Below are 60,948 nucleotides of genomic sequence, written 5' to 3'. Positions count from 1 at the left end.
TCACTAGCAACTTGTAGATGTCTTACTAAACCTACCCTTTCTCACTAGCAACTTGTAGATGTCTTACTAAACCTACCCTAGCAACTTGTAGATGTCCTACTAAACCTACCCTCTCTCACTAGCAACTTGTAGATGTCTTACTAAACCTACCCTAGCAACTTGTAGATGTCTTACTAAACCTACCCTCTCTCACTAGCAACTTGTAGATGTCTTACTAAACCTACCCTTTCTCACTAGCAACTTGTAGATGTCTTACTAAACCTGTCCTCTCTTACTAGCAACTTGTAGATGTCTTACTAAACCTCTCTCACTAGCAACTTGTAGATGTCTTACTAAACCTACCCTCTCTCACTAGCAACTTGTGGATGTCTTACTAAACCTACCCTCTCTCACTAGTCTAGCAACTTTTAGATGTCCTACTAAACCAACCCTCTCTCTCACTAGCAACTTGTAGATGTCTTTCTCAACCTACCCTCTCTCACTAGCAACTTGTAGATGTCTTATTAAACCTACCCTCTCTTACTAGCAACTTGTAGATGTTTTACTAAACCTACCCTCTCTCACTAGCAACTTGTAGATGTCTTACTAAACCTGCCCTCTCTCACTAGCAACTTGTAGATGTCTTATTAAACCTACCCTCTCTCACTAGCAACTTGTAGATGTCTTACTAAACCTACCCTCTCTCACTAGCAACTTGTAGATGTCTTACTAAACCTACCCGCTCTCACTGGCAACTTGTAGATGTCTTACTAAACCTACCCTCTCTCACTAGCAACTTGTAGATGTCTTACTAAACCTACTCTCTCTCACTAGCAACTTGTAGATGTCTTACTAAACTTACCCTCTCTCACTAGCAACTTGTAGATGTCTTACTAAACCTGCCCTCTCTCACTAGCAACTTGTAGATGTCTTACTAAACCTGCCCTCTCTCACCAGCAACTTGTAGATGTCTTACTAAACCTACCCTCTCTCACTAGCAACTTGTAGATGTCTTACTAAACCTGCCCTCTCTCACTAGCAACTTTTAGATGTCTCACTAAACCTACCCTCTCTCACTAGCAACTTGTAGATGTCTTACTAAACCTACCCTCTCTCACTAGCAACTTGTAGATGTCTTACTAAACCTACCCTCTCTCACTAGCAACTTGTAGATGTCTTACTAAACCTACCCTCTCTCACTAGAAACTTGTAGATGTCTTACTAATCCTACCCTCTCTCACTAGTAAGTGGTCTCACTTAAAACTTCCGTCCTCACTTACCATTTAGTGGGGTTTAAATTCACACATTTTTCTATAATTTTCTTTCAGCAACTCTGATGGCAAACACAGACACACGCCATTATTCAAATCTTACGCAAAACATTTACAGATTTTGTCCAACAGAAGTGACTAGAAAAGACTTGGCTCGTTTTCATGGAAATGATGAACGTATTTCAATATTAAATTACCGAAAAACAGTCAATTTTTATTATCATGTCATGTTGAATGCTGATGTGGTGTCACTGAAAGGAACACATGATCATTCACATGAATTATAGCCTACCTCCTGTCTTAAATGTGTATGTATGTATAAGAGAAGTGGATACTAGTTTTAGCTTATTCAGAAAATACAAGTTTAAATTTACACAAACGGTAAGCACAAAACTGCGTAGCTTGTCCCGTTTATACAGCATGCGGCATTCGCTAGTGGTCTGGTGGATAGTCTTGTTTGTATTTCTGAATAATAAGAAGTTCCGAAACTAGACTACTACTAGACTACTTTGGCACTCGTATTTTTTGACATCTTGGTCTCAAACAGTTGTTGATAGATGGCGTCACATCAATCAAGAATCAGAATCCAAAATGACCACATAGTACTTTGACAAAATAGATTCTTTTTCTATCTTGAGTGGATTTTCTCTCAAACGCCCGTCTGTTCAGTGTGTAAATGGTCATAAGAAATAACATACATAGATTTTATATTTGTGTTTTCCGCTTAAAGTTACCACTCATCTGTGTAAATTGACTTTAACTATCCTAGGTCAAGCCAAATTTGAAAATACAAACCATTCTCTTCAACTGCTTATGAGCTTGCCATACCCATAACATCACCTTATTTGACAATGATACTGCTGTCTATCATTTTAGTTGATGAGCTTTTATGATAACTTTAAATATTAATTACACCCAAGTTGGCCTTTTAAATGGGTTCATATCAAACCAGTGAGCTGTAAGCCGAAGGCTAGAGGGCGCACTCCAGACTGAAAAGTGATTTCAACAGAAAAACTTCATTTTTGTACAAGAGGCAAGAGTTATAATTTGTGATTTGTAATTTTAAAACATAATTTGATTTAATGTGCACATTTTTTTTATGCGAGTAGTTTAAAAAACCTATTTCTTTTCAAATTCACTCGTTTGATTTTTGCGTTGCTGTTCTGTTGTTAGTCAACTGAAGCTATTGTTAATTGAAAGGCTGGTTACATAACCATTACACCAAACTCGCATACACATGCTTGTAGTGAAATTAGCCTAAATCACAAACAGCATTAAGACACACACAAATATATATATTTTTTTATTTTACCGGAGAAATCTTATGTAGGAGAATTTTACAGTATGCACCCTCGGAGTGGCTTTCTAGTTAATTAATTAAATTGAATTATCTGCATTATTATAAACTGTAGGCATACAACAGTCTAACAACAACTTTTTGTTTGTCTTGTGTGGGTTCGTCCCACTTTTATTATAGTTCTCTGTTATAAATATAATAATATATATGCACATTTATATATTTCTCTTATTCATAAGGTACATTGCTAAAAAAATACATATCTTTTAAACAGTATATACATTGGAACAGTATATACATTGGAACAGTATATACATTGGAACAGTATATACATTGGAACAGTATATACATTGGAACAGTATATACATTGGAACAGTATATACATTGGAACAGTATATACATTGGAACAGTATATACATTGGAACAGTATATACATTGGAACAGTATATACATTGGAACAGTATATACGTTGGAACAGTATATACGTTGGAACAGTATATACGTTGGAACAGTATATACGTTGGAACAGTATATACGTTGGAACAGTATATACATTGGAACAGTATATACATACATTGGCTAAAATTATTTTGATGTTAAAAAGAAACTACACTTTTACATTCATTTACATTTTTAAAAATACAATTAGTTAAAATATATAGATGGCAATAAAATGACGATAAAAATTGATTTAAAAAACAACGTACTTGTGGTTATTGTTGTTTTCTTCTGTTCGTGTCCGTGTCTGGGTAATCGAGGCTATAAACTCAGGGAGGAATATAAAGTATCCTTCCTTTTTACCAAGGAAAAAATGGATGAGATGAAAACGAAGAATGCAGAAGCTTGAAAAAAGGTGTTAAAATGGATTGGATGGAATGTATATAATCCATAGTCCATACAAAGTGCAAGTCCAAGTTAATATTTTGGCTCTGTGTGTATGTGAGACGCTTCATACCCGGATGACATCCTAAACGTAATATAGTCATTAGGCCTATATACAATGTATTTAAGAGATACAAATAGCATTTTGTTATTTCATTAATTTAAGGAGATTTTCCTTTATATCTCCCCATTTACATTGAGCTTTAAAGTAGTAGCACATATATTCATTTTTAATTAAGTGCTTTACTTTGGTAATAAAAAGATTCCAGATCTTTTTTTTCATAGTTGTTTCCTCTTTTTTCAGGTTTTGTTAATATATGCAACTTATATATAGAGAATACAACAAACAAAAACTTAACAAAAGTTAGCGGTAACTGTATCTGTGAAACCAATTGAGGTAGTCTGAACTGGCTCTTAATGAGCTTTATCTATTAAATCACATCAAGAAGTTGCTTCAGTACATTCAGTGTATATTATAAGATGGTTATATAATTACATTTTTAGATACTTTAGCCAAATAAGAAAGCATTGTTAGCTTCATGTCTAAGATTATTCACAATAACAAACTATATAGGGCAATCAATTAATCAATATTGTGATCATGCATTTTTTATGTAAATTGAGCAAATATTAGTTATTTCTTTTTTTTTAAAGAATATCTGTAGTAGCTAGAGTAGTAGTAGGTGACATGAATGTTTTGTATTTTATTTATATAGGCCTATACAATTGTATTACATTCATACAACATTCGTAGCCTACAATTACAAACCTTTTGTCATTTTAATTATTTTTAGTTTGGTAAAAAATATAACAAAAAACCATTAATTATGAATTGTAATAAGATAAAACTTTCTATATACACAAGTAGTTGAACTACTATATGAAGTAAAGAACAACTATACAATTTGGTGTAATACGTAGGCCTAAGTTGTTGCAGTTGTTAATTGTGTTGCCAGTTTGCAGCATTCAAGGACTTGCCCTTGGCTGTTTCCTTCTTCAGCTAAAATAATTTTTTGTTGGCAATATCCGTTGATTGTGCAATTCAATGTTATGGAAATTAAGTATGCTCATCCCATAAAATAATGTTGTTGGCAAGAAAAAGTAGGCCTGGTATTATAACAATTTTTAGATTTCACTTTTTGTCCTCATAGAAAAATATCTTTCAGCATACGAGTCACAATATATTTTCCTATTTTGTTGAGTATCTCAAAATAAATGTCTCATTTACTGTTATTTTATCATTTTAAATTAAAGTGCGAAATAACCACGCCTTATTAGGGCTGAAGTGATTGACAGGTACCACGAGACCGAGATAGCCTTGACGGGATGTGACCAATGAGATGATCGTGTTGAAGAACTCTGGATTACCTAGCTAAACACGCTAGATGAACTGTAGCACTGTGTTAGTACTGTACTATGACCTCGCTTATTGTGTTACTTTCAATCATATTATAACAACAGAAATAAAATGAGTAAATATCCGTTTAAATCTTTCCATATTCAGTGAAGTTGGTGGCATACATAAAATCTAGTTACCGTAAGTTTTTATTCTTTATTTTCTCTTTCGTAGGCCACCTAACCTTGTTTGTTTTGTCTTAGCAGGGAGAACAACTCCCTGGTCTTAGTTCGATAGAACACCTTCCCTACAGTACTACCAGCAGAAGATAAGGTAAGGGCCTACTTACCACCTCTGTGGTGGCCTTTGATTCGACGTGTGGTTTATTGAAGTTTACGCAAACAAATTCGACTCAAGTCAATTTTTATGTCATTCACCCTTCTAATGACACACTGTAGTACTGTACTCAGGCCTGTGTGTAATCAATTTGTAAAAATGATGATGAAGGAACTGAACTGTAGAAAATGAATGTTCAAAAATAAGATTAGGCTTGTTTTAGTTAGGGACACTACTCTCCCTACCTAGTCCTAGCCTATGTGACCATCAATAAGATTAGGCTTGTTTTAGTTAGGGACACTACTCTCCCTACCTAGTCCTAGCCTACCTAGCCTATGTCTTTTGACCATCCATGGCCTTACCTTATTAGTCCTGGCTCTATGCTAACCCCATTTTTATTTGGGTCTCGTCCAGTGTTCACACTTGCATTTCAAATATAGCCCTGACGTTCATTTACTTTAATTTTTAAGCCGTTGGTCATGGTTCACTGTCGAGTGTAAAACCCACTTCTGGACGCAACATAGGAGGGGTGGGTGGTCAAAATCTGGGTCCGCCCCAGATGTGTGACATAACTAACTAAGCTGTAAATAATATGATTATATAAACTGTCCACATTATTTTGAGATAACTAGATATCTACTTACTAATTCATATTTTTATAAGATTTATTTTGTTTTTAATTGGTCTCTTGCAATGTGAAGCACTTTGTCAATTTTTAAAAGTTAAAAGCGCTATACAATCTATAATAATATTGTTATGTTTTGTGCTTACATACTGTTTTTCACCCATTTTAATGCTTCAATAATACACTGTTAGATCATAACATCATCATGCTGTGAATCATATGATTATTGGTTTGTTGGACATTCATGTTTACATTACTGCACCAAATCTGCCATGAAATTTGCGTTTTTACTGAGTGCTTTACTCATAATATTTAAGGTCAAGGTTAAGTCATCCATTAATCTGGCTTTACTTTGATATCAAATATTGATTGAAACCAATATACCTCTAATTGTATTGATTAATTAACACCATACAAGGCCTACCTGCTTATTATATTTGTCATTGATGTTGGATTATTATGCTATTTTTGTAGTGAATGTTATTGATTCTTACCAATTGGTTTGATAGATGTACAGTATGACCAATATGGTGAATTCACAAAATGGGGCCTTTATCACCTAATAAATATTTGGTATTTACTTACTTAGAAGTTTCCTATATTTTGAAGGGCTTTTTTTTTACTGGATAGCACCAAATAACTAAGTGAAGTGAATGAGGAATATTATGTTTACAAATCAGTAGATATCCTTGACCTTGCTGTACTGTAAGTGAGCTTTAATATTTAGTAGTAATGTAATATTTAAAGTCCTGTATTGTCACAGGTTACCCTTGTCACATGCCAAAAGAAATAATTTTAACTGTAATGATATCACTAAAAATTTGCTAGTTGGGTACAAATTATAAACAAAACAGATCTTGCTATGGTTTTGTAGGTGGTAGAGTTACAAATGTACCTTATTTACTATATTTTCTTGAATTAACATGCATATAAACACATTTCCATACCAAGCATTTTGATACAATTTTTTACCATATTTTATCACTTCTTGATATTAATGGTGTTGCATATCTAGGGGGTACGGTATTTATTTGATTAATATGTTACCATATTACATTTAAAAAAATAAACTACTCCACCTCACTCGAATAAACACCCTCTAAAATCACTCCTGAACAATAAATGTATTCAAATAAATATGGTATGTACAAACGTGTGTAAAAACCATGTACAAAATAACAGTAAAACAATTTTTGCAACGCCTCTTCAATCCTAATGTACAGTAGCATAGTATCTGAACATAATTTATTAAAATTGTTATTTCCTGAAAAATAAAATTGGATAGTGTAATGATAGTGCAACACTTTCATTACTAAAAGGTTTTTTCAGAAAGGCCAGATTCGGCTATACACCACCTAACATTACCACCTAACATTATCATCATAACATAACATCATTCATCTTTCCATGGAATCATATCATCCTGTTTCTTCAAACTAGCAAGTATTTCTAAACTGCGCAAGCCTTGCGCACACCCCAAAAACCCTGTAAAAACCTCTTCCAAATCACTTTTAAGTGATTAAAATATCTACTATGTCACTACTAGGCCTATAACTATAATAACAGAAGACAATTTATGCAGGTGCCACAGCAAATCAAACGTACACCAATGTTTCGTTTTCACATGGCTATGCACGGGTGTCTAGAAAACTCTGAGTTCCATTCTGGAAAACTCATATATTGATATCTGAGTTTTCTAGATCTGAGTTTTCTAGACACCCGGCTATGCACATATCGATTGGCGCATAGCCATGTGTAGCGCCTTGAAAACAAACAGTAACATTTGATTTGCCGACACCAGAACAGAACCGTGCCTGAACAGGTGTGCAAGACCCTTTACAGTTGATCGCATTAGTGATATCCTAGAACACCATAAAACTGGAGCCCCCAGTGTATTGCTCACCACGATCGTGATATGAAATTCACAATTGTATATATATATAATATTTGTATAAGGTTGACTATTGTACTTTATTTTGAATTCTGATCATATCTCAATGTTTAAAGGTATGCTGAAGCAACTACATATAATGGAAGTGACTACTGCATATATTGGAGATTTCTGCGACCCTCTATGTCAAAATAATGGTACATGTGTGCTAAGTAAATGTCTTTGCCCTGAAGGCTATACAGGCATAACATGTCAAGATATTAGTAAGTACATGTCATTTTTACTTATTGAACTATAAATAAAAAATGTGTTTTGTTTCATTATATATTCAAACAGCATTATAATAACAAACAATATTGATATTAATAAATATTCTGGGCATAAAAATGATATTGCTGTTATTAAAATGATCACAATGTAATATGTTTTTTATATGTTTACAAATGACAATAAATTTACTTGACTTTATAGGTACATACAGAGCAGATTTAAAAATTCTTTTCAAAAAGTATCAAACATTGAATATTTGTTGTTTGATAATAATTGATCTCCTACTCCTAATTTTTATCCATTGAAAATGTTCAGTAATGAAGTTAAAATATTTGTGTACTTGAGGGGGCCTGCTCATGGAAGGGTCAACTTATTACTATGAATGATGTAGAACCATTTATATACAATATTATTATGTTTTTCTTTTTATTATTATTTCAGTTGAAGAATATAGTAGTTTTTCATCATTAGCTGCTATCATTGGTGGTGTGTCTTTTATAGCGATTATGGTTATTCTCTCTTGTTTGGCATTTGTGTCTCTTTTAAAGAAGCCTCAAGATGATGTGTTTGATCACAGGGGACATGATTCAAGGCTTGTTAGTGTTGGTAAGTTGTATTTCTTCAATATTTTACTGGCACAAACAAAATGTTAATAAAATGTTTAAACCTGCTGCCTTTATGCTCCCAAGTTTAAATTAGTGGTTGGTTGTTGACAAAACATTTCGCAAAATAGAATGTGATCAGACGGTCAAACATTCAAGATACTACAGTACAGTACAGTACAGCTGTAATAACCATCATCACAGACAGCATAAATGGTTATCCTAAAGTTTTAACATGAAAACTTTTGTTTTATGTAGTAAAAATGCATATTTATTTTTTATAATTTATTTTAATCATTTTTATTTTTAATAATTATTTTAAAATGTATATTGTTTAATTAAAGAAAAAATAATATAAAATTTAAGGAATTGCAACCACATTGATAACAGTCTGAATTTAGATTGTATGTTAAATGTTTACAGCTGCTATTGATCCATGTCCATCAGTGAATGAAGAAGAAATGATAGCTCAAAGTGACATCCCACCACGCTACAGTCAAGTCACCATATCACTTCCAGACAGGTTACGCATTGCAAAGACTTTCCAATCAATAGAAACATTTAAAGTTCAAAGTGGCACAGTGCCCCCAACGTATGACATGGTAGAACAGGATGAATCTGCGCCAGAAGATGGGGAGGAATATGACAAGTTTTTAGTACATGAACAAGACTCAAAATACACGAACAAAGAAAGCTGACGGATTTGAAATTTTGAACTGAATCCAGGAAAGAGTTATAGGTGCTCCATCGCCACTGGGTGTTTCCATTTTTTACAGCTCTGTAATCTTTTAATAGTACTATATTTTTGACAGACTATTAATATCATGTACAGAATAAATTAAGAAAACATAAAACATTATTACATTTTGAGGTGGGGGGGGGGGGGGGGGCTGATCATTTAAATCCCATAGAGCCCTATAGATCCCCTGTTATCTCTTTCCTTACCACTATCCCATTTCAAATATATATATACTGAAATTTTATTAATTAATTTTTATATATCTATAGCTGCATGTATTATGCAATTTGTAACAGTTTTTTTAGAACTATTTATTAAGCAAGAAAATATTATAAAGGCCAATTTACACAGATGAACGGTAACGGTAAGTGGAATAGGATAGAATCGGGTTTCTGCTCAACCACCCGTCTGCTGCACATTTTGTGTAAATGGTTATCAGATTAACATATAGATTTCATTTATATATTTTTGTTTTCCGTTTGTGTGTGTAAATTGGCCCACAAGAATTGTTGAACATTCACAGCAATACTCTTTTGACCATAATTGGCAATAATGGTAAATTTACTAAGTTTTACATTTTTCTTTTACATTTGTACCTAAATTTGATCCAATAAGATGCTACAATTCACAATAAATTTATTTTTTTATTTTATGTGTGAAGAAACTTTTGAGTATTTAAGAATTTCAATTGTCATAATTGTCTTAATAATTTTAAGAAGGTACAATTTAAGAAGGGAGCTTAATAGTTTTAATATTAAATTGTTTATAACAGTGCACAAAGATCAAAGCAGATATTACATGTGTTTTAAAGATGATTTTAGAGCCAAAATGAAATATATTGATATTGTACATTTTGTTATAAATTGTAACAGAAACTATAGGGATACTTTTTGCATGATATCAAAGCAGCATTATTATTATTATTGGACTAGGCAAAGTTTTCAAAGAGACTGAACAAAGTGGTCCCTGCAGTATACCAATATCCATTTTCATGAAATCAGACTTCTAGGTATGTTGTCATCTGAACCAAGATATAAATAAAGGCAAGATGATCCAAACATCACCTTAAATATAAAATAAATATAAAATATTGCAGAAATGGCGTTTTCTTCAATAAAATCTATCGATATCCAACATGTCATCTACAAAATGAGTTAAACTGCCTTTCACAATGATTCCTGCCACATTTGATCTTGTAGGGATAAATAATGAGTGGATTTTGTTTCACTGGGAACTTTTTTTATACTCGCACAAAAATGGATCATAGAAAGTTACAAAAAATTAAACGATTAGCACAATGACATGTTTTAGTTTACCTGAGTTTATTTCAATTTCTTTAAAAACCCACACAAATATTTACATAATATAAAAGACTTGTTTTACGTAAAATTTTTCAAATAACGGCAGATTTATATTAATTTGAAGGCATTTCCAGTGCGATACTGGAAATTAATTTATAACGGATATCTGTAGGAGATTCGAATCAGGAATCTTCTGCTTGACATTGTACCATTTTTTTTGGCTTCATGGTATAGTTCAAATACAGTTGGATAGTGATGTTCCAACGGACCACAGCAAAGGTATATTTGCAACAGAGATCAAATTGATATATATCTGCCGCCTATACATTTATGTTAACAGTTTTGTTTCAATACACATACGGTACACCTGTTTACCAAAGTAAAATAATATCGTTATATTTAATGTTACATGAAGTACACATATTAATTCAAGGTAAAAGTACAACATTCACATTATGGTGTAAATTGTTGCATAAAGCCATATAATGTAATACTTTTATTACGATTTATTATCTCCTGTGTTTATACAACACCCTAAATTTGAACACATTTAGCTTGTTATAGAGGCCGAGGTCAATCCCCAAAAACCTTGCAGGTATACTTTAAATTGTTACACTGTGTTATACCATAGTTCATAATCCCAAGTTGTATTTTCCTCATGTATACTCACATGCATTATGAATTAATAATTTTAACAAAGGATGATACTTTGGTTTCTTGATTTTCTAAATCTGCTTTTGAAATTTGAAAAAAAAAATGTTTTAAAATTAAGATAAAACTATGCTACATTAAAATATGCCAAAAAAGCACAATTGTCTACTCGATTTGGTCAAAAAAACGAGAATTCAAAAAAATACCCTAGGGACACTCATAACATCCACAAACATTTTAGGATTCAGCCAAGTAGCCTTTTTCACAATTCTTCGATATTATACAACACACTTCTCGTAGGCGTATTGAATATGCATGTTTAATATATAAAGGCGCCCTCAGTATTTTTTTTAAACAAATCTCAAGAAAAGAAGTCACCAGTTGAAAATATTAATTGCAGCATAGCAAATTATCTTCATTATTAATGTTTACAAAAAACTTTTAAAACGCATTGATATAAATCAACAATTTCATAAACACTTTACATAAAATTACACACAGTATTATTGCAATGAATCCACAATGCACATGATTCGGTGGGAATTGAAAACTGAATCATCTACTGACAAGTACTGTATTCCAGTACAATATAAGAATCAGATATTGCACATTCAGAGAGGGATTCAACAGAACCTGGTTACTTCAGAATTAGCCAAGCAAATTGTTTTAAAGGCCAGGTGCGGGCAAACAATTTCTATTGATCATACATTCCAATAATTATCGATCTATAGTTTCCCCTATATTTCATAATTTTTGGGATTTTATTTGTGTTACACGAGCTTGTTGCAAATAAGCACTTTCTTATCAGTGGGGGGATAGTTCAAATTACACAGTAAAATCTCTATTCTTTTGTACACAAATTTTGTAAATAGAGATGCATTTTAAAAAGCTATGAAAAATAAACAGTGTGGTAAAAAATGTTATCAGATGACTAAATATAGGTAATATAACTTGAATATTACATTTCTAACTACTGAAAAAAAGTCTTCCTGGTTTTTATGGAAGAATTTTGCCAAATTTTGTATTTGACCATATTAGGGGAAATTCATGTTTTTTCGTCTTGATTTCTATTACAAATATTTGATTTACCTATGTACAATTAACCAAATATTATATTTAAAATTCTTGCCTGTACCTGACCTTTAAAAGTATGTACATTTTAAGAACTTAATTATTTTACCTTGCTTTTTATATTAAAATATAATGTACTAACCAACACATTATCGCTAAATGCAAATTTGCATCCGCAACTCTAATTTCTTGACATCTAAACAATAATAATAATAATTGCTTATATTGCGCCTTTCAAAGTTGATCAAAGCACTTCACATATTTTAATTACAATTGATATAAAATTGTTCGTATTAATTAACTGTTTATCCAAAATCATGAAAAATATGTAGGCATACTAACATAGTCTTTCATCATCATTTGTTTATGTTTAGAATACAACTACTGTACATAGCTGCAGCATTAGTGGTTAACAATTGTTTATTATATTAGTCTAGTAAACATCACCTAATCAAGATAATATCTGGAAAAACATTTAAATATTATATTATATTAATGCAATGAAACAGTGCTAATTCAAGGTACTGTAGTTTTTTGGACATGATTGCATTTAATGTTTAACGTCAACTCCATTGTGGTCCGCTGTAATCTACATAAAAACACATGGCAAGTGTGATAGCAAAAGCTATTTCATATTAATTATAAAACACATAGCAAAAGCTATTTCATATTAATTATAATACTGCACTAATAATTCAAACTTGCTATAAATAAGTTATTTTATTTTGTGTTCTCATGATTTCTAGTTGGTGTAGTAATTGCAATTATCTTAAAGATAAAATATTGTGCCCCTGAAACAAATGTTCAATTTGACCAAAAAGTGAAAAAAAAAATGTTATTGAAAAAATATAGTCAACCAGATTCCATTGTCTGGAAACAACATGTTTCTCATTAAATATAACTGTTTATTTTGTCTTTTTAAGCATTAGTTTATCATCTATTATACTGTAGTAGTACATGTGATACTGTATTACAGAACTTTCCTATGATACTGGAAAAATCTAGATACAGTACAGAGAATCGAGTGATTAAATCAGATGAGAGAACACTACAGAGAGCTCTCTCTTTCAACAACATCTTGTTTGAATTGAGCTTCTGGATCAGCATTTGCAATTGGTACAGGATACAGCTGAATACTAGAGGTATGATGAGAGCGGGCATCAGAACTACTTGCAGAACTTGGCCGCACATTTCCATAATAGTATACATCAGAATCATTGGCTTGACATCTTTGGTGATCAAGCAAAGGATAATCGACAGTAGAAGAATCCATTCGCACTGTCTTGTGTTCATGTTGGGTACCATTCTCTGAAGGACTTGAAGATAAAGAAAATGATTGCAAGTTTGCAATCATATCCCCAAAAAATGTACTATTTCTTGTGTCTAAAAAGAATACAATGAATATCATTATTTAATGATAATTAATAATCATTAAAAACAAAAAGTTGTTTGATAAGTTATTTGCACATATGCATCAACCAATGACAAACTTGCCAAACAAACAGGATGGACGAACTATAATTTAGACAATACAGTAAAAAACCAGAAGATAAATGTCCACACAGCCAGAAAGGGGTTCAAGCTACTGGGACGATAGCAAGGTTACGTACTTACAGAAGAGGTACTGTATGTAATTTGTTGATTTTATTAAATATTGCATTTTTCTTATTTTTTTATTTTTGTTTTAATTTATTCCTTTGTATTGTGCTTATTTGCTCTCTATTGTTGTTTTTGTTTAAACTTTACTTATTTTTGTTTCAAATAAAATCTATTTTTATGACGTTGATAATGAATGTACTGAATATAAATTGATAGTAAAATAAATCAATAGTCAATGTCATTTTAGCTTTCGAAAGGGGATCACGCAACAGAGCACTTTCCCCAGTAAATTGGTTTTAAGCAATTAGTATAGTTAATAGTGATGTTATAAATACCTTCTACTTGTAAATCACTTTGAGATGAATAACGACTTTTATCTGAAAAAGAAAAAAATAACACATTGTTAAGCAGGACACTTCAACGATTATTATTTACGAATGAAATGTTATATCTATTTAAAATCAAAAATTTATTTCCAATTTAACTTGGGAAACAATGAGAAAGTTAGAAGAGTTGCACACAACAGAAAATACCACGGAGAACCTTTATTTTTGGGCAGAGTTTTTCTTAATTTATTTTTTAGCAAAAACATATCAGTGGTTATTAGATTGTGACTACACAGAATTGAATTTTAAATCTTCATTATCCTCAGTGGAAAATTACTTCAATTTATTGTCATTTGCATATAAAATATACATAGAAATTATGTTTGCTCTGAAAAAACAAATAAATGAAAAACTAACAAAAAAGCTGTTACGAAACCCAAGTACGAGAGATGATGGACCGGTAATGTCTACCGCTACGTAACACCCCAAATAATATCTTGCAATGAGAATATGTTTTATTAATTAATCAATTTTCAAAAACGGATTCAATAAAACTCTGATATGTGATGCATTGTAGATCTGACTTATCTTTAGTTGTGGCCCCGGAAAATAAAACCACAAAACAAAACTAAATGTGAGTTACACTTTCAATGACTGACTGTATGTAGTTTGAAATGTTATAGTTGGTAGGGAAGTAGCAAATAATACAAAAAACACATCTATGAGATAAGCGTAGTACACACCAGAAATGCCAGAATATAGTCATATCGCAGAAAAATTACCTGATGTTTTGTATGGTGTATTATAACAGTGCTTTGCCACTAATACAATAAGTATTAACACAACACCAATTAGTGCACCTGTAATTCCAATAATCACTTCCAGTACGTTGTTATCTTCATTTCGCACACCTAGAATTACACAGTAATATATTAATATATAATGTATACATTAAACTATGAGGTATTTTGTTGAATAAAAGCTGGGCCAATACTATATAAAATGCTGATTAGTTGATAACAATGTTTTTCCAGCATGCTCCACTCGACCATGTTAGGGTGAATTAGCTGATCATGTTATTTGATAATTTTAGATTCTTTGGGTCTGTTTCTGCTGAAAACAATCAAATAATCAATTATTCCTAAGTACAACAAACCACAAAATTGTCTGTTGCAATTGAAAATTTTCTGTGACGGTAATTATTTATCTGGTAAAGTGCTTTTTAAAATCATGTCATCATTACCCACAACGCAGGATGAGTTTATTTGTTTACATCTTATCACTGCCTAAAACTCTCACATGTAGGATAAAAAATAAAAAATTGAACTGTTCCATAAAAGCTATATTATCATAGTCAATTGACTATAACCCAATAAACATCTAGGCCTACTACCACATACAGAACAGAATAAAGAACAGAATAATGATATTATATTAATAAGAGAATGTCGGCGAGGAAGTTCGTTGCCCTTTTGGTACTATTCTACTAGCTAGGCTACATATCTCTACCAAAAACGACAGGCCTAAAAAACATTGTTAGCCTGGACTGGTGGGATGTAACATTGTACTCATCGTTAGCCTGGACTGGTGGGATGTAACATTGTACTCATCGTTAGCCTGGACTGGTGGGATGTAACATTGTACTCATCGTTAGCCTGGACTGGTGGGATGTAACATTGTACTCCAACAATTAATGCAGAACCCTTTTTATAAATAACCGATTATTCCTGCTCAATAGAAACAGGCCCACAAATACTTTTGACAGAGATCTAAAATAATATGTAGCTCAAACATTTCCAAATTGAACATGTTTTAATGTATGTTGACATTTCACTCAAATGTAGTTTCTTTTTTTCTTTAGAGGACACACATCTCACAGATAGGTATGCAAATCAAACAAATCTGTTTTAGTGACACATAAAGTTTGATACTTACATTTTCCATTTTGTGGAATGTAGCTAGAAAGGCACTGGCAAGTATAGCCATTGTTATTATTCACACAGTCTGATCCTGGAGAACATACATTATCATAGCAATAGTCATCTATAAAGTATGCAATATTTGTACATTAATAAATCAAAGTATAGAAATTATAGAGAATAATTAATAAAAATGTCCATTATTATGTGTTTTTTACATTTTTTTAAATTATTTCTTTATTTCATATAAAACATTAAAAACCACCATGCCACAAGTTACCACTAGTGGCCAAAGGCCAGATTGTGGGTAACTTTTACATGCATGTACCTTAAGACCAATAAAAATATACAAAATATGAAACATACAATATAATAAATAATACAAAGATGAGTGTAGATCAGGCGTTAAGCAGGCGGATAAAATAAGGGATTGGACTGTTACTGAAACGGGCGGTTCTGGATGGTATTGTGAAATTGTGTTACTATTACGGAGCAACCTCCCATGACTTTCAAACCGTGTCACCGGTAAAAGATCAGCAGAATGAACAGTCTCAGATATTCCCTTGGCAAATTTGAGACTGTGAGCTAACCACTACATGGTTAGTGTCACTTTGTGGCATTACTAACGATTTGCTTATCTGTTTTAGGGGGATGTGGCTCATGTACTCAATCTCTCAGTCTGGTAAAACCCTTTAAAGGCCAGGTGCGGGCAAAACATTTCTATTGATCATACATTCCAATAATTATCGATCTATAGTTTCCCCGATGTTTCATAATTTTTGGCATTTAATTTGTGTTACACGAAATTGTTGAAAATAAGCACTTTCTTATCAGTGGGGGGATAGTTCAAATTACACAGTAAAATCTCTATTCTTTTGTACACAAATTTTGTAAATAGAGAGGCATTTTAAAAAGCTATGAAAAATAAACAGTGTGGTAAAAAATGTTATCAGATGACTAAATATAGGTAATATAACTTGAATATTACATTTCTGGTATTTTTATTCAACTTCAGATTTTTATTTTCATGCTATAGTAAAAATTATCCACTGTATATCCACCATCTTTTTTCACCTTCTAGGGAGTCACCAGACATGTTATTACATTGGGTTTACTACCTAACTACTGAAAAAAAGTCTTCCTGGTTTTTATGGAAGAATTTTGCCAAATTTTTTATTTGACCATATTAAGGAAAATTCATGTTTTTTCGTTACAAATATTTGATTTATGTACAATTAACCAAATATTATATTTAAAATTCATGCCTGTACCTGAGCTTTAAGTGCTCCCCACTTCAAATCCTGGATCCGCCCCTGGGAAGTTATAAGAGTAACAATTCTAAAATTGTTCCAAGTAAATTAAAATTAAATTGAACTAAATACTTACATTGGCAAGTCTCATTACCAAGGTAGAATCCCAGATAACATGTACAGGAGTAATCTATAACTGAAGAGCTTTTAACAAGCACAATACATGTTCCATTGTCACAGGGATTGTGGTAGCAAGGATCAGCTAAAATATGAAATGTACTCAATTGAAAGTATATATTATAGCTGTCATTAAATATTTAAATGACGATTGTTTTTCAGCTGAATGTGAGAATACTATTTCCATTAAAATATTGACGACTCAGAGCCAAGTTGAACACGAAGGCTTTCAATGAATGGAAATATATCACACACTACTGTTCTATGAACCTTTATCAAATCAATTTGAACAGAATTTTCAAATTTTTCAACTGCTACCACACGGCCTTAAATTTCTGGTAAGTAACAGTTTTTCAAAACTCACTTTTACATGTGTTGTGCACATGATAAAAACCAGTAGAACATTGACATGTATATTCAAGATTAGAATCAGATTCAATTGTCAGGCATTGTCCATTAACACATGGATTACTGTAACAGGGATCAACTGAAATTAAACCACAAATAATTTTTATTATGAAGAAGATCTCAATATAAAAGAAATGACAGACCACATTTTTATGGATTATTTTCCTTTTTATAGAACAAAGTTACAAAAACATGCTATAAATATCTTCATCATTTTTGTTTCAACATTCAATTGAATATTTATGATACACAGCAAACAAACATCTTTCTCAATAGTCCAGGCACTAAGGGGGGGGGGGAAGAGGGTGGTGAAGGGGGTTACAAAACAGGATACACATTTTTCGATATAGCAAATAGTATTTTCACAAAAAATCCCATAACAAAAATATTAAAAACATAAACCAAATTTTGTTTGTTTTATATAATCTATTTAGAATACTTTACACAATGTCACTAATAAATAACAAATAATAACTCTGTGAATTAGAGAATAAATTAACTGAAAGATATAGAACTTCACATTTAAAATATGTACTTTATGTGGTACATACCCATGCATGTATTATATGCAGCATAGAAACCTCGATAGCATGTACATGTATGAAAGATGCTGGGCTTTGTCTCAATCCTCTTACAAATACCACCATCACCACAGGGACCTCCATTACATGGATCATCTGCAGTGTAAAATTTATATCATAGCTATAATAATCATGAAGAGAGGTAAGATAAAGATATATAAGATATTATAAGCTGCTTTATGTGACTTTTTGTGATAAATAATCATGTTTTTACATGATTGTTTTATCTTGTTAAATTTTTTATTTGAGTTTTGGATCACCCCCAATAAAATTAAGTGCATCACTTATCTCCTACGAATTCAAAATTTTAAACTGTTATCATGGCAAGATTGAGGAGGCTAAATGCACAATTTGTATGTTTAGTGTGCTATTCAAGAAAAAGACTTTTAAATAAACAGATAAACAAAAAAGTAACAGTTGATAAAGAATGTTAGCAGGCTTTAATTATAGCCTTTTTCTGGAAAATTGTGTATTTTTCAAAACTCACTTTTACATGTGTTGTGCACATGATAAAAACCAGTAGAACATTGACATGTATATTCAAGACCAGTAGTAGAATCAGATTCAATTGTCAGGCATTGTCCATTAACACATGGATTACTGTCACAGGGATCAACTGAAATTAAACAAAAGAGAGAAATATGAATATCTAAATGATCAATAAACCACTAAAGCAGTATATTTGTGGATGATCTTAAGCCAAGACAGAGTTCAGTACTATTAGTAAATAGGTCGACATATACAGAAAGCAGTGCTCCTGGCTGAGGTTTTTCCAATCAAATTCAGTTTATCTTGGTGTCGATGTTATTTTGTAGACCTATGCAAATCTAATATTGAATATGATTTATTATTCAATGGTCACTCCCTCATCAGGTTAGCTTATTTTTTTTTTTGGTCGGTACTGTTTGAACATAAAATAGTATAAACGTTGTTCCTTGCCAGGGAACACTTTATGTAAATAAAAATAATAGTTAAGTGACACCCCTGCACATCTATGTATGCTCCATTCTCAGATGTACCAGCACTGGTTTCGGCGATTCATTGCTAAGCATACAACAACACTTTAAATTACTATAACTAGAGTGTGAGCATAAGAAGTAAATATATTAACTGTGGGATTTTAATCCCCAGAAAATGTACTTTATGTGGTACATACCCATGCATGTATTATATGCAGCATAAAAACCTCGATAGCATGTACATGTATGAAAGATCCTGGACTTTGTCTCAATCCTCTTACAAGTACCACCATCACCACAAGGGGTTCCCTCACATGGATCATCTGCAGTATAAAATTTAGTTTAAGGGTATTGCAAATTAACAAAAAATGTACACCGTAAAACCTCGAAAAGAAGCTCAAGGGCTTTTTACGACTCCTTAATATGGACTTATTTTCGAGATAGAAGTTGCAAACTGAAAAGGAGGGCTAATTCTTTTCAAATTGAATGTTGTACATTTTTTTAATGCTATTTACAATAATATAATTTTGGAGAGATTGTTTCCTGACAATTTTTGTTTTGCCAAGGAAGCAGACAAAGTACCATTTGTAAACAATAAATTGTAGAAATATGAGGCTTGATGGCTGAGGTAGGATAGTTAAGTGATCTGTCTTTTTTACATACCAATGAAGCAGTTAGTTTCTTCTTTGAGCACTTGCCCTGGCTGACAAGAACAGTAGTGCTCATTTTTATGCTGGTTACAAACTGCTGTCATTCCACATGGAAATGAAAGACATCTGCCTTTCATTGAATAATCTTAAAACAAGAATTAAATTAAAATGTGATACAGGTCCAGTTAAAAATCAGCCTCAATGGGGCATATAGTAATCTCATACCTTAATGAAACTTACACAGTATGTCCAAAATATATTGTAAAAATCATTTCTTGATGTTGCAATCAATGCCTGTAAATAGTTCGGAATTTTATTCTTGATACAATTTGTTTTGATTTTAATAATTTGCCAGATTTACTTTTATCAAAGTGTGCTTTTATCACAATTACTTTTCCCATGCATAACCACATATTAAAACTGCTAGTTATTTATTAAATATATTTAATCAAGTTGAAAGTGTACTATTAAAATGCTTATTTGATAAAGAATCAACAAATCTGTAAAAAAAATGTGAAACACCGGACCTCAAGATTCAATGGCCAAGGCCTTTATGTATTATGGTATAAAATGTTCACATTAAAAAAAAGTAAAACATCTCTTTCCTTACAATTTTTTGTTAAAATCTTTACTATTGCAAAATAATTGATACTAAATTATATTTTTTTAAATCTCAAAATTTCTTACCTTTCTTAATTTTCTTTTTAATATATGTATTTCCTCCTAAAGTACCATCTAAAAAGAACTGAAAAAATTATCAAGCTATTACTGAAAGATCCATAGATTATAAATTAAATAGTATTATTATTATACTATTAGATAAATTACATCACATCAGAGTAGTAGCAGTAATGGAAATACCTCACCAAAATCTCCCGACACAAAGTCACTATGAAGTTGTTTTAATAAATTATCATCCTGTTGGTGTTAGTGGTATGAACACCAGACTAGTGATCCAGAGGTCAAGTCCTACCCAGTAATTAAGTAAATTCTCAAAATATGTACTTAATACAGGGTACAACAAATGTCAGAGTAGGGTAAACATCTGACCAAATAGTATTATTATTATTTGAAAACTATCTTCTAAATATATTCATAATCATACCTTCAATTCATACAGCCCTGATTGAACGTCACTCCTCAATGCTATGCCATTATCAAAGAAGACATTCTATAAGGTTAATATAAAAGTATGTTTTACACACATCTTGTGAAATATGAATGTTCATTTAAACAAACATACAAAGTCTTTTTGAACCGAAAGCATTTGCATATTTTATGTGCAACAACTATTTCTTCCTGTTTTTTGCTCCAATGAAATTACAAATAGTTTATAATTCAGTGTCAAATAAGAGATCAGAAAAATCACACATTCACGAGGACTTAGTGAAAGCAAATAAAACAGTGCTCAGCAAAAATAGGATATGAAACGAAAACCACTCTTGTAGTTGAATAAATGGGTAAATTACTACCGGTAATTTTTTTCAAAAATATTGAATTAACCTAATATAAATATAGATAGAATGTGAATAGAGTGTCAAAGATAACAATTGTGGAGGTTACACAATTATAGCATTTTGTTGAATTGAAAAAAGAATATCCTATCTCATTTTGATATCTATATTATAAAATATTTTATTGTAATTTTTTTCTGAATATAAATGGGGGAGTATTTTTTTCAAACTTAGAAGAGGGCACTATTACAGCAACAAGAACCATAACTTTAATATACCTCCTTTTCTCCATGATGGTTGTCAAGAGTAAAACTTAGAGGGCAGTTGTAATTAAAGAGAGATGATGAATTGATTTTTAACTCCAAACGACCAAAACCAATCGTTAATTGTGCATCATCAAGGTACATTATGCTGTCTGTTAAAATAGATAAAATATAAAATAATTGTTAAATGTAATTTAAAGTGAAAATGAATACTGAAATAAAAAAAATGTTAAAAAGAAATAGAGAATGGAGTGCTCAGGTAATAGAGAATGGAGTGCTCAGGTAAAGCTTGAGATTCTCAGTTGAGAATGGAGTGCTCAGGTAAAGCTTGAGATTCTCAGTTGAGAATGGAGTGCTCAGGTAAAGCTTGAGATTCTCAGTTGAGAATGGAGTGCTCAGGTGAAGCTTGAGATTTTAAGTTGATAATGGAGTGCTCAGGTAAAGCTTGAGATTTTAAGTTGACATACAGATGGCAGCATACCATTCAAGCAGGATTTCATGGTTCTCACTTATGAATAGGTATTATTACTCATCCAGGTAAGGTGTACAATTAATGTAATCCACAGGGCTTACTGATGTTTCACAGACTATCCAGGACATATACTGTCACAGGTCACAAATCAATAGCCGTATTTTTAGATGGCAGAAAAGCATTCTTGATTGTATATACATATACATTTATTTACCTTATTTAAGGTCACAAACTACATTTTATGTAAAAGTAAATACTATTGCGATAAATTTTTTTTCATCTTTAAACGGTTAAAAATGTGAAAATTAAGTTGATTCTAATAATTATATAGATATTTCATATTATTATGCTCTCAGTATCACATTCAGTTACACTATACCAAAGTTAAATTTTAAAAATTCAACAAATGTTTTTAATCACTAAATTTTTATAATTAGTTTCAGTTCAAAATAATTAAATTCAAAATAACATATAGTCACTTTCCTTTTAAGGTTTTAACAATAATGGAATAAATAAGAAACTAGAAACAGTTTCAGTTGACTAATAGAACAGGAACGCCAAAGATAAACAGGTGAATTTGAAAAAGAAATAGTTTTTTAAAACTATTCATTTTAAAAAAGCTTAAAATTAAATCAAATTATGTTTTAAAATTACAAATAACAAATTATAATTCTTGCCTCTTGTACAAAAATAAAGTTTTTTGGACAAGTAGTTCTTGAGAAAATGTAATTTAAGTTTACTTGTTACTTTAAGACTGCTTGCCGGCTTTTGAAAATTCTGTCCTATCTTTTATCACTAGCAGGTCTGAAAATAATACTAAAAAGTGGTCCAGAATTGGGATCATCATCCGGATTGCCTTTAAAATTTGAAATCACTTTTTGAGTAATCCTGCTAACAAACAGAAAAACAAACACACATGATCGCTTACATATACCTCATTGGCGGAGGTAAATAACATAGATAAATAACAATAAATCTGGGGATTAAAAAAAGAAGAAAGGATCCCAGAAAAATACAATAGGGTTGGTGAAATTCAGTCCAAAATACGCAGAATTTTTTCCAAAATACGTAAAGTTGAGGGCGCTATACTAATCCAAAATACGCGAGTCTTTCCAAAATACGTCGACTTGAGGGCGCTATTCATTTTCCAAAATACGCGAATTGTCCAAAATACGTCAAGTTGAGGGCGCTAGTCATTTTCCAAAATACGCGATTTGTCCAAAATACGTCAATTTGGAACCGCTTGTAATTTTCCAAAATACGTCAACTTGAGAGCGCTATTCATTTTCCAAAATACGCGATTTAAATACTTCTTCTAACCAATTATTGATATTATTTTAATTACAATACCATATGCTTTTTATTATTATTATATATTATATGAAATAACTATTATGTTAGATTTCAGATTAGGTAACTTATTTGACCATAAGTACTGTACATTAAATTGAAAGCGATGTTAGTCTGTCGAGCTCGGGAAAAATATCGATTTTGTAGATCACCAAATATATAACACATGCCCAAGACTATGCTTAAATACTATATACGTACATGCTGCTTTTGTAGCCGGTTTATGCCTCATTTAAACTAGCTACGTCTGGCAATGCAATCGTACATCGTTCAGACATTATTAATGTATATTATAGGCACTGTCTATTGACTGATGTTGGCACATATTTGTTTTTATTCAGTAATAAATGATTACATTGAAAAATAATAATTGGCTACTCTATGACATTTTATTTACAAAAAATTCTGCCTTCCAATACTTTCATTTATAACTAAAATGTACTTGTTTGTTTTACTCTAAGAAACTTTTTTTTAATACATTAAACTGTAATTTTACCTTACACTTTCAATATGATACATTTGGAAAGGCTCTCGTATTTTGGAAAAAAGTTTGCCGCCCTCAAGTTGACGTATTTTGGAAAATTACTAGCGGTCCCAAATTGCAAATTGACGTATTTTGGACAAATCGCGTATTTTGGAAATGAATAGCGCCCTCAAGTTGACGTATTTTGGAAAGACTCGCGTATTTTGGATTAGTATAGCGCCCTCAACTTGACGTATTTTGGAAAAAATTCTGCGTATTTTGGACTGATGTTCACCAACCCGACTCGAAAAATACAGCATCTTGAGTTGGATCTGCCTAGGTTTAGCTGACATAGAAGAGAAATTAATTGTTTTAAAAACTTACTGGCTATGCACGTCTCTATCTGCCATGTAAGCCAATCTAATCCTTAAAAAAAAATCATATTGATAAATCACAATGAGAGAGAGTATTTTACTGGTTCATGAAGATCTGTACAATTCTCATTACACATCAAATTATAATTAAATTGTATACGTTATGGGGTTCAAATATAGAACACATGGTTTATAATTAAATTGTATACGTTATGGGGTTCAAATATAGAACACATGGTTTTTAAAGGAACTAAATATAATTATAAAAACTGTCAAACCAAAAAGTATATTAACTACTCAAACCACAATAGGTAAAATTATCACCAGACAAAAGCCTAACAAACAATGCATCTCATATTGATATAAGGTCTTGTTTAATTGTTCTGTTCCATTAGGCCTATATTGTATTTAGAAAAAGTCACACTTGACTTTCAATAGAATATTTATTCATGAAAATGATAAAAAAAAAGCATGTATTGTTTCTCTTTGATATGGTATTTTTATATTTTACAATTCTTTCAATTTTGTTTATGATGGCCTGTTGTTGCTCGTACTCGCATCAGTGTTTGCTTCACGATCCTAGTGGCCGTGTTGAATTCACAAAAAGAACAGTATTTTTCAGCGGTTACCTGACACATTTAATAGTGTGCTTGTTACTTGTTTGGATATTGATTTATTTTGATTGATATGTATTTAAGGGTAAAATGTTTAATCTCTGTGATGTTCCAATCTTTGTTATTGTTGCAAATATGAATATATTATTATAAATTATTATGTTTAGATTCAACCTGCTAGTGGCAGTTTCATCACTGTTGGTTGTCAACTGAATAACATTTATAAAAATTATAAAAATATTCAAGCTGTATTCTTGTCAAGCAGTATATTCAATCTGACTATACATAGATACATTGATGTTTTCGTTTCAATTTTGTTTATCTTCTTCCATAATAACATGCCACATAACAAACATTTATAAAAAATCAAACAAATTATAACTTTACTGATAAAACTGTAGGTAAAAGGGACAGGCATTGGTAAAACTGTATTCACAATTTTAATTTTCACATTGATAATTGGAGTATTGAAACAGCCCTTAAAGATATGTAATTAATTTCTGTAATTAGAAAGAGTAATATTTTACTTACTATACTGGTAATTTTTTTTTGGTGTATCAGTTGGTTGATTCAAAAGTGGTAACGGAAAAGCAACAACACTGTATTTTGTTTCTTTGGATGCAGTAATGCAAGGAAAAAATGAAAAAACCTTTAAAACAATGAAAAAAATATACAAATGTTAAAGACAGAACGTTACATGTGTAATTAATAGTCCTGTCTATTCTCCAATCTTTGGAAATCAATTTACTTGTTTACTTGCAATCCCTCATAGTCGTATGAATAGAGGCAAATTGAGGCAAAGCATGGCTTGTAAGCCCATCGCGGTTATCATGTCATATTGTACAAATGATGTGAACTTTAATGGATGGTTTACCCAAGCCTAATTTAGTCTATTTTTTAACAAATTTAAAGAACTAGCTGAAACAACATAATCTGAAAAACCATTCCACAAAAGTACAACTCTAAACGAAAAATAATTCCTTCTCAAGTTTAACTTTGCTCGATGGAACTTTAATTTATACCTATGTCCACGGGTCCTTCAATTGACATCTAATTAAAAAGAAAAAACATTTGTGTGGCTGAAGAGCTCTGGATGTGTATGCTAGGATTAAACACCAAACCAAATAAAATATAGTACATTGTAGATTTAAATACTTTAAAATAATTAATTTTTTTTATCAAAATGTAGATCAATATAAAATACCCTATCACCGCCTGTTGAGTATGTTGGAATGATGTCATTCAGTTTCAATGTTCCATTGAAATCCAATAGAAAGCAATGCAGAGTGCTGGCCCTGCTGTCTATTACTTCAATATATATGCCATTAATACGATTATGACCTGGAAAATCAAACAAAAATCTTTGATCAAAAAATTGATTTAACACACATTTAGATATTTTATAGTTGTATTAGTATTTACGAAATAAAGAATGAAAAAACATATTATTGCTCAGATTATTGCTAACACATATATAAAATATACATTTTGATTTTTAAAATATTCATTACACAGTTGTACCATACATAAACAAGTAATACAGTAGTTGAATATTTGAATCATCGCAATTTGAGGACAGTACAATGAATGTCTCCAAAACTTGGCTGGACGCAATTGCGATCTTCAAGATCTTATCTATTTGTCAGCCTAGCTGCTTTGTTCATCCAGAGTGTCTAAACAAATTCCACTACCTTATGGTATTTGATGTCATTCATCAAGGTTGAGAAAGTCAAAATCTCTTTTCAAAACTCAACAGTTTTATTCTTTTCTTTTATCTACGGTAAAGTGCTATAAGACCTTTTTGATAAAGAGTGGCTCAACAATATTTAGATAAACCAATTGTGGAATTGGAATGATCTTGTACTTTTTCAGAGGTTTTGTATTATTATTTGTTTTTTTGTTTTTATTTCATACGCATCCAACAGAGTGTAAAGAATGTTAAACTAGTGTCATCATCAAAGTGTCATTTGAGGCTTAGGGAGTGGAGTCGTGATTACAAAACCTTGACACTAGGTCAGGATTAAAGCCCGGACCTATGGATTGAATGCAAGTATGTGTCTGCGCAGAATAACCCGATTATTTCCAAAATCTAATTTTTATATTGACTGCATTTCTGCTCAATTTTTGCTCCAAAATAACCGTTTAAATCAGTGGGTGTTTGTTGACAAAAATCGTTAGAATTACCCAAAATACAATTGGTCCTGGCAGTTAATTCAAACATTACTGAAGTGTAGTTGACTCGAGGTCAGTAGCTGTCAATCAAATAACCATTATTTTGTGTTGCAGCTAAAAGTTGTCCAGCAATAACCGGTTAAATGGCGTTCTAACACCGAATTGAATGGGTGTTTTTAACCGGTTATTTTGCTCTGCCTTTTAACCAGTTACCACAAAATTGTCCTGTTCTGCTTCCAGGAAATTGGAGTTATGTACTTCACACCATTTTTAACCGATTATTTTTATGCAACAGGAACAGGACCCATGTTAACCACCAAGCTACAGCTTTTTAGTGTATTGCAGGAATACTGTATCACCACCAAAACATCAATTCATTGTACCATTGCCTTATTTATACTGCATAGGAAATGTTTAAAAAAAGCGAAATCAATAATTTAATCTCAAATTTCATTAAAAAAATATACATGAGTATTACATGTATTATTATGAGATAAAGGATTTTTTATGAGCTCTATAATTAAACCAAAGATTATAAATAAAAAAAACACAAGATACAGTAATTTATAGCGTTCTGGTGGAAAGTATTTAAACCACATTTTCTCTCTCATAATAATATAAGCAGACAACAACTAATGCTTTAGATTAAAAAGTTGGTTAACTTTAGAAGATCACATGAGGATATTGTTTGTTACTGAGATAGAATGGCATCAGGATGTAAGCATATCACATCAATATTCTAACACTATAATATTGTTGAGCCATATGCTACAGTAAAACAAGGTATGAGTGATTTAAACTGTAGAGTAATGATCATCTTATGATATAAATAACAAATTAATTAAGTATTTTCATGCTCGGAAATAATTCACTTTCTAATTAAGAAAAAATTCAGACACAGCTGGAACTACACTCGGTCATATACAGTTAGCCAGACTATAAATGCTTAAATTATGGAAGTTAAATTCACATTTTTGACTGTTTAATATTAATTTTTTTATTTTTCATTTTAATTCTTTTTCAGCAGGAACGCTTTAAGGCATATAAAAGCATCTAATAGAATAATAATACTAATAGACATTGATTACGTCTCACAAATTTAGTGCATTTAATTTTTTTCATCTTATTGAGTAGTGTATCTATTATCTTTGAATAAAATGTCTATTATAGTCATGAGTATGTTAATTCTCATAATAATAATCTGACCTGCAGTTTTGCATCATTAAAAATACTGTTTGAAGTAAGCGGTAATTGTTTATTGAATTTAATATTAGAGGACAATAATGATTGCCATCAGTTCATTACCATATTTCAGGAATATAACATCTGTATACACCTATATTAAAGTAGATTAAAGATATATTGTCCTCCAAAAACATAAAGAATAATAAAATCAGACTTTGAATAGTCCATTTTTCAGTTTTAATAAATTCACTTTCGTAGAAAATAATACAAACTAAATAATAATTTACGGATAATATAATATAACCACAAACTCATTGTTTTTTCAAGTAATTTTTGTTTTAATCCATTTTTTTGGTAAAAGTGAATAAAAAAAAATCATCATTATATTTTTTATGTATGATTTTAGTAGCATACACTTGTTTTCAAATATAAACACAGCGATATTGCAATTGTTGTTGAAAAGTAACACATTCCTTCAGCCCTATGAACAACACAAAAGCACAGGGGCGGATCCAAGATGGTTGACAGACTAACAACACAAAAGCACAGGGGTGGATCCAAGACGGTTGACAGACCAACAACACAAAAGCACAGGGGCGGATCCAAGACGGTTGACAGACTAACAACACAAAAGCACAGGGGTGGATCCAAGACGGTTGACAGACTATAATATACTATATGCTAGTGCTCATTCATTTGGATGGATAAGCCTGTGATAACTTGATAAATTGAAAACTGGACATACTTTGTTCTGAAATGTTGACATCAATCCTAATTTTTAAAGGATCTTTCAGAGAAGATTGTGAAAAGTATCCCTTAACATCATTTTTGCCAAGTCTCATTGGAATGTCTTCTTCTGGTGCAAAGAATTTGTCTGGTAGTTCATCTGAACATCCTATAATAAACAATTTGAAAAATTATAATAAAATTAAACTTGTTATAGTTTAATTAACTTTTAACAGAGATTTAGTCAGTGTTAGAGGTCTTAAAATGTGGTTGTTTCAGGAGGTCGTGATTATATATTCATAAATGTTCCACTACCTATATAAGCATACAAATTTGTGGTAATAAAAACATTTATCTTTGTAAAACAGATAAAGCATTCAAAACAGTGTGCATACATGCTTATAGTAATAAAAAATAAAGCAGAATAAAACATTTAAAAAAAACATTGTATTTGAGCTATTTTATTACCTCCACGTGAGGTTTATGTGGTTGATCACATAATTATGTTTGTGTGCATTTTTGCTTCTTTCTTTCTTTTCTATATTTGTTTAGTTAGCAGGATTACTCAAAGATTTTAAAGAATGGTTGCATAGCTGTATGGGAACATGTCATTAAATGTTCATATGCATATAAGGCAGAGGTTTGCACTTTCTAAGTGCCCTTCTAGTTTAACTTTTTTTAGCTTTATTTTTTGGGACTACTTTATTTGCTTTGTATTTTGTTACCGCTAATTGCTTTAATTATTTTTAATTGCTTAAAATTGCTTTTTCAATTTTTAGCTTTATTTTTCTTCAATTCTTTGTTATAGCTAATATGTACTTGGCTTTTTTGATTTAAATCTTTGCTATAGCTAGTTTTTTATTTTATTTATTTTTATTATTTTATTATTTTTGTTAAGCCTTATTTGCTTGGGGCCAATCTTTTACCTAGTGTTCTATAACAAACTTTCTAAATATCTTTCTATCTACCTTTAGGCATTAGAAAAAGAATAGTGTCAAATAAAATTCTTAAAACCCACAATTGTATGCACTTTGGAATTTAACCTGTTAGCCATGGACAGCATCTAATAACCTGTTAGCCATGGACAGCATCTAATAACCTGTTAGCCATGGACAGCATCTAATAACCTGTTAGCCATGGACAGCATCTAATAACCTGTTAGCCATGGACAGCATCTAATAACCTGTTAGCCATGGACAGCATCTAATAACCTGTTAGCCATGGACAGCATCTAATAACCTGTTAGCCATGGACAGCATCTAATAACCTGTTAGCCATGGACAGCATCTAATAACCTGTTAGCCATGGACAGCATCTAATAACCTGTTAGCCATGGACAGCATCTAATAACCTGTTAGCCATGGACAGCATCTAATAACCTGTTAGCCATGGACAGCATCTAATAACCTGTTAGCCATGGACAACATCTAATAACCTGTTAGCCATGGACAGCATCTAATAACCTGTTAGCCATGGACAGCATCTAATAACCTGTTAGCCATGGACAGCATCTAATAACCTGTTAGCCATGGACAGCATCTAATAACCTTTTTTTACCATAACCAAACATATATACCATCTAGATATTTAGGGGCTATATATAACCAAAATAATGCATTGTTTCTTCTATTAAGTATAATAACTTTCTACCTATCGCAGTGCATCTGAGACAGCTAGTGTGAGTAAGTGTTTTATGCTGCGCATGGCTATCTCAGAATTAAGCATAATGTATGTATAAATGCATTGGTTATTTTTAATTGAAAAGACCTATAATAGACCTATTTTTAAAAGTAAAAATTCAGGTACTTACGCTGAGATGTTAAAGTATTAAGTGACATCTGTTTAACATGGCATTCCCTAAGTTCACCATTGCGATTCTAAAAGTAACAAATATAAATTCTAAAGTCATACAAAATATTTTGTAATAGGCTAAATTTAAATCACAAAGAAACTGCCTAATTTCATAATTTATTAATCATTTATTTTGTGGTAGTAGTAGTAGTAGTAACAATACATTAATAATATTACCAGTACTGGGAAAAAAGTATATAAAAGTAATATAAATTCTAAAAATTTTCTCTAAGCATGGCATTGCAAAAGTATGCCTACCATACCAGATATTATAACAAATGTAAACACCTATTTCTGGAATTTTTGTCAAATCCTGATTTGGTAATAGATAGAGTAAAAATGACAAAATGTATTGTATGATAGATAAAATACACACCTTAATAACTTACATACTTCACATACAAACAAGAATTGTGCAATGAAATGATAACCAATATTCTGGTACAACATTTGCATATGAATTATTTTCTTTAAAAAAAAAGAATTTAATTACAATATTTTTTAAAGATGTGTTTATGATTTTCCATAGTTATGTTTCTGTTAACACCACCAAAAAACACCCGATTAACTAAAACTACTCATAATTCATTTTAGAAAATTTTCCATAGTGGACAAACTATTTGTGGGTTATATTTATAAATTCTTGGTTTTTAATTTATAATGATCATTTTAAAATCTTTCTCTCACTTTTTGTGTGCCAACAAAATGTTATGTCTGCGGTGACAAGGTTTTTCTACCCCTTCAGTTTTGCAGTTAACTTTTTAGACAATTCAAATAAATTCCAGCCTATTGTTAGTGTATGATAACCATTACACCTTATACGTTTTCTCCTTTTTAATTGTACCTACAACAGTTTGGTGGTAATTCTAGGTGTTGATGTAAGAAGTAGAGTAACTATTTCAAAACATTTAACGCTTATTATAACTGTATGGTAATCATTAACATAACCTTATACGTTCCCATTTAGCATGCTTTCACAATTTTTCAGCAACTGAAGGCATCACCAGTGAATATATCAATTTATTATCCTCTTCACAAACAATTTGCTCTCATGAATGCTGGCATAAGACTACGTGCACTTAATACCAAAACAAAACGGTTTAGGTGCTCGTTTGTACCTAATGCTATACACTTATATAACTCCAGAGTACAAAGGTAAAATGTAACCGATAATTTTTATCTAATTTTAACAATTTTTAGCCTCTTAACTTTTTGTGTGTTTTTTTGTAAATTGTATTTTATATTTTTGTATTTTGCCAGTTTTCAAATCACATTTCTGTTTTTTAAATGGACAATAAAGTATATATGACTATGACTATGACTATCTTGTTTTAATTTGAATAATGTCAGGTGTATTATTAATTACAATATTCTATATTAGCTTTACTTGCTACTTTTAGTTAGTGCCTAAACAATTTTAGTGTCTTTGTATCATCACCTTGAAGAGCAGATATAGCGTCAACCACCTGCAATGATTGAATAACACAAAGACAATAATACAGTAAACACTTTTAGTTATCCATTTTTTTGTTGGCTTTAGGATACTGCCAGTATATTTTACTATATATACTTCACTTAGTATAATATTTTGGTTGGTGTTGGTGGTGTTAGCATTAGTAGTGTTGGGTGTTGGTAGCTGGGGTTGCTTTGGTGATGATGATGTCGTTGGTGTCGTTGTTGGTGTCATTGTTGGTGTTGTCTTTGGTGTTGTTGCTGCTGCTGGTTCTGGTAGTGGTGTTGCGTTGCTGTTATTTGGCATGTAGTGTTGTTGTTTGTGGTGTTGGTTGAAATTTGTTTCCTTATAACAGGAAATATTTTTGTTATGCCATTGAGTAAATTTCTGTTCAACAAATAAAATCAAAATTATTGATGCCAATAGAAAGTATCAGTTCCTTGTGAATACTGTAATGTCAGCACAGTATGCAGAAGAGGAACGAGGAACTACACACCTTCATTGTTTACAAGTAAACACAATGCATACCAACCTATAGAAAAAATTCATAAAATCCTTGATACTTTAGCTTTCCATTTATTGATCACAAAGGCAATTATGAAATTATGTTATTGTGCTAGTAGGTCCTTCACACAAACCAAATATACTTTCTGGTTTTGATCTAAACTAAGTACCTTTTATAGTAATGCAATGATTGAAATGTCCCTACTTCAGTTTTTAACTTCCAAGGACATCAGTTCTACATTGTACTGTGTGTATTATATTCTCACTAAACATATAAAAAAATACTAAAACGCGTATCTGTTAATCTGAGCATGCTTCATCTAACGATGATTGCACGTATCCATGTGTGCACAATATTCTAAATATTTTTGGTAATGTCAAATTAATGTGCGATTGGCCTGAGATACAACCGTAACAGTTGAATCCTGTTCAACTTACCGATTTTTAGGAGTTGCATCAGCAACATTTAAGCACATTATATCGGTATATGGAAACCAAGCTTAAGGCCCATTTTATACAACGATGATAAACAACGAAGATAAACAACCACAGATAAATATCCCAAATTAAATGTAGAACAGAGAGATTTAAGAAATCCACACTCCCATTCATAACTATAGTGCAATAATATTTATATATGAAATTCGTAATTTTGATAGATAGGCCTACGGATAATTAATAATTTTACTCGCAGTTTTTAAATTTGTAATTTATATTCTTTATTTCTTTTAATGCATTTATGTATATATATATATTTTTATATTGGATGGTTGTGTAAATTTTGCTCGTTTTTGATATATATCTTTGTAAATTTGTAATTGTATATTCTTTATTTTTTTGAATGCATTTTTGTATATATATATATATATATATATTTTTATATTGGATGTTTGTGTAAATTTTGCTCGTTTTTGATATATTTTTTATGTTAATGTTACTGGATGCAATTCAGTTTTGTACTGCCATGTCTTCGTTTTAATAAACCAGAATAATAAAAAAAAAAAAAAAAAAAAGAAAAAAAGATACATTTTTCATAATGAAAACAAAGAAATTAGAAAAGTCTTCGATAAAATTATTTTCAAATTTAATCAGATGTAATTATGAACTAAATTTCTTTTGTCTTAAATTAAATAGAGAAAATCTTCTTCAATCTATTACATTTTCCTAGTGTAAACGGGCATTTAACCACTGTAATTGTGTTACACTTCCTGCTGTGTGAACAAACGTTTTGTATTGATCACACTTGTAGAGAATTTTTAATAATAATTGTGTTATAGACAGCTGAATGTACAAAGAATACATTATTCTTATTTGTACAGGTGTCAAATCCACAAATCAGCCACATAATCTGTCATTGAATTTCAATATTACACCAGTTGCAGGCCCGTATGCAGCATTTATAATGGGGGGGTGCGAGCGAAGCGAGCAACAATGGCTGGGGGCCAGGGGGCCGCCAAGGGCCCCCGGTCAGGGTCCAGGGGCCGAAGGCCCTGGAAAAATTTGCGTTATTTGATGTTCTAAAGACTGATGTAAGACTCTCTGTTGTGGCTTGGGCTAGTTGAAAGATGGACACCAGAACTTAACGCTCTCATGATGAGGCCAACTCAGCAGGGGTGGCGCCAGGACCTTCCCGACGCGGGGGCTACATTCCCCGACGAGGGGGCTATGCGAGCGAAGCGAGCATCACTAGGCTGAGGGCCAGGGGCCACCAAGGGCCCCCGGTGGCAACGCGTTCTAGCGTCATTTGAGGTCTTTTTAATCAGATTTAGGGTAGCCATTTTTTCCATTTTTTATAATGCATAAATAAAATACTGCGTGCAAAAAAACGATGCGCGATGACTGTTTCAATCCATATTTTTCAATTTAGAAAATAAAAGTTCAAAGAAAATTTAGAAAAATAGAGTTGGAGGTCCCGGAAATTGGACTTATTATACTTCAAAACATGAAAAAAAATATATAAGTCCCTATCATGGGTTGTGACTGAGCTAAGAAATGTTTGAAAAATAGAGATGTTAGGTCCCGGAAAATGTACCGTACTTCTTGTTCTTCGAAATATGACCAGCTTTATTGTTGGGGCTGAGCTATAAGAAAATGTTTAAAACTAGAGCTGCAGGTCTTCAAAAAATTGCATTTTATACTTTGGAAACATCAGGCCTAGAGGCTTAAAAAACGCAAGCGTAGACCTTTTTCAGTCGGGGAAAAAAGTTTATTCCTCCCAGGTGTATGCATGCGTACCATCTGGACTTCCGAGTGGTGAGAAATTCATGACATACAGGATATTGAAAATGTAATAACTATAGCTATAATGTTGGCTAAGCGAAAATGGCATGTTTTTTTGTTTAGTAATGGATGAAAAATTTATTTTAGATGCCTCACGGTACAGAAGGTTACTTGTAAATTAAAAAATTGGTGAACAAACGAACAATTAACATAATTCGTTTTTGCTGTAGTGTAGCGTACGTCGACGCAGTACACGACGTAACCGTCGGTAAACTTCGCCTGGAAAATAACACATTACACATTTTGGTCCCTGGATGAAACTTGATATCACGCGTCTCGACCCAACGTTGAACGATTCGTACAAAGGGATACCGCCAGACAAGTGCGTACCTAGCTATTGTTTAGTAGTAAGTTAGATCGCTGGCAATAATGAATGCATATAAAGTGCATAATATCACTCTGACGTACTCTCACGGTCAATGAAACGTCGCGGTTTTCTAGGCGCTGAAGCTAGCTACGAAGTGAACACGAACGCTTTTTACTGTATATTATATTCCCCGACAAAAAGTACACGTGTTCCCTTCGGTAACCGTCGGTAAACTTCGTCTGGAAAATAACTACATTACACATTTTGGTCCCTGGATGAAACTTGATATCACGCGTCTCGACCCAACGTTGAACGATTCGTACAAAGGGATACCGCCAGACAAGTGCGTACCTAGCCAATTTTTAGTAGTAAGTTAGATCGCTGGCAATAATGAATGCATAAAAGTGCATATTAGCCCTCTGACGTACTCTCACGGTCAATGGAACGTCGTGGTTTTCTAGGCGCTGAAGCTATATGAAGTGAACGCGAACGGGGCTAGGCTCCCCGACGACGCTGTCTGAGTTGGTTAGGCGCCGTATTCGATAGTGTCTGTATTTTTCCAGACACGTCTTTACCGCCGGTTAAGTTGTCTGTATTTCTCCAGCAAACACTTTACCGCGTACCGCGTACATGAAGCGCTAAGCTATTGCTTGTCGTCACATGATCGACTGCGCATGTTTTACATCGAGTTTGTAGTCAGTTCAGATTCCGTAATTTAATTACCGGTATTTTTTCATTTTATATTAGCATATTTTTGTTTGTATACCATTGATAATGTAAATTTTGTATATATATAATGATATTGTCTTTAGTTAAACAAGACAAGAAAAAATACCAACCGAGGAAATAGTGGACCTTTTGGGACTTGGGGGGGTGCGTCTGCACCCAACGCACCCCCCCTGGATACGGGCCTGAGTTGAAGTCATGTTTATGGAACCTGATTTTTAAATTTTGTATATAATTTCTCCAAATGTGTTTTTTTAATTTTCTCTCAACTTTACTGCTTTCACATAAAAAATACCCAATCTCAATTCAACTTTTGAACTCTGATTTCACACTAAAAGCACATTAAGTTTACAACTAAACTTCACCAGAGATGCTGTCAGTTATATGCTGTAGGACTACAGCTCAATAATGACTTTAAAGACAAGGTTGATTCAAATGCCCAGTTTGAAGTGAGTGAGTGTCCGAGCGGTAAAGACAGTGTGGAACCGTAATTACGTAGCCATAAACATCGGCAGGGGTTCGAGGCTCACTCATTCCATGGTTCTTATTATATCTTGTGTATATTTATTGCATCTTTCATTGTGTACAACGTATACATACAGATTACCAACCATGAGGTTTTATCGATCTCCCTTAACCCATAATGCCTCGCTTCCTTTAGTCTCCCAATCCAGACACTACAGTTCTGGTGGTAGAATGAGTCTTCACATCTAGCTCGTGTGCACTTTAAAGAACCTAGTACATCTTTCGAGACGAGTAGGGGGTTACCCCGGTGTATTAGTACATCACAGCCACTGATCATAACTGGGAGACCAGTCTTTGACTGAGGAGCTGGTTACCCAGTATAAATATATATTTTTATTAATTATAATCTGGTGTTATGTTTTTACTTGTCCGTAGAATAGAATAACCACCAGAAAAACCTCAACACATTGATTAAGCTTGTTCAACCATTTATGCTAAATAAAACTATCACAGAAATCCATGAGTTTCAAATTAGTGCTTTTGAAACCTGTGTAAATACAAAGCTACCAAGTAAAACAAACATTGCTCTTTGTGATGATGAACTTTAATCTATCCTGTTATTTAGGTGATCATTTAGAATAAAATGATCACCTATTGTTATTGTATGAAATCTTTATTATTATTATTTTTTTTCTTTTTATTGTTTCTGTACACTATTTTGTGTAACAATTATCTCAAAAAGTTTAATGTCAATGATTACCAAAATTTCAGAATATCTTTCAAATAATATACGGTAACTTAATCCTAATGAGCTTTCCAGCGTGATCACTCATCCGTGACGTCATTTATACGCCATTTTGTGAAATCACATTATCAATCATATCTCCATAATTCATTGTGACATATTAATGAAATTCACTACAGGTAAACTTCAGGTCAAGGGTAAAAATATTAGCAAATAAAAAGTTGCGCGTTTCAAGGTCATGCACGTGAAATCGCGCTTTAAAAATTTAAAACGCGCAAAATTAGGTTTTGATCAATTTAGAGCATGAATTAGGCCATTTGCGCGTTTCAAAAAATTACTGCGCAAAAATGCGTTTTTGTGCGCACGATTCTTAAAATGCGTAAAAAATAAAATTTGATGTATAAATCACATTCTACTCACAATCCTTAATACATTCACCAATTTTGAGTCCATTCCGACTTAAAATAACGCTATACGAGCACGTTAAAAATGACAAAATGCGCACACTAATTGTACAAAAGTGCTAAAAATGGTAAAAAATAAGGACTTTTTAAAATGAATATAACTCTTCAGAATGGGAGATGACCCCCAATTTTTTTAACTTATTATGGAAGCCAATAAGTTGTAGATACAAATGTATATACACATTAGACGTACAAAATGGTATGACGTCATCAAATGGCCACTTGAATTTAAAAATTAGGAATTTTTATCTTTTTGTGTGGGTTATCACATTCAATAGAGCGCATCTCCGTTATTTGAGCCCGATTTTCGCACACAACTTTTAGTATGTGCTTGCTCAATTAATTATTCTTCTAATGAGTTGTCAACATTTTTATTTTGATGACGTCATCACGCGTAAAAACTTGAATAACCTAGGTCGTGTAATTTCAGCTACACCATACATTTGAATATCTTATAGCTCTTCAGAATTAAAGGTGACCTTGAAGATTATAACTTATTATGAAAGCTGATGAAATTTAGATATAAATTCATATTAAAATTAAGCCTGTCGGATGTTGTGATGTTATCATATGGCCAGTTGAAGTTAAAAAGTAGTTTTTAAATTTCTTTATTCAAAGTTATACAAATTTCAAAGACCGCGCATTGCGCTTCTACGTGTCAAATTTTCTTCCAATCCTTATATTTATTTGCTCAATTCATTATCTTTTGAAATTGTCATCTTCGAGTTTATTTTGAAAATTCCATCATACCAAAAAATTAGAACACGATATGAGTCCCGTAATTTCACCTATGCTACACTGTATATAGATATACAGTATATACTGTACATATTGTATGACACATAATAGGTAGAACTCAGCACTATAAGTGTATATGCATCATGTCATAGAATGGCGTACATCAACTTTTAACGATCGTATGTTAACGTACATGCATGTTTAAAAAATGTTAATTTGATTAAAATGATAAAAATGATCACCTATAATTCGTCAAAGTGACGAATTAAATTCTAGTTTTTTAATAGTTATTGAAATTCAAAAGTATTGCCAGCAAAATATGAAATTCTCTGAATTTGGAATATTAACTATTTTACTAATGAAAACAATCTGTACTTCCTTAAAATTTACAAATATATTTTTATAATGTGTTAAAATATTCAACATGGATAATCACAAAATAGTCATTTGTTCAACTTTTTCAAATGTCATACATACTCTGGGGCGGTTTGAGACATTTTTGAGAGGGGGGTCCGCCGATAAAAAGGGCACATCAGATATTGAGTATTTGAGCCACAGCCCCCCCCCCCCCCCCATGGTGGGGGTTGTGGCGAAGCGAATTTTGTTACAGGACACAGGACACACTTAGATGGCCGGAAATGGCACTCTCGCACACAAAATCCATGATAAATGGCACCTTTCTAGTTCGCCGGAAATGACACTTATTAGCAGGGATAACGATGCAAAATTAAAAGTTGTTATTTTTCAACCAATTTAAACATTATCTGTTGGTATTTTGTTTCAATATTCCAATAAAGAAAGAATTACAAAAATCTGACTTATAGTTTTCGAAATATAGGGTCTAAAACATTGCAGAAAATGATCGTTTTTAGCCACGAACGTTGTAAACAAATTGCGCCATTTTTCGCAAAAATAATTACATATAATTACGTTTTATAGTAATTTCTTTTATATATCAACATTGGAAATATCAATAAAATATGTTATTAAATGTTTATAAAATATATAGAGTTGTTTATTTAACGGAATTCGTACAAATTCATTGCTCTAAATTTGTGTAGTACGTTCAGTACAGAGTGATCACGTGACTTCTTGGTACACGCGAGAGAAAACATTCCGCTGTGGGTGATTCGCGTCCACCAATCAAATAGCCAGAATCCAAAATCATTCAACTGTGAGCGCTGCCAATCGCGGGAAAGCTCAGCTTTGATTGGCTTACGATGACATCATATCACAAAATGGTGGTTTTGTAGTTGAGCCTCACGTCATTTTCACTTAAAGATTTGAATAATAAAGGCTTCATATCGAGAAAAAAACATTTTTTTGGCACTTATAATAAATATTTCTCAGAGAAAAAAGCACATGGCTTGTAGAACTATATTATCTTGCCGTAGGAAGACAAACAAATCCCAGGTCATGAGAGGCTCAACTACAAAAACAAGGTTGAATAGTGTAATTTCGATGATTTTTGAGTAAACAATCTACCGCGTATGGTCGTACGCGCTAGATAGTACGATATTTTAACTACATTTTTTACATGTTGGTTGGATGTAATGGAAATAAAAAATAGTTGATCTGATGGAATGATATGTAAATAAACAAATACTCAAAAGAATTATGTTTACAGTTCAATTATTTTTAGAATAATAATACATAAAAATGTGTTTACCAATGGACAAATAATCGCGTCAATGACATAGCGCGCATGGTAACGTACGCGGAGTTGAATCGTAAAAAGTTTACATGCGCCCTCTGTAGTATGTGAAACGATCTATTTTTAGAAGTTTAAGTAGAGATCATCACGCGTCACCACCTCTCACGATGCTCTTTGATCGGCCGCCGTAACTTAACATCGCGCTCATTGTGATAAATTTCTGTTTTTATTTTTGGGGTTAGTGTAGCCTACTCTGTGCATACTAATATACACACAAATATGTCACACGAATAAAACATTGAACCTCTAAAAAAAGGGCACCCTTAAAATTTAGGGAGGGTCCGGACCCCGTGGACCCCCCCCCCCCCCCCCTCTGGATCCTCCCCAGCATACTGCCTCTGCCTGTCACATAGTAGCAGCAATCTATGTACTGTACTGTAACCTCTGCCTGTCACATAGTAGCAGCAATCTATGTACTGTACTGTAACCTCTGCCTGTCACATAGTAGCAGCAATCTATGTACTGTACTGTAACCTCTGCCTGTCACATAGTAGCAGCAATCTATGTACTGTACTGTAACCTCTGCCTGTCACATAGTAGCAGCAATCTATGTACTGTACTGTAACCTCTGCCTGTCACATAGTAGCAGCAATCTATGTACTGTACTGTAACCTTATAACAGACATTGTAGTTCTAAATGTGTATTATAGAAATTGATAAAATAGGATCAAACCAGCAAATATGTAATTAGTAACTACATAACCATACCATGTTGATTTAATGTATTTTTACTTTTTTCCATTTTTGAATAATGGACAAATACATTGAAACCAATTTTGTATTAACAATGCCATCAAAATGAAAAATGATGGCAATGGTTGCCAATTTCCAAGCATATGCCTAACAGATTAAATAAATAAAATATATTGTGCTGATTGTGTATGAAATCTAGGATAGGAGGTAAACATTTGTTATATATGCCAATTTAGAAACCCAATTGACGTGAAAGCAGAGATACGTCTAAACAATTCCTTGTTGGATGTCTATTTTTCATAAATGAACACAAAGTGATAAATGTGGATTTCAGACAATGTTCAATTAACATGAATTTCAACAGTAATTGAAGAATGCCACAACAGATTAATTTTGATTAAATTTATCTATCATTGTTTACAATTAATTTGTTAAAGTAATGAAGGCAAGCAGCTATAATTGAAAGGAAACATTACTGTCATTTTCATATTATAATTTCTGCATGTTTTTCAAATGGATTTGAAGTGCAATGTTCATCCTTAAAAAATGGCATCATTAGTACAATGAACTGAACATTGTTAAGTTTCTAGTTCAGTGGAGGAAAATCGAGCCTCTTTCGTCATAACATTATATTACATAGCCTATGTAAATACGTGAACGTGATTGGTTGAAACTGCATCACATGACTACCTCTGCAAAATCGTATGTATCCTATACGATGATATTGACTCACTGTGTAATTTTCAAATAAACAAAAATCATCTACTGAAGATTTGTCCACACCATCACAAGACAACATTTTACCCGCAGTGCGCCACGCAACTTGCTTGAAGAAATTAATCAACTAAACTATTTAAACAATGCATACATAGCATCCTCATTTGTTATTAGTCCTCACTAGAAGTGAATATTTTATTGCCAAGGAATCATTAATTAGTAATTATCTGTCGAGAAACTCAACAGTTATTTTCAGAACTTAAATACAGTACACGTGGGATTTGATTTCGCCATGCAAACCTTCAAACAATATATCTGTATATTATTATTCGCAAGGTAAGGTGAATGCAACGCCTAACTAGGCAGGCTTATTACACAGGCCTAGCTACACCCGACCAAGCAGTAAGGTCCACATTTTATAGTGTCTTAAAATAGAGAAGTACTCAATATTATGAAAATGGTCCAAAATATATTAATCGCCTTTTATATCGGTAAAATATAAGATTTTACAACCCCTTGGGAATGATATATTGTTCGAGAAAATATATATTTAACCTCTAAGCAGTCAATACCTGTATAATATTTGTTTTCTTAGGGCCTGTTTCTGCTCCATAATGCTGGATAAACCGTATATAATATAATTTTTAGGTCGACCGTATTTCTGCTAAATTCTCTGCTCCCAAATCATTTTTTTTAATTTGTGGTTTGTCTGCTGCGAATGCAGAAAAACTGTATTGAATAAACAGACCCTAACCATAAAAGGGGAATTCAGTTTTTTACTGTAAAAAAAATTGATAAATACCGTCCACAAATTTTTGTGTGTGCTATTTATGCTGCCAAGAATATACCGTTAAGAAGTATTTAAAAATTACCGTATTTTATACGGTATTTATTTGGCAGCAAAAACCGGGACAATTAAACAAAATTGTTACATGAATAGCCAGTAAAAATTTAAATGCCTGGTGCAGTTCTTTAGAAAGTGGCAGAATATATACGTCCCACTGAAATCACAAGTTAATGAGTTGGTGACATGCTATCTACAGGCCAACGCACTTTACTTTGTTATAAACTAGAGATATGTTTCTTATCCAAATTAAAATGATTTCTAACAATACAATACATCAATAAGAAAAGTATAGTGAATAGTACTTACTATGAAAGAACAGACAGATGAGCATTGTGATGGTTCTGTAAATGCGTAAACCACTGTTGCGTAAACACACAGAAATAAACAGCACTGAAGTCTACACAAAGCAGGGATCACAGTAGCCATATTTTGCACTAAAAAGGAAAATATGTAATTATACGTGATTTTAATTAATATTCTTTATTTTAATATACCATAATTTACCTCCGCCAAGAAGGTACCGTATAAGTAGTCGATCTCATGTGTCTGTTTGTTTGTCTGTTTGTTTGTTAGCAGGATTACTCAAAAATTTATTGCACGATCTTTACCAAAATAAAAAATACAGATAGATATGTGGCCAAGGACCATTCCATTAAATTTTGGAGGCAATCCGGACCAGGGTCCCGATTCTTGACCACTTTTTAGTATTAATTTCAGACCTGCTAGTGTTCAAAGATAGGAGACAATTTTCAAAAGCCGTTGATCAGTCTTTAAGTAACAAGTAAATTCAAATTGTATTTTCGAGAACTACTTCGAGGCAAAAGTTATAATTTGTGATTTGTAATTTAAAACATAATTTGATTAAAGACACCTTCCCTACGTTTTTTAGATCTATTTTAAGATCACAAACTATATTTAATGTAAAAATAATACTATTGGTCCTATTGCGATAACTTTTTTCATCTTTAAATGGTTAAAAATGTGAAAAATAAGTTGATTCTAATAATTATAGCGGCCCGCTATAAATCCCAAAATGCATTGCGCGCGGATTGATATTTCTGTTTTTCTTCTGTAATTCACCCACTTTTCGATCGATCGTGAGGCCAAAACAAATGAAAGACTCCTAACTTTTCAGCGAAAATACCGGGTTTTCCCCAATTTGTATTAACGGAGTCTGGCAAAAATAGAAAGACAATTAATGCAGCAACTATACAACGTCAGGCTAGGTATATAGCTAGCATACGATGTTCGTACGTTACCGATGTTTACCAGCTAGGCCTACAAAACTAAGCCTAGCTCGGCTAGGCCTAAAGACCGTCCACGAGAGGTCAGTCGCCGCGAGCTACTTAGGTAGTGCATTGTTTCTCACTTTTTATCATAATTTACCATAAAACGTACATTTAAGACAAGGAATGACCTGGTTTAATGTTTTTAAAGATATATATGTATTTTTACAAAACGTCACAAATTGTAGGGAAGGTGTCTTTAAAAAGGCCAGATGCGGGCAAAATATTTCTATTGATCATACATTCCAATAATTATCGATCTATAGTTTCCCCTATGTTTCATAATTTTTGGGATTTTATTTGTGTTACACAAGTTTGTTGAAAATAAACATTTTCTTATCAGTGGGGGGATAGTTCAAATTACACAGTAAAATCTCTATTCGTTTGTACACACATTTTGTAAATAGAGAGGCATTTTAAAAAGCTATGAAAAATAAACGGTGTGGTAAAAAATGTTATCAGATGACTAAATATAGGTAATATAACTTGAATATTACATTTCTGATATTTTTATTCAACTTCAGATTTTTATTTTCATGCTATAGCAAAAATTATCCACCGTATATCCACCGTCTTTTTTCACCGTCTAGGGAGTCACCAGACATGTTATTACATTAGGTTAACTACCTAACTACTGAAAAAAAATATTCCTGGTTTTTATGGAAGAATTTTGCCAAATTTTGTATTTGACCATATTAAGTGAAATTCATGTTTTTTCGTCTCAATTTCTGTTACAAATATTAATTTATGTACAATTAACCAAATATTAAATTTAAAATTCATGCCTGTACCTGAGCTTTAAATGTACAGGTTTTTTTATATTTTTTTTCAAATTCACCCAATTTTTGTTGCCGTTATTCTATTGTTAGTCAACAATTAGCCAAATCACAGATAGCATTAAGACACAAAAATAAAATTTTTTTCGATATAGGAGAATTTTAATTTTACAGTAGGCGGAAGTGTGCACTCTCGGAGTGCTGTTCTAGTTATAATTTGGTATTCTGTATAAATCATAGGCAAGGGGGCTATATTCCTTTAAAAACATTTGAAGTTGAATAAAAACACCTAAAACATAAAATTCAAGTTATATATACCTATTTTTCATCTGATAACATTTTTTACCACATTGTTTAGTTTCATAGTTTTTTTTTTAATGCCTAGCAATTTGCAACATTTGTGTACAAAAGAATAGTGATTTCACTGTGTAATTTTGAACTATCTCCCTACTGATAAGAAAGTGCTTTTTTCAAGTCATCTAACCAGGGGCGGTGGCAGAACTACTTTTAGGGGGTTGCCCACAAGTCCAGGGCCGCCGATACCAAGTTTTTTCGCCACAAACCCCCATGGTGGGGCCTTGGCGAAGCAAATTTTGTTAAATGACACCCCCAGATGGCCGGACATGGTACTCTTGCACGTAAAATTCATGATAAATGGCACCTCTAGTTTGCTGGAAATGACACTGTATATTGGGCTACCAAACAGCAATACCATCGTATCCAGCCTATTTTTTCCGCCGGTAAAACACGCGTAACTTTTCTCAAAATCCTGACCAAGGTACTTTCGGTACACTAATAAATTCTGGTAATTATAATAAATTTTTATTAAACTGTTCAACAGTGTTGCTTAAACAGCACTACAGGTCGAAATTTGCATAAAAAAGCAATTAAACACTGTGAAATTCGGTATAATATTACGGACATAAAATGAAGATAAATAGGGTAGGCCTACTACGGAGATACCATACTTAAACGATGCAGAATTCCTGGAAAAATGCAATAATTATGGACAAATCACAACCAATATGACAAGGTTTTCCACGAACAGTGTGTATAGTGGCCTTTCGTACCTTCTTATAACACACACGCTGCTGTTTGTCAATTTACATATAGGCTCTTTCAACCCTGGGCTTCTAACGTTAATGGTTATTATTATGAAGAAATGGGATCTAAATTTTAATTTAGTGGCAGAAGAAACATTTAGTATGAAATGAAGGGTGTTTCCCGGGCAACTTGGGCAACACCTCTGCATCCGCTCCTGGTAACAAAAATAAAATCCTAAAAATTATGAAACATAGGGGAAACTATAGATCGATAATTATTGGAATGTATGATGGTCAGAAGAACAATAACATGATCATTGTATCGTATGCAATTTATTATTTTTCTAGATGATGATTTATATGTGATAATACTATTCAGGGCAGATCTAGCAGGGTTGCACACTCGACCTTTGACAGTTAAAATAACTATTAAACTATTATGTTAGTGTTTCTGGATCCATCTCTGTTATTTTCATTAAAGACTAATAATAAATGATTATCTGGATTTCTTTTATTTTCTGTAGGAAAATATCAATTCATCTACTTATTGTCTTTCATTATGATCTGTAGTATAAGCTTTTTATACCTTCATAAATGTAAAACCAAAGGCCGCACTATAGTAGTACTGTATTTTGTATGATGGAATAAACTAATTAGTTTTTTTTTGCACAAAGTGCATTATTAGTCAACTGTCAGCTTGAGTTTGTAGAGACTCATTATATCCTAAAAATCATGTACTATACATTAACCAATCAATTACTTAAGTTCTTGTGTAAACAATATGGGTTGATCATCTATATGGACAAAGAAGCTGGAAATCAGAATAAACATTTATTATATTTCACAGTGCAAATCCTAATAACAAATATTGCTATTACACAAATGCAATGGTACAAATATTTTCATGAGGTCGGAATATTGAATCTTTCACCAAATTAAAATATTGTCTCATGGCGTTGATGGAGTTTATCAAGATGCACTCTTGATGTCTCATGGCGTTGATGGAGTTTTCATTGAATGTGTTGTCATGTGATCCATAATTCTCCAATTAAATGAAATGATATGCCATTCACATAAACCCCTATAGAGGCATATACATTTTTGATTTTTTTTATATTTAGAATTTCAAAATAATAAAATTTGCATTTCAACATTATTTATTTATACCTGATAAGCATTTTTATAAAATTATAATTTATTTGTTACATTAAACTCAATATATCGAATTTGCACATTATTAATGAATAAATTATTAAATGAAAAAAAAACAATCATGACAGGATACATTAATAAGAATGTTTAAAAGTTTGTATATTGAATGGAATGGATAGACTTGTCATTCTAGTAGTTGAAACCATTGAAAGCATGACACTTTGGCAGAGAGCGTCATGACATAAAGTACGTACACCCATTGAAAACAGTAGGCCTACAGCACAATACAGCGCAATTGACTTTACCTTCAAAGTCAGACTCAGACGTACTTTAAAAACACAAGCAATAAGCTTACCAAAAGATCAGGCATTCATTGTATGGTCCTAACTTTCTAGTCAGAACTGACTATGAACAAGACATCAATCGTGTTGTGTGTACTCGCGTTCTGTTTGGTGTGTGGCACAAGTAACTATACAATCATGGAGACGTTGGTGGTTTACAACCCTACCACAATATCACTGGTAACTGACTACTCAGTAATGACTAATAAAGCCAGTACCTTGTTTATTCAACTGGAACAATCTATTGCTATTATAATCATTGCACAATACAAAGTCAATCTTTTTATCTCTCTTCTTTTGCTCTAATATCAATATAAGTAGGCCTACATGAAAGGTGACAGTAGACACATTATCAGATCCGTTTGTAAGCTGTCCGTTGTTCTGTTTCTTGTGGGAGGGATTCTGGATTGTGCGTGGAAATGGAGTGAAGAGCGCAAACCGTCTGAACATCGATAAAAAATATCCATCCGTCTAAGTAGCCAGAAGCGCGCATGGTTTACCTGGCCCTTCAAGCAAAAAGTTGTTTAAATCGAATAATCCATCGTTTTATTGGTCAATTCACTACGTATTGCTCTTACATCGGCGTAATTCGCAAGCGAGTTGACCAATCACAAGCGAGTTGTATGATCCGTAGCTGAACTGCAACGTAAACATTATCAAATATGCTTCAAACGTGTAGCTGCAAATCGTAAAATTAACACAAACGTAAAAATCAACACAAAATCTTTTAAAATCAGCGCACCTTTTTTTATCACGATATTTTTTGTCTTATTAATGCGGGCTTGGTAAATGCTGCAAAATTGAATTGAGGAGATACCACTGACACAGCGTTTTGCATCTAGAAAATTCTTGTTTTTTTCTTTCCGGCAACACTTTGAAATGATAGGCCTAAAGCATACTACGATTTTCTGCAAAATGTTGTCAAACTAGGCCTATATTCTAAACATTTTAAAATTAGACAAATTCTACTACCGTATAATTCTTTGAAAATAATATTGGCATAGAGTGAGAACTTTATGTTGTTATGGTCGAAGAATGGAAGAGGTAATTTGAACTCGACTGGTGAAAACTTCATTATTTCATCCGATTTGGGTAAACCAACAAAAATAATACAAATTGCGTTGATTAAGGATGTTTTTATTTTGGGTTTGTTACGATATGCGGCTCTACAAATGTTTAAGCATATTTCGCAAACAAAATATTTTACGAATTGCTTTGAATTTTAAGACTTTTGGTTGTTTATTCGACTGTAAAATAGCCTATTCATTGTTCATGTTTTGGTGAACAATACTTTTTTACATTTGTTACAATTATTCAAACTAACATTTATTATGTCTTTATTAAATATGCTGTACCATAATATGCAAAAAAAGAAAACAAAGCACGGGACGGTCCACGAAAGACCAGACACGGAGCCAATGCAACGGGATACACCAAAGATCAGAATTGGCAATATCATAAAAAAACAAGACTGGCAGCACCATTGAAATTTGTTTTATCAAGTATAGGCTTAAGAACTTTTCGAGATTAGGCCTCGACTTTAATTTCACATACATAGTGACGATTTCCTCCGACCATTGATTATTTACTTTATATAAAATATGTTGTGACGAATCATCGGATAGCAACTTAAGTTCGTCATCGTCGCCATCGTTATCATCATCACCATCTCTATCAGCGGGCGCAGTGTCGGCATCGCTGTCAGGGGTACACGTATCAGTACAACAGCCATCATCAAAGTCTCTATCAAAGTTACCAAGATCACATTCGTCTCTCTGGCCAATGTCATCCACATCGTCATCTTCAAAAGTCGTGCTTTCTCCTGGACAGATACTTACCACGCCACCAGGTCTATCACCCGGAGAAGTGATTCCCAAGGAAACGTGTTTATAACTCGTTGTCGTCATCATCTTCATCGTCTATCGCTCCTATCCAGCGCATCAGACAACCAACATCAGAGTTATCACCCGGTGGTGAGATACCAGAAAGGAAACGTCTTTGTAGTGTGCCATCATCGTTGTCATCAGAATGGCCATTGTCACCTGCCAGTAGCTGCAATGGTTCTTCCCATTCTTCAAAAATTAATACCACCACTTCACCACCCAAATCCGTCCTTAACGATGATGCTACAACAAAACTTGCTGAAATTCTGCCGCCTGCTCGGTTATTAGTTAGTTAAGTGTTTCCCACCTTTGTTATCCTGTACGTCTTGGACAGGGAAGTTTTGGTCGCGTTGACCTGATGACATTCAATATTTTTTATCCAGGCCACTATCACCTCAGTCAAGACGGCTTTTTTTAACAGTTACAGCAATCCTGATGAAGCATGGGGCAAGATGACGGTAGAAGCGCGAGTCATGACGTTTTTAGACGATCTTCCTTCTATTCCTCGCGTCTTTGGCGTCTTCCGCCACGGTGACGTACTATGCTGTATGGTACAGGAGTTTATCGGAAATACCTTTACACTTTCCAGTATCACATTCCTGGATGTATTGCTAACCGGACAGCCGTCCCTGAGCGCGTTTGAATGTATCTCTATAAAGACATCAGAGGTTTTTGTCATTGCGCTCAACGAAATACACAAACGCGGAATTATTCTACACAACGACGTAGCTGCGAGAAACATACTTATACATCACGATAGAACCAGCTACAGAGCGAAGCTTACAGACTTCTGGATGGCATGTACAGTACAATATATATATTTATTAGTAATTCTAAGGATGTTGCTACTTTCTCAATAATAATTTTGTTAATATTACCGATGAAGTCCGACCCCTTGTAAGGGAGGAACTCCCGGCCTTTTGTCCGGATCCTAACCCAGACCCAGTTGTCCAAAATTATAAAGTTTATAATGCACTTAAAAATATTAAGACCAAGAAAGCATCTGGCCCTGATGGTTTGCCTACCAAATTAATTAAGGAATTTGCATATGAAATTAGCCAACCTTTGACTGCAATCATAAATCAGTCCTTGGTAATGGTGTTGTCCCCTCCCAATGGAAAAGGACCATGGTTATCCCTATTCCTAAAACTAATCATGCGACTTGGGATAAACTTAGACCAATTTCCCTCACTGACTACTTTGCAAAAATTGCAGAAAGTTTCATGTCTAAATTGTTGTTAAATTACATGAATCCTAACCTTGACCACAACCAGTATGGTAATCGTAAAGGGATATCTACTAATCTTATCTTGTTAAGCTTATGGATGTTCTCTATAGATATAAGAAACAAGTGAAAGTACTGTAGTGGTAACTAATTTTAAAAAAGCTTTTGACTATGTTGACCACAAGAGTCTCATATACATGGACTCGTGCAAGTTGGCTTCACAGTCAATCTTCTATAGTAGGTCTATACTATCTGAAAATTTCTTAGTTTTTGAGTACTTTCTATCTCCATACTTATCAGATTTATCCTTAGTAAGGTTTGTTCTAGTAATTAGTGTGATAGCCCTAAATGTTAGTAAAATTAAGGTGTTTTTGTTTTACCTTTTTTTCTAGGCCACTTTCGTGTCTCACAGTGGTTGTAACATTGGAGAGGTCATAGGCCTTTAGTGAGTCTAGACCATACCAATTTCACTAGTATCTGCCTAAGCTGTTAGGCTAGCTAGTGTTACTTCTTCTGTTTTTTACTTATTTTTGTTTTATTTGCAGTTTTTTATTGTCTTATTCTTCTTTTTTTGGTAATTTAGTATTAGGCAAATTAGGCTGTAATTATTACATAGTAAGATATACTTAGGCCTGTAAGTTTTTTGTTTTTTTTTGCACTATGCGTAGAATTACCATCCCCTTGTTGTTCTGGTTGTTTGCACTCTTTCACGTTACTGAACATACTGTGTCTGATATTCCCAGGTATTTACAACTCCATAGTAACATCAAACTCTTGGGACATCCTTACAAAAAGTGCAAGTTCTCAAAAAGTAGAGTACAATATGATCACAATTCAATCTCCACTTATAATATTGACTTGACCGAATGTGGGGATGTCCACTCTAATCCTGGACCAGAATCAAACATGAATCATAATAACAATACAAATCGAAATACACCTCCGATTCATTGTCATGTTTGTGAAAGAAAGATTGCAAAAAACCGACAACAACTTAAATGCTTTAATTGTTCTAGGAATTTCCATGCTAGTTGTGTCTACATTAATCCTCATAGGTTTAGAACATTCTTAAAAAATAGGTCTTCTGACTGGTGCTGCCATCTTTGTGCACTCCCAAAACTGAATGATTTATTCTTTAGTATCTCTTCGGATACAAATGAAAACGATGCATTGCTCAACTTGGATCCACTAGTATGTGGAATCAACAACGATTCCAGCAGTAATTCGGACTCTATCATTGATCCTGCAGAGGTACTGAAAGGAAAAGGCATGCATTTTCTTCATGTTAATGCGCGGTCTCTACTACCCAAAATATCTGAACTTAGAACACTTGTTGGTGGAACCAAAGTGGCAGTCATTGCTGTCACTGAAACGCACCTTGACAGTTCCATTACCGATAATGAAATACACATCCCAGACTTCCAACTATATCGTCAAGACCGTGCCAGAGCAGGTGGTGGAATATGTCTGTACTTCAAGTCTACCCTGGCTGTTACTATGCGGTCTGACTGTGACAATGCCAACATTCAGGCACTATGGTTTGAAGTACATCTCCCAAGAACAAGGCCTATTATCGTTGGAGTCTGTTATCGGCCACCAAAACAACGTCATGGTGAATTTATTGATGGAATGGATGACATTATGGAACAACTACCGAGAAACTCAGAGATCTACATTTTCGGAGATACAAACATGTGTAGCTTGAAAAAGGATAGCAACTATATCAAATTCCAACAGACTCTGCACATCAGTGGAATGTCTCAAATTATGAGCGAACCCACACGCATCTGTGATTCCTGCGAATCTTGTCTTGATCATATTATCACCAACTCTTCGGACAAACTAAACAAATTCGGAGTGCTATCTATAGGCTTCAGTGATCACTTTCCTATATATGCCACTCGTCACACACAGCAACAAAAACACCACACGCATAAAAAGGTGAAGATTAGATCAACTAAAAACTACAATAGAGAAAAGTTTATACGTCTTCTTCAAGAGACTGATTGGGACAATGTTCTCAAGGCAGAAACCGTTGATTGTTCGTGGCAAGCCTTTTGTGTAAATTTCACAAATGTTTTGGATAAAGTTGCTCTTGTAAAAGAAGTCAGAATTAGACACTCTTCTCAGCCGTGGATGACACCTGACATACTCAAAATTATTAAGGCCAGGGATATTTATCTTAAAAAATTCAAAAGAACTCGTAATTTATTATATCGTACTGAATACTGTAAACTTAGAAATCAGGTACAAAGAAATATAAAAGAAGCAAAGCAGACTCATTTTATTGACAAGATCAATACAAATCGACATAACCCTAAAAAGTTATGGAAGGTTATAAAAGATCTTGGGTATCAAAATAAACAAAATGAAACTGCTTCGATTACTCTTAAAATAAATGACAAACTATGTAGTAAGCCAAACATTATTGCCAGTCACTTTAACTCGTTTTTTACAAACGTAGCATCAGATCTGGTAAGAAAGCTCCCGCAAAGGTCATACGAATTTGATGTAAATTCTGAGAATTTTAAAAAATACTATGACGGTACTGACAAATTTTCCTTGCAACCTGTAAACAACGATATAGTTAAAAAGGAGATCTTGGGTCTCAGTATAAATAAAAGTACAGGTCTAGATGGCATACCCGCACGTTTTTTAAGGGATGCGTCCGAAATTATTGCAACTCCCATAACACGGATTATCAATTTCTCATTTGAAACGGAATGTTTTCCAAATGAGATGAAATTGGCTCGTGTTCGACCAATTTACAAGAAAAAAAAGTAATCTTGAAACTGCTAACTATAGGCCTGTCAGTATACTGTCTGTGGTGTCAAAAATTGTAGAAAAGATTGTTCACTCACAATTAAATGAGTTTTTGGAAAGGAACAAGCTTTTATATCGTTTTCAGTCTGGTTTCAGACAGTCCTTTTCAACAGATCACTGTTTAATTCACTTGACAGACTTCATTAAAACTCAAACAGCGAAAGGGAAATTTACTGGTATCTTACTTATTGACATCCAAAAAGCTTTTGACTGCGTTAGTCAAAAACAGTAAATATAAATATGTATGTTCTGAACACTTTGACAACAATATCAAGTCTCTGATTTGCAGTTACGTAGATATATAAACGTCATGCCATAGGCCCTATATGTCAAAGGTCACAAAATGGAATGGTCATGTTTTAACAAAATGTTCAAAAAGTGTAAATATAAACGTATATATTTTGAAAACTTTGACATCAGCTGTCTACTACGAGTAGTTACCGATTTTTAAAAATTGGCGGTTATCTTTTTTAACGTCAAATTTTGAACCTTTGCGGTAGTCCGATTTGAGTAAACTTTTGATAGGCCTATATGTTTTTTGAGATCATTAATATTTTATTGTAATACAAAAAAACTTTTTCTTACAATTTGTTTGGGGTTATGAAGCAGTTCGACTCAACTATCGTGCATCGTTTTAAACAAAGAAAAGCGCAAGCAAAATTTACCTTGAAATATGTTTTGACGTTTTCAATGTTTTAATCTTTAAAAACTCCACTTCTACGGAACGGGTCCGAAAACCTCTTATATCCTTTAAATATTAACTTTGTTTAGAACAATGCATGAGAAATATATTTACTTAATTCTTAGCTAGATGGGATGATGTTTCTGACATATCTGTCTTATCTAGTTCAATTTCACTAAACGAAAACGTTTGGTAAAGTCGACTTTCCTTAGTGTTCCAAGCTTGTGTTGGCCATACTTCCATCTCGTTTTCGTTTTTAAACGATAACAAAACGTTTTTTAAGACATTTTGGAAGTCTTCTCCATCGCAGGACTTTTTAAAGGGTGTTGCTTAAGAGTCCTCAGAGGGCCCACCGTGGAAATTTTGTTAAATGATACCCTAAACTATATTTGAACATCATCCGCCATCTAGGATACAAGTTAATGAACCACCTTTCCCCACTTTCGATGTTTGTTCGTTATACAATTTTTTGTTTCTGCATGTAACCATACATTTTATGGAGTATCAAAATGATCGAAATTGTACCAGGAACGTTTTAAACTACATTTCAAAAAGTCCAGGGGTTGGTGGGAGAGTGGGGTTGGGAGATAGGGTGTGGAAACAGTCTTAAACACATCACCCAGTATGGGATGTTTGTTTTTAGATTGTTTTGTGTTTGGATGGGAAGGAGGAGGAACGAAGATACTGGAGTAATGAAGTATAGACCGGTAGCCCAGAGACATTTGGTTAGATGAGCTAGGTACCAATATATTTAAGTGTGTTTGGGGTCACTTTAAGTCAATGAAAATGGGAGTCAATGGCATCCTTATACCAGTATCACAAACGACAGACTTTTTCTCTGCTGCAAAAGGCCCGCCAGACCCTAAAATGGGGTTAACATAGATGAGTGAGGCACCACTCAAAATTAATGCCAAATGAACAAGTTGTGTTCATACAATACTAAATGGATAACAACAGACTAATTATCTTCTGCATCGCAAGTGCCAGATACCCTAAAGTTAGACTAGAGACCCCCCCCCCCCCCACCTCCCCCAACTAGCCCAGCTTAGATATTGTAGATACCACCAGCAACCAATGTTATATGATTTAGCACATTGTAAGCAATACGAAATGACCTATTACAGACTATCTGTACACTGCCTTGGCCCTGGCAGACCCATCTAAAGTTAAACTAGAGACCCCCTTTTCCCAACTATCCCAGCTTAGATATTGTAGATACCACCAGCAACCAATGTATATAACTTAGCACATTGTAAGCAATACCAAATGACCTATTAAAGACTATCTGTACACTGCCTTGGCCCTGGCAGACCCCTTTAAAGTTTGACTAGAGACCCCATTTACCCCAAGGATGGCGTAGCTTAGATATTGTAGATACCACCAGCAGCAAAAAAAAAAACACCTAAAACAACATGTTTAATTGAATAAAGTTTAACTTTAATCGAACTAACACAAAACAATTGAAAATATATCACATCAATGACGATAAAATGACCATTACCATTCTAAAGGGAAAAGAGTTTCACTTAAAACGTTTTTATTTAAACATTTAATTGATTGTCTTATCCGAAAAATGCGGCCAGTTTGGTTACTCTTAAATTTTTCATTAGAATCAACCAATGAACAAGTTTTGCCTCAAAGGTGACTGCCCAAATTTTGGCTGTCATGAGAGTTAATTTGGATCTGACTAATATATCACAAAGGTTGGGAGGTCTACGAAATGCAATAATGGGTGATTCCGGAAAAACAGTCCTGAGACGTTCTGTGGACTGTAGAATGGGCATATGTTTCTCAATAAATTAATAGCCCGTAATGGAGGCAACCTAGGGTGATAGGTTGTGACCAATGGCACTCTGGTCGAACTTGGCTGACGTAGTTTGTAGCCTACGTCAGTGTTTGACATCGAGGAATATCTTTTTCTTTCTTTATAGCAGTTTTGATGTATTCCTTCTTGTAATTTCTATTCCGGAGATGTCCGGTTAGTTCTTCGGTACGATTCTGAAAATCTAAATCTGAAGAACAGATACGCCTGATACGTAATGCTTTACTGTTCGGTATGTTTTTAGTACAGTGTTGGGGATGACAACTGCTAGGGAGCAGGTACATATTTTTATCAGTGGGTTTACGGAATAGGTCAGTTTTGAGTGTACCATTTTCTATGGTCACTATAGTGTCCAAAAAATCAACGCTACTAGTGGATTTGGTAGCTGTAAATTTGATAGTTTGGTGGGCTGAATTAATATTGAGAAGAAAAAAATTCCAAATTATCTTCACCATGGGTCCAGATCATGAAGATGTCGTCAATGTATCTATATATATTTTATGGCGATCCTGTTTTTTCTTTACACTGTTGGATCTTGAATAAATAAATAAAACCAAAAAAGTGGTTTATTAGGTTGGAGGGACAGAAATTTGGCCTCAAATTGTCGCATAAATAAATTTGCAAAGGATAGCGCCATTTTTGTGCCCATCGCTGTGCCATGAATTTGAAGGTAATGGTCATTTCCAAAAAAAAAATTGTTGTTGGTTAAAATCTACATGACCAGTTCTCATAAATGAGCTTTAGTAGGCGTTTTGCCTGTAATTTGTTTGTAATTTAAAATATATGCGTCGGCTCCTTCTTCGTGGGGGATATTAGTATACAATGATGAAACATCTAATGAAGCCAGAACAGAATTATTATGTTAATTTTGAATTTGGTTAATTTTGTGGATAAAGTCCGTGGAGTCCTGAATGTATGAAGGGAGATTAGTCACACATATGGTCTAAGTACAGGCCCGTAGCCAGGGGGGGTTTTTATGGTTCGGGCAAACCCCCCCCCCCCCCCCTTTACAGCGAACCCCCCATAACCAACTGCGAACCCCCATCCCCGACATGCCCAATACCTCACCCTCATCTCCAAAAATCCTCCAAATACGTGCCCCACAGTACAAAAAGTTGTTTGTAAATTGAAAAATTCGTAAACTTGTTCGTGAACCTTCTTCTCTGTATGAGCGTCAACTAGTGATACGTGTCTGTAAATTTCTAAAAGCTGCAAATGAATTGCCGATTTTAACCTAAAAAATAAATGTTTGGTCCCTGCATGTAACATGATATTGACGCGTCTCATAGCGAGCTGGCGCACGAACGATTCGTACAAAGGACACCGCCAGACAAACTGCGTACCTCCTATAATTGTTTAGATCACTGGCAGTCAGGCAGCATGCATAAAGTATATAGCCTTCCGACGTACATCAGTATTTATGTGTGACTATGAAGTATAATGTATCATAGAGGATTATAGTGAATATTAATATTTTACACTATAATATCTATTCTATGGTATCAAGTACAGTACTGTAGTTCACATTATGGCATCCGATTATTTTTTTCTAGACCACCAGCCGATACGTACTAAAATGTATCAATATTACCTATTTACATATTTATATTCCTCAACAAATTTCTGTAAATAAATATTATAGATAGAGCTAGCAAATAGCATTTGTATTCGCCCAGTTTGCTTTTTTCGGGGCTGCTCCTAGATATACGTTCGCATTGAACTTGAACGCAAAACAAAATACGGAGTAAATGATCAAACAATCGGCGGTTCCGCACAGAGCACGCGCATCTAACATACGGCAACAAATAGTTATCGTCATTTAAATTATCGACGTGTTTGAGGAGGAGGAAAAAAGTACGATCTTTTTGCTCATTGGTTATAATAACATGCTGCACGAGAGTGTCTTTTCCGGCCATCTAGGGGTGTCATTTAACAAAATTCGCTTCGCATCAGGCTGGGGGAGGGGGGGGGGGTTGACCCAAATATTTAGTGTCCGAACCCCCCCCTTGACAGATCCTGGCTACGGCCCTGAAGTAAATCATCCCTATATTCAGAAATTTTTTCTGTAGCAGTGCCATTGCCCGAAATAATGGGTCTACCAGGATTGCCTGCTTTGTGGATTTTAGGTAGGAAATAAAATCTGCCTGGAACTGGATTGACCTGTACCAAATGAAGTCCAATCTTAGGATCGATGGAATGTTTTTTACCATCACAAAAACAGATTTGGCCACCTTATCCGCAATTTCCGGGGTGGGATCCGTTGTAAGTTTACGATATATAATGAAGAGGATTGTTTAGCTGTCTTAAGGATTCCTCTTCATAAAATTTGATGTCCATAGCAACAATGGCAGAACCTTTATCAGCGGGTTTAATGATATCATTACGCTGACGCAATTTGGCAATGGCCTGCCTCTCTTTTGAGAGATTATCACGTTTATCTGGACTCGGGTCGTAGGCCTAGTTTTGTACATCCTGGATAAATGTTTCTAAAGCTGGACAACAATTTTAGGTGGATTCCAGGAACTACATAGTTTAAATTTGTTAACGTTGCCTTCGTTTTGCGTGGTACTGCTGTCTGAATCAGCAAAATATTCACGTAATCGTAATCTTCTGGAGAAAGACTCTATATCCAAAGATAGTTGTGCGCCGACCTGCCTTGGTTTGGGCAGAATTTAGGTCCTCGGGAAAGACGTTTTTTCTCTCCTTTAGAAAGTCGACAATTAATTTTAACAACTGAATCTGAGGTGTTGCTCTGATTCTTGTTATAAGTCCCAACGAACCTTCTGCAGGGTTTCCTAAAAGCACTGAAGTCATCCGAAGGTAGAGTCATTTGTGTTGAAATGACTAAGTCTGCAGGTAGACCAAATTTGTGATGTCCCCTTCAGGCCATTACCGTTGATTGCTTACGGCAATCATTGGCAATAATCCTGAGTTTGTTTTGAAACTCGGATGCAGGAAGTTCTCTTTTTAACTTCTTAGTTCTAGAGTGAATTTCAACGTCAAAACTCAGTGAGGATTTTGCGGCAATTGCCAATTTGGATCTCATTGAGTTGACAAGCATTTTTGTTCAAGTACCTTTTTTAATAGATACAGTACTACATATCTACATAAATAAACTATATAAAAAAACTTATATATATATAATTTTTTTTTTAATATTTTTTTCGATTGAGATACGGTATTGTTCAGTCTTATCTGAAGATCGTTTAACGTGAAACACAGTGTAATAGACTAGACGTCCGTGTTCCATCTACTTTATACAAATATATATTCGCTCTTGATTCCAATTGAGCACTTTTGCAGCCTCAACGCATCTATATAAATATATATATAAATATGAATACAGGATTAAGATTATAATATACAGCATTTAAAATTACCCACTATTAATTAATCAAATCACTTTAGATTAAGTTACTACAATCCTGAATTTGATTAAGGTGATTACTAAGCTTTCTCTTAAAGTAGGTCCAAGACGAATGTATCTTTGACATCCAAAGGCAAGGAATTAAATGCTAAATTTACCCAAATCCGTACTTGTTATTGGCTTATATAAGTTTTAATTGAAACTCTTAAACTATTTTTTTCTTTAGAATGGTAATGGTCATTTCATCGTCATTGATGTGATATATTTTCAATTGTTTTGTGTTAGTTCGATTAAAGTTAAACTTGATTCAATTAAACATTTTTTTTGCTGCTGGTGGTATCTACAATATCTAAGGTAGGCTATACTTGGGAGTAAATGGGGTCTCCAGTCTAACTTTAGAGGGGTCTGCCAGGGCCAAGGCAGTGTACAGATAGTTTGTAATAGGTAATTTCGTATTGCTTACAAAGTGCTAAATCATATAACATTGGTTGTTGGTGGTATCTACAATATCTAAGCTGGGCTAGTTGAGAAAAGAGGTCTCTAGTCTAACTTTAGAGGGGTCTGCCAGGGCCAGAGCAGTGTACAGATAGTCTGTAATAGGTCATTTGGTATTGCTTACAATGTGCTAAGTCATATAACATTGGTTGCTGGTGGTATCTACAATATCTAAGCTGGGCTAGTTGGAGGAAGGAGGGTCTCTAGTCTAACTTTAGGGTGTCTGGCACTTGCGGTGCAGCAGACAATTAGTCTGTTGTTATCCATTTAGTATTGTATGAACACAACTTGTTCATTTGGCATTAATTTTGAGTGGTACCTCACTCATCTATGCTAACTCCATTTTAGGCCCTCCCTCGGGGGGTCTGGCGGGCATTTTGCAGCAGACAAAAAGTCTGTCGTTTGTGATACTGGTATAAGGATGCCAATGGGCATCCCATGGTGGTAAAATTAAGTGGTATCTCTGTCATCTAACCGGGGCCGTTTTTTTAACACGTTTTGGGGTCCCCCGGTCTAGACGCAGCAAGGGGTTCCCGGCAGACTCCCATTTTCATTGACTTCAAGTGACCCCCAACACACTTAAATAGTCAGATATTGGTACCTAGCTCATCTAACCAAATGACTCCGGGCTGCCTGTCTAGTAGCCTATGATTGAAATTGTACTAGGACATGTTTACTATATTTGAACTGTCCAGGGAGGAGTTAAGGTTTGTTGATTGTGGCTGGGATGGTGAGAGGATACCGCAGGGGACCGCAGTATCAAAATGATATAGTTTAATTATCAGCCAGTATGACACCTATTCATTTACACAGTTTACAAAAAAACCATTTGTTTTGTAACTTCTGCTAACATGTGTTTGGAGTGCGCCTAATCACATGTCCGAACCAGCTTATTTGTTTCTTTTGAACTATTTCGACAATCGTTTCTTTTATTCCTAATCTATGTCCATTAATGTCTTCATTTCTTAGTCTGTTCCAACGCGTAACACCAAGTAGGAGTATTTCTCTTAAGCATCTCATTTCAAATGTGTTTATCTTTCTGTTGTCATTGGTTTTTAGAGTCCATGTTTCTGATGCATATATGTACGTGGCAATGGGAACGATTAATGTATTATATAATCTAATTTTTAATTTGTTGGTATATTTCTTTTGCTTCATATCGGGACTTTCAGTCTTCCAAATGCACTTGCTGCTTAGGGAGATTCGACGACAGACATTCGATAAAGTGCCCGGTACTACTAGTGACATGTCCTGCCTAAGAAAATGAACTCTGTCTGGTATGCTCAACATTCTTGAAGTCTAATGTGATGTTAGAATCTGTTGTTTTTGGCATTTGAAGTGAAATTTCAGGGTTTC

The 60,948-nt window shown here is 33.4% G+C and overlaps 3 protein-coding genes across 4 annotated transcripts; 2 read left to right on the top strand and 1 right to left on the bottom strand.

Annotated features, from left to right (window-relative positions):
- The first annotated feature begins 4,802 nt into the window (after nt 1-4,802).
- Nucleotides 4,803-9,338, top strand: LOC140059266 (uncharacterized). Its single transcript, XM_072105135.1, has 4 exons — nt 4,803-4,966; nt 7,734-7,880; nt 8,329-8,493; nt 8,913-9,338. The coding sequence occupies exons 2-4, from the start codon at nt 7,736-7,738 to the stop codon at nt 9,185-9,187; spliced, it is 585 nt and encodes a 194-aa protein (XP_071961236.1). The 5' UTR covers nt 4,803-4,966; nt 7,734-7,735; the 3' UTR covers nt 9,188-9,338.
- Nucleotides 9,339-10,533: 1,195 nt separating this feature from the next.
- Nucleotides 10,534-47,474, bottom strand: LOC140059052 (uncharacterized). Of its 2 annotated transcripts, XM_072104868.1 has the most exons (20): nt 47,310-47,474; nt 43,004-43,131; nt 31,004-31,070; nt 29,213-29,362; nt 26,315-26,451; nt 25,642-25,759; nt 24,507-24,548; nt 21,853-21,989; nt 21,226-21,291; nt 20,808-20,865; nt 20,134-20,265; nt 19,668-19,793; nt 18,999-19,127; nt 18,482-18,607; nt 17,887-18,009; nt 17,482-17,607; nt 16,112-16,219; nt 14,959-15,087; nt 14,186-14,227; nt 10,534-13,634 (listed from the first exon to the last, which is right to left on the bottom strand). In XM_072104868.1, exons 2-20 carry the CDS (start codon nt 43,121-43,123, stop codon nt 13,300-13,302), a joined length of 2,271 nt encoding a protein of 756 aa, XP_071960969.1. In that variant the 5' UTR covers nt 43,124-43,131; nt 47,310-47,474; the 3' UTR covers nt 10,534-13,299. The 2 variants fall into 2 exon arrangements, with proteins under 2 accessions (XP_071960969.1, XP_071960970.1); XM_072104869.1 differs by lacking the exons at nt 31,004-31,070; nt 43,004-43,131; nt 47,310-47,474 and having other exon boundaries at nt 25,642-25,758; nt 26,313-26,451; nt 29,213-29,342.
- Nucleotides 47,475-51,063: 3,589 nt separating this feature from the next.
- On the top strand, nt 51,064-53,187 carry LOC140058163 (uncharacterized). Its single transcript, XM_072103723.1, has one exon. The coding sequence runs from the start codon at nt 51,064-51,066 to the stop codon at nt 53,185-53,187; it is 2,124 nt and encodes a 707-aa protein (XP_071959824.1).
- Nucleotides 53,188-60,948: the final 7,761 nt, after the last annotated feature.

This window comes from Antedon mediterranea, chromosome 9, assembly GCF_964355755.1.
Source record: "Antedon mediterranea chromosome 9, ecAntMedi1.1, whole genome shotgun sequence".
NCBI classification, from domain to species: Eukaryota; Metazoa; Echinodermata; class Crinoidea; order Comatulida; family Antedonidae; genus Antedon; species Antedon mediterranea.
The sequence above is the reverse complement of the archived record's forward strand: the minus strand, read 5'-3'. Positions and strand labels throughout refer to the sequence as shown.

Coding starts and splice junctions, on each gene's coding strand:
- LOC140059266 (XM_072105135.1), top strand. CDS start 7,736: ATGCTGAAGCAACTACATATAATGGAAGTGACTACTGCATATATTGGA. Junction 7,881..8,328: donor CATAACATGTCAAGATATTA/GTAAGTACATGT, acceptor TTATTATTTCAG/TTGAAGAATATAGTAGTTTT. Junction 8,494..8,912: donor TTCAAGGCTTGTTAGTGTTG/GTAAGTTGTATT, acceptor AAATGTTTACAG/CTGCTATTGATCCATGTCCA.
- LOC140059052 (XM_072104868.1), bottom strand. CDS start 43,123: ATGGCTACTGTGATCCCTGCTTTGTGTAGACTTCAGTGCTGTTTATTT. Junction 26,452..29,212: donor TGTCAACATTTCAGAACAAA/GTATGTCCAGTT, acceptor TTGATTTTCCAG/GTCATAATCGTATTAATGGC. Junction 24,549..25,641: donor AAAAAAAAATTACCAGTATA/GTAAGTAAAATA, acceptor TTTTTTTTTAAG/GATTAGATTGGCTTACATGG.
- LOC140058163 (XM_072103723.1), top strand. CDS start 51,064: ATGCGTAGAATTACCATCCCCTTGTTGTTCTGGTTGTTTGCACTCTTT.